This window comes from Mixophyes fleayi, chromosome 2 (genome assembly GCF_038048845.1).
Source record: "Mixophyes fleayi isolate aMixFle1 chromosome 2, aMixFle1.hap1, whole genome shotgun sequence".
NCBI lineage: Eukaryota > Metazoa > Chordata > Amphibia > Anura > Limnodynastidae > Mixophyes > Mixophyes fleayi.
Window position 1 is genome coordinate 18,266,053 of NC_134403.1, and position 55,827 is coordinate 18,321,879.

General features: G+C 44.3%; 1 protein-coding gene and 1 long non-coding RNA gene across 2 annotated transcripts; both read left to right on the forward strand.

Annotated features, from left to right (window-relative positions):
* Window positions 1-382: 382 nt before the first annotated feature.
* On the forward strand, window positions 383-42,452 carry LOC142140045 (uncharacterized). The gene is made up of 3 exons (XR_012688273.1): window positions 383-473; window positions 21,505-21,684; window positions 42,301-42,452. It is a non-coding gene; the product is annotated as an uncharacterized LOC142140045 (long non-coding RNA).
* A 5,829-nt stretch (window positions 42,453-48,281) lies between these two features.
* Window positions 48,282-49,456, forward strand: OMP (olfactory marker protein). Its single transcript, XM_075197907.1, has one exon. It carries the CDS (start codon window positions 48,493-48,495, stop codon window positions 48,967-48,969), a length of 477 nt encoding a protein of 158 aa, XP_075054008.1. The 5' UTR covers window positions 48,282-48,492; the 3' UTR covers window positions 48,970-49,456.
* Window positions 49,457-55,827: the final 6,371 nt, after the last annotated feature.

A 55,827-nucleotide genomic window follows, 5' to 3' on the forward strand; every position in this document is an offset into this window, starting at 1 on the left:
TTATTAATAATAATATTTGCAAAATGCCCATAAGGGCTGCAGTACTGTACAATATTAGGGGAAAAAGTTGTAAAATAAAATGACAAAAAAAATAAGTTGTTCAGACCAATATATGCATCTGACTGACAGATCTTACACATGACATAATAACATGCTGACAGAAAACATTGTGACCAAATGCAATTCCATGACACTTTATCATATAGACCTGCTCTCAGCACGTTAGGCTGATCATTTACTTATAACAATGGACATAATCTGCACCAAAAATATATATATTTTTATGTTGCACACAAAATAATGAGCATAGTAATGAAGCCATTGAACAGAGAACTACATGTCCCGTGATGCTTTGCGGCGGCCCCGCCCCTGTGCAGGAGGCAGCTCAGCTGGAGCAGAGTTAGTCTAGCTGCAGACCCGGAGCAGTTGTGATTGACACCACAGCCAGCACCCCTGACACCCATCTGGGACAGGTAAATATAGCAGGATGGCTGCACCTGAGGGCTGGGAGTGGAAACTAGCTGTATGTGCCAGGGATGGGAGTCCAGGGGGAATAATCAGCTTTATTTATGGCTGTAGGTGGATGCAAACTAGCATTTGATTAATGCATGAACTAGTGTGCAGCTGGAGCAGCAGAGATCAGTGCAATCTGTAGTGTCCCACCCTCCATGGGTACAGTGTATTCCAGGTCTCTCTCTGTCTCTGCAGCCTGGGCAGGAATGCTACAACCAGGAGGCTTTATAACTCAATGATCCCAGTGGTCTGTGTTGGACTCAGTCCCCAGCACATGGTTTGTGTTACAAGTCTGGAAGTGACTGGGGGCTGTGTGCAGTTGCTGAGTTATACTTATTGTACATTCCACAGTGTGGATTACTGCAAAACATGATATATGGTTGTTTATAGATTGAATTTCTGGATGACTTTAAAGCTTTCCAGTTGAGGACTGTGCATTATAGGCAAAATAACTGCAGTCACCGCATTTGGTGCTGTTATTTTGTTTTCAGGAAAGCAATGCTTCCCTGTATGAAAAAACAAAAAAATATCTGTTCTACTAATAGTTTAGGTTTAGAGGTACGTTTTGTTCAAGCATAATGGACACTGGAAAAATGTTTTGTCTTATGTCCATAGTGTTAAAATACTTTATGACTCTACACTTGATGATTATGTTTTATTTTATAGGAAGTGAGTGTAGTGTTGTCAAGTTCATGGTGTGACTTTAGGATTCGGATCACAGGTAGGCAACCTGTCGCCCAGCATCTTGGCACATGTAGCTACACAAGAGCTATATGGTTCTATAGCTTAGGGGCATGCTGGGTCTTGTAGTTCCACAGCGGGGAAACTTGTTGTTCCTGTCTATCATTATTGTTTTGTTTTTTATTATCCTTCATATAGTGCCAACACATTATACAGCTTTGAGCATCTACCTGAAACCGATCACAAATTTGCAATTTATGCCTAAATGATAGAGTATATGGGATAATATACTCCTTGCTGTAAATTATAATTATATTACAAGTCCCTGTGATTTCCATGACTATATAAAAGCACAAGACTGCAGGCAGAGTGCTTCTATACAGGTGACCCATCTCCGCGGTAACATCCAGAGTAATTTACAGTGCGGGGTGTGTTTTACGCCTTCCAATAAAAAGTGAAAGTGATGACATAAGAGAAGTGTTTATAAAGATATTATTTACAGGAGTTCCTATTTATAAATCACAAGCGAGGCTGACATAAAGGTGTAACAAGCACAGGAAATACAGCTTTATGTCCAGGATATACAGACATTTGTAGTATTTTCTTATTGTATTGCTTTTCGGTGTGTTACAGGGGAACAGATGTTTGTATTGTCGCGTGTGAGTTCACATATAGGAAATTTAAAAAGCCACAGACACCCCCTGGATGGGAAAGTCTTGTATTTACAACCCCCCCCCCCCCCCTTTCTGTGTCAGAAGTTTAGTCATTTGTTCCTAGTTAGGAGGGAGGCATGGGTTAATGCATTATAGACCATCTGCATGTTCGGAGGGTGTTTCCCAAAGATAAGCTTTATAACGTGTTGTAGCTCTGGTAACATGTAGAATGTTGTTTGAGCCGTCCTACATGGGTGATATATACTATAGGGACAAAACTGTTTGGTCGCTTGACCGTTACACCAACGAGGACTGTAATGACATTGTACATATATACAAATACATATACATTAATATGGAGTGGGTCCCCCTTTTGCAGTGATAACAGCTTCCACTCTTCTTGGAAGGATTTCCACAAGATGTTGGGAGTGTTTCTGTGGGAATTTGTGCCCATTCATTCTGTAGAGCATTTATGAGATCAGGCACTGATGTTGGAGGAGAAGGCCTGGCTCGCAATCTCCATTCCAGTTCATCCCAACGGTGTTCAATGGGGTTGAGGTCAGGGATCTATCTGTGCGGAATAGTCAAGTTCTTCTACACCGAACTCATCAAACCATGTCTTTGTAGTCCTTGCTTTGTGCACTGGGGTACAGTCATGTTGGAATAGAAAAAGGCCTTACGCAAACTGTTGCCACAAAGTTGGAAGCATAACATTGTCCAAAATGACTTGGTATGCTGAAGCATTAAGATTGGCCTTCACTGGAGATAAGGGACCTAGCCCAAACCCTGAAAAACAGCCCCATACCATTATCCCTCCTCCACCAACTTCACAGTTGGCATAATGCAGTCAGGCAGGTAACGTTCTCCCAGCATCCGTCAAACCCAGACTCGTCCATCTGACGGCCAAACAGAGAAGCCTGATTCGTTGCTTCACGGAACTGCTCCACAGTGTCGGCGTGCTTTATACCACTCCATATGACGCTTAGCATTGGTCTTGGTGATGTGAGGTTTGCATGCAGCTGCTTAGTTATGGAAACCCATTCCATTAATCTCCCGCCGCACAGTTTTTGTGTTAATGCCAGTGGAAGTTCTGAACTCTTCAGCTATGGAATCAGCAGAGCATTGGCGACTTTTATGCACCATGCACCTTAGCAGTCGTTGACCCCGCTCTGTGATTTTACGTGGTCTTCCGCTTCGTGGCTGAGTTGCTGTTGTTCCTAAATGCTTCCACTTTCTAATAATATCACTTACAGTTGACCGTGGAATATCCAGCAGGGATGAAATTTCACGAACCGTCTTATAGGATACCACCTTTCCATCACAGTACCACGCTTGTTGTTGCCAAGCTCTTGAGAACGACCCATTTTGTATCACAAATATTTGCAAATGGAGACTGCACTGCTAGGTGCTTGGTTTTATACACCTCTGGCAACGGGTCTGATTGAAACACCTCAATTTAATAATTAACAGGTGTGGTCAAATACTAGTGTACATGCATCTACTTACCGGGCAAAATCATGCTCTCTTCTTGGTACCCGGCCAGCACTAGGAGATTAGATAGTTAGTGATGCTAATTATTGTAATGTATAATTCAGATATTAATTTCCTCAAGCACATATAACTGTGAAAATGTGATTCTTTTCAATTTGTGGTACCTGTTTATTTACTTGGTTGGAATTCTGTAGCAGATAATTCATTAAATCATTTGCTAATGAGTTCCCTTGGCAAACTAGCCACATGTATCTGTTGAGTATTTCTATAGAGTGACGCTCCAGCCTACTGTATGGTAGGCTGACCAGGCTGCAGCCTGGGGCGCTGGAGCCAGGGGGGGCGCAGCGACGCCAAGATGTTTTTTTTTTGTTTGTTTTTTTTCTAAATGTGGCAGCCGGATTCATCGGGACCGCCCCTGGTCTAAAGGAGCGGTCCCGACTGTCTCTATCACATGGTACGGTGTGGCCGCGGGCGCTTCTTACTCTGGTCACGTGAGATCAGGACTTCCACATCTCACGTGACCAGAGTAAGAAGCGCTCGCGGCCACACTGACAGGCAGCTAGCAGCGATCGCTGCCAGACTGCCTGTCATACACAGCGCTGAAGAGAGGACTCCACAGCAGGTAAGTCCGTTCTAATGTCTCGGGGGGAGGGGCAGCAGATGGGCAGGTGAGCAGGATAAAGGTGGCAGGTGAGGTGGCTGGAGGGGGGGGGGGGGGGCGCTACAGCTGAAATAGCCTAGGGCGGCCTGATCCCTTAATCGGCCCTGGGGACACCTACACTCTGTTCCATCCCCATAACTTCACACGGAGACATTTTGCACTCAACAAAAATAGGTGGTACAGGTGAATCTGTCACTGAACTAGCACAAGCTACAAGAGCTTTATAGAAGTCACTGTACTTTGTATAAATGTGAGGTGTTTTGTGAAGATATTTGTTCATTGCTTACACTAACTAATGTAATGATTTTGAATCTGTGGGTGTATGTTCATTAGGGCCCATGCACTTAGGTGCAAAATTTGCACTAAACTGCAGCTAGCAACTAGCTTTTTTTTTGGGCTAGTATAAGTTAAACATGGCGGCATTTATGAAGGTAAGTATTCTGTCGCTCAGTACTTGTAACGCAGGATGCAGAGGAAATATTCAGGTTTTCTGCCCTTCAGCAAAAAAAAAAAAGTGAGGCTTTTTGTTGGGACGGTGATATGACAACAGGCGATGGCAGATACGATAGAAAAAAAATAGGTTTACGAACGTGCTATATAGTGAACTTTTGCATATATAAAAAAAAGATTTTTTTTTATAGCTAGGACATTTGTCTATTGTTGACTATACTGTTTTTCCACAGTTTTTCTGCATCACAATTTTTTAAAGTGATCCCCCATCCCCTCCGAGTGATAACACGTATCTTAGGTGCCATTTTAGAACAAATCTTTCATCATAAAGCAGTGTCGGTAACTGGGTCCCACCATCTATCTACAAGAGCCTCGCTCAGCAGTCACATCTCGTTCTGTGATATCTGTTGCATTCATTGTCTAACTAGGGGAGATTAAAATAGGCAAAAGATTATTGCCCCCCCCCCCCTCCCCCATGACATGAATTGACTCTACAAGTGGTTGGCATATTAGAGAGGGCACAGATGAGCGTGGTTTATGGAGTGGGGCTGCTACAAAGCAGAGTTAATTATCTAATTGTTTTGTATATCGTTACTTGGAGAAAGAAAATGGCTCATATCAAATATTTGTACTAATCCAAGTGAAGGTGCCACAAATTAAAAATTGAACGTGACATATCTTGTATGCCAGGGAACAGTGACATGATGTGAGGAGAGGAATGGAGGCAGCAGGAAGTCACAGACTGAGAGTTATATAGTGGAAGGAGCAGGGTCCCCCAGCAGCACAGAGTATATCAGGAGATGAGTGATGTGTCAGTGAGGACAGGGCTGCATGTGACAGGGGCAGTGACATGATGTGAGGAGGGGAACGGAGGCAGCAGGAAGTCACAGACTGAGAGTTATATAGTGGAAGGAGCAGGGTCCCCCAGCAGCACAGAGTATATCAGGAGATGAGTGATGTGTCAGTGAGGACAGGGCTGCATGTGACAGGGGCAGTGACATGATGTGAGGAGAGGAATGGAGGCAGCAGGAAGTCACAGACTGAGAGTTATATAGTGGAAGGAGCAGGATTCCTCTCCAGCACTGAATAGTGATATGCGGCTCCTGTCATACAAATGTGTGAAGATTGCAGTGTCGAACGCATGATTATATGAAACAACGTTTATAAAACCAGCTTATTTCAACCAATTGAACACATCTGTCTCTTCTGTCTGTAACGTGTCTGTTTCACTGTGTTTAGTTGTTTCGCAAGAAGCCGACCATGGTGTTATGTAATGGCCAATGTAAGCCTGGGCTTATTGTTCAGCTATTTACTGACCATTACAAGAACTTACATAATTTATGAAGGGAACAAAAATTGATGCAGCAAGAGCTGGGTATTTATCAGTAGAGTTTGTTGATCCTGGGTGGGGGGATTATATATTTGTGCTTGCTGCATACTTCACTCCTAACGTTTGAAATGCGGAAAATATTTAACATACACGGAATCACACAGGTAGTCCGTAACATAGCCTGAGTTGAACTCGCTTTTCTCATGACCCAGCTCCCCCAAAATACTCCGTCTTTACTGAAGAATTAATATCTTACAAGGACCGTGTTTACCAACAGAATATGTTAGTCCTCTTCATCTTACTTGGACGATGCAGCCAAGTGTTCCACTCCCTCTGGACGGTTTTGCAGAGACCCAACCTATAGAGCAAACATTTATGTCTTGCAACAAAATGCTAAAATATTTACCCAGCAGCTGCTGTTCTGTGTTAGTAATCCGCACGTTGTTCTCCTGTTTGATTAGTTGTGTGTCTATCCTCCCTCTGAGTAAAGATTGCTTTCCCCAAACCTTCCTGTGCCAGGACATCATAGCGTTGTGATTGGGGACGTATAGTTCTGTGGTTCCACAACAGTTAGACAGCAACGGGTGGCACACCTTTGCTTTAGAAAAGGGGGTGCACAACCTTTTTTTGGTGTGAGGGGTCACATTGGGAGATTTTCGTAATTTGAAGAAGCTGCGATGAAACTTAACTTGGGTAAAAATGTGAAATGCGTTAATGTACTACAAGAAATGAGCTTGCCGTCAATACCGGACCGATCTACATTCTGGAAGTCCCATGTGGGAATAGAACTGTGTGCGCTGCTTTTTAGTGGCTGCCCCGGAGGGGGCTTAGCCATCGAGGCGCAACACACTCGGCCCTTCTAATTTCTGGAGCAAAACCCAGGTTCCCGAACGGGAGATCGCCGGGGAACCGCGGAGCACCAAGTGTGCCGCATCCAGGTCTGGCGGTAAGCAAGACTGGGGGAAGCCAAGCGCTCTCCTTGGTCTGCCACCCCCCACTTTTCCACTGGGCAGCCAAAGAAAGTGTGATTGTGAAGGGGTACGGTGTGACGACGAAGGGGCCTAAATACCTATTGCGTTATTTTGACCCAACTACTTTAAAACCGGGACTACTCTGTAATTATTTTGGCTTAAGGGTGAACTTGGAAAAACTTATGGAGACCCTAAGGGTGTCTTGAACTTATCAAGTTTGGGAACCACTGGTAACACCTTTCTTCCCCCTCACGTTTTATAGTAACATGTTTTGCCCCATTCCATTTCTTATTGAACGCAAGATATTAACACCTCCATATATAAACCCAAAGGACTAACCAAATCCCTACTTTTAAATTGATTATGGACATGAGATGTCTACTTAGATGTCTGTATATGAAACACTCTGGCGGTCTTGAGATGGTCAAGGAATTACATTGTGACATCTATTTATATCCTGTACAGTAGAAGGATATGTTTTATGTGTTGTTATTCACAAGCAGCGATGGACAGATGTGTCAGGTTCCTGATTTACAAACTATTTTTTTCCAAACCTTCAACAAAACAGTTGTAAAAGGAAAGTAGGTCAGCGATTTATATGTTTACACCCAATGCATCAACGTTACCATGGACTCCCCCAGTCAGGAATAGTCTTATGAGTGTCACGAGGGAGAGGAGGGAACTTAATATAACTTATATTACTGTATAAACCACACGCTGCTTCCTGTCCTACATTGTCACTGGAAGACATTCTATAATGAAGGATGTGAGTCATGTGCCCCAATCATTAATTATACTCTATAGAGACAAAATAAACTCAGCGTATAACACCGCTCCGGGTATTGGTATATTCTACTAAAACATTTCCCTCTGCTGAATATACCGTATTTATATTAAGGACACAGAAGGTACATAATTAAATTTGAGCCACCTCTATAGATGCATGTCCCTTTCTCTGAGTGTACATTATTGCAATATATTTAATATTATAATATGTAATGTTTTGCATTTTTGTTAATATAGCTAAGTGTCTTCAGTTCTACAACGATACATAGTCTAGTACAGTGTTGGCTAACCTGTGACACTCCAGGTGTTGTGAAACTACAAGTCCCAGCATACCCTTGCTGCAATATATTGGCAAAGCATGCTGGGACTTGTAGTTTCACAACATCTGGAGTGTCACAGGTTAGCCAACAGCGGTCTAGGTGGAGAGGATTACATTGTTTTATTGTTTTTTTGTTTTTTTCAGTTATTGGTGGCAATTTACTAATATGCTGCAAATTAGCAGAATCTCTCAGCGACAGATTGTTAATTTCCTTCCATTAGTCTAAGTTGTACTGGACTGTACCGGGCTCTGTGCTACGCCGGTTGCTGCAGGTTACTGCGCTGTGTTATTAAACCACCGTAACCAAAAATCATAAAGAATAACTGCCGGAGTCATACGTTTTCACACTCAATTTTAATGCCATCAATAGGGACACCTCTGGAAGATACAGCTGGCTCCTAGATTCAGTGGCTCCTGAATTCTGCGTTATTTGCTGGTTGCAGGGGCAAACGCAGGATTTGTAGAGGGGGGTTTCCACACCACGCCGCCAGTGGGCGTGACCAGCATGCATGGGGGCGTGGCTATAATTTTAGACAGTGCTTGGCTGCTCTCCAACTCTTCCTATCCCCATAATATACATGGGCAATGCTGCGTGCACTACTGTTAGGTGCACGCAGCTCTCCCTTTTCAAGCACAGCCGTGTGAAGGGGGGGCAGGGTCCAGCCACCTCAATTATACAGTGCCCCAGCCTTGGAGAGGGTTTCCAGGCACTAGGAACACCCCCCCCCCCCCCCCCCCCCCCCCCCCCCGGTTTGCCTATGGGTTATGTTCCTCTTACGTTTAGACAATTTTATTTGGTGTCGACTACATCAGTAATTTGCAGCTGCTACAATATATTTGATTGTTTCGCAGCGTCACCGGAGAGCCTATGGTTATACCGTGATGGAGTCGGTGAGACCATCATCTCTGTACAGCTGGGCTCTATCTTCTATCTATTCCGTGCGGTCTCCTCTCCACCTGTTTAGGACACCTCGGATAACACCAATGTCTGCTCAGAGTGATTATTTGAGCGCCCTGCCTGCCAGTTAGTGGGATTGTGTTGAGCGTGACACTTGTTCTCACCCTTGTTTTAAGGGTACCTACACAGGAATATATTGTTTATTTTTATACGTTGTGTGGGTGAAGAGGGCTTTAGAAAAGTCTTACTTGCATTCCTTCAGCCGTCCTCCTCAGCCTCTTATCGAAAGCCCATCATCCCTGGCACCTGGGCATTAGAGGTTGCCATGTAGGTGCTTACATGGGTACCTACCTCAGCCTGAGGTCCTCTTCTCTCCACCAGGGCGTTCTGTTCTGTGGTGACTTCAGACGTGATTGTTGCTGAACTTCAGGACGGCACCTCCAGGAGGAGCCAGTTGAAGAGGACCCTGGGTGTATGGAAGAGGAAGCCCATTTAAAGCCCACATTTTATTAAAGCTATATATATATATATATATATATATATATATATATATATATATATATATATATATATATATATATATATATAATTCGTTTTTTTTTTTTCTTTAAGTTGATACCCTGGCTGATTCCTTAAAGATCGAGAAGAATTTACCTTGTTTTTGCTTTCCCCAAATACAGTAATTTATTCACTTGTGATCTCCCTTTTTTCCATTACAATACAAAGAGCAATTAGTATCTGTTGTTCTGCTCGGAGCTGTATATTCATTTTTCACATTAGGTTCATGTCAGAAGGTTTGGTTACGTTCCCAGGAAAACACATTTATCTGGTCTGTAAGTGAATGTGTACACTTAGAGTACATTAGTGGAAATGGCCGGGGCGAGAGGTTTCTGTTGAGCAGAGGCCATTTGAGGTCTGTCAGGCAGCCACAGAGTGGGAAGCGTTTAATGAGGATGAGATCTCGCATGAACATCTACTTTCTGCCCGATGAACATTACTGGGAGTGATAAGCAGTGCTTAATATACTGTGTGTGACACAATGTCTCTGTGTACCAGGACTCACACATGGCAAGCTGTATTTCCATTAATGAGATACCAAAACAGATTTAGAATATCTGACCAGTGATTTGCCGAAAGGGGATGCAGAATATCTGACCGGCGAATTGGCGAGACGGTGGGATGCAGAATATCTGACCGGCGAATTGGCGAGACAGGGGGATGCAGAAGATCTGACCGGCGACTTGCGGAGCCAGGGGGATACATAAGATCTGAACGGCGACTTGCGGAGACAGGGGGATGCAGAATATCTGACCGACGACTTGCGGAGACAGGGGGATACATAAGGCTTCTTGCACACGGCGACCGAAAACTTGCCTGCAGTGCTCAGGGTGCTTTTAGCATGCTGCAAATACTACACAACAAGGATTCCTTGTCTATGTCCATGAATATGAGGCCTAAAGTCTGACGGGTGAGTTGCTGAAACAGTAGGGTTGCTGCACGAACAATGAATTCTAGGTGCATTAAGCCACGGCAGCCAATCAGAGCTTTGCTTTCATTGTCTAAATTGCAACTCGAGACCTCCCAAAGGAGTGGTCCTGCTCCATCACCCACAATGCGTAATGTGCAGGATACTGCGGATACTCCATATATGGGAACTTCTTTATTCATCTGGGCGTTACAGGCGTTCATTCATGCACGTGAGCGGGAGACCCGTAACCCTGTGACCGGATCATATCTCACTATATAACATTAATATTGGAGGTGGCGATTTCCTTAAAGCCACACTTCCATCAAATCAATTACGTTCACCCCCTTTATAAAAAAAAAGGATACTTTTAATACATATTAAGTCATTTTTAAATACATATCTAACGTTTTGTGAATTTGTCCATCTCTAGTTAATTCTCCAAATGCAGAATGGTGGCATTGGTATGCTAACTAATATATTGTATTACAGCTGTCCCCTCGTCTTGTACATGATTTTTTTTTTTTCTATTGAAACTTTTTGGTGTTTTCGTTTTCCAAGCAAAGCATTTTCTAATTTTCCACTCCGTAGATTTGCGCTATTTTCAGTAATATTTCCTTTTCTACCCTCCATCTATTTTTGCGTGTGATCCTCTTGAGGTTATGTAGGTAGGAAACTGATCACGGTTTTACAGAAATTTCCACCGTCTTGCAGGTAACGGGATAACCAATTATTCTCCTCTAACTCTGGGGATCCATCTGTGTTAGGAAAAACAATCTACCAAGAGAGTTATCTGCATGAATCAGGTTCTATATTTAAAATATAGAGTAAAAGCCACAAATCCATAGTAACGTCACGTGTCTCTGCGCCCCGGGAGCTAGCATTCCACTAAAATATTCATTGCAGTGATATGACATTTTAAATGTGTGTTTTGTTGCATAGGGGCCCTTTCCTGTCTGTGATGTGGGAGGGACCACGTCACTTTCTGAAGGGGCCCAAGAAGTTTTGGTATACAATATTTCTCTTGGCTCTGCATGCTTGTCAGGGGTCCCTCGTCCACTTTCTTTTCCGATCATTTATTTACAGTATATGATAGTCTTTTATGGGTCATTGCTTGGGGGCGGGAGTGACGATCATTTATTTACAGTATATGATAGTCTTTTATGGGTCATTGCTTGGGGGCGGGAGTGTCTGACACAGGAACTGACAGCCAGGTCCTGATTGGTCAAAGGGTGCAACTGTCCAATCGGGAAACAGTTGGCATTACCGCCCCTATATCTGGTTCGTCGGCTCTACTCATTCCAGCAGAAGTGATCTCTCATAGCAGATATGGATCCTTCTATATCAGGGGTCAGGAAAGTTTTTTTTTTTTTTTTTTTTTACCTTTTACCCCCAAATATATTTAGATACGCCGACGTTACCCCCTTGATTTGAAAGGAAGGAAATCGTATATTATTAATTATTGGAATTCAAAATTTTATTGAATATATTCAAAATTTCTTTGAAAGCTTCAACTTCAAAACTTCAGGTTTTGGAGAAATGATGTTGCTTCTTTTTTGATACGAGAGCATCAATATTGGGGCATTTTGATGTCGGAGCCATTTGGATACAGTCTTCAGCGTCCAATCGATTTCCCTGCTTTGTTTTTATGTTCGTTAGAGGGTAAAATCCTTGTTCGCAAAGGTAGGTTGTTGCAAAAGGCAGCAACTTTTTGACTGGCTCCTCATGTACAATAAATGCCTTTGCAGCTGTTGACATCCAAAAATATGCCAGATCTGCTTTGTTTTCAAATGCAATACGTGCTTCATTATTGCATCGAAGCTCAAGAAGTGCCTCTGCCAACCCTTGAGGCTCTTCTGGTACAACAGCAATTTCACATTTAAAGGGGTCTACAATCCAACTGACAGCATGTGAATCGGCAGCATTACACCCCAGGAATTTCATTTTTGAAGCACACACACACACCCCTGGGTTATCAAAACCCCCGCCCACCCCTCCCTCTTCACACACCAAAAATGAAATCAATCTACTTTGATACAAATGTGACACTTCTTTGGCGCTACACAAAAAAGCAACTACTGTAAATTGGGTTATTTGTGCAGAATGGTGAAATGATGTTGCAGCTTAAACGTTCGCTCTCTTCTAGTGTTGGGCTGTCCGTGCCTGCGTGTACATATTAAGGATGATATTCTGTTGCTGATGTATAGAAGCGATCAACTACGCTCTTGGTTTGAGTCCGATAATTCAGTGAAGCCATTGAGGGATTATGAGACTGTGGGAGGATAGATGGTGTTAATGCAGAGATCAATCTACTGGCTGAAAGGTCTTGGAGGATTAAGACTAAAATAATGTTAGAATGCTTTTAGGATAGACGCATAATGGGCTAGTGGTATACCGGTGTTTAACGCTATATTTCGCCTCTGTAAACAAGCCAGCGCTCTGGGAGTTGACAAATGCACATTACCACTTCTGTAGTCCTGAGATCTAGAATGCTGAATTTCTGTTCTTATTTTTTCACATTACTGCTTTGTACTTCACTGTTTCCTAGTTTTGTTTTGTTTTTTTCCTTTTCTGCATGTGTGGATACTTGCTCAATACTCACCGGTCTTGTTCTGTGATCCTCTGTATATGACTGAACAATTGTGCAATACCACTTCTCTATTCCTGTACCATGGATATCATTCTCAGTATCTGTTATTGGCCTGTTTGTTTAGACCGCTGCACAATACTATTTATTGATAGAATTCTTAGTATCTGTTTTTGTTAATTATGCATTGTACACTTCAGTATCCTGTGAGTTTAGATGATTTCGCAGTATCCCTTCCCGTCTTATTTTATGCTCAGTGCCACTTCTTGTTTTACATGGTGTGTGATGCTAAGTATCTGTTCCTAAGCCTGTATGTTTAGACGAGTGGTATACAACCTGCAAATGTCAGTGTGCCGTTCTTGTGGGACACCTGTGGTTTAGACAGCTGCATAGTAGCACTTCTGTTATTCTGTAGGGTTGGCAGAATTCTCGGTATCTGTTCTTACTCTTTATAAATGGGAACTGCCCACTGCTACGTATCTTGTTTGATCCCTGAGAACAGGGAGTTTAGCCAACTACACAGTGGCACTTCTCTTGTGCTGGACCACTGGATCTTATCTCTGTAGTCGTCCAGGTACAGCTATGCCCGCTCGTTGTATCGCTGGCTCCTTTCTGGGCACAATAACTCCCATTCCAGGCAAAAGATTGTGTTTCGTTTTACTGCAGTTTGTATAATGTCATTATCATCTTGTCATCAGCTCTTTATAAACAAATAGAATCATATTTGTTCCCTGCTGGAATAACCACTTGAAGAACAGGATGAGCAGGAGTTCAGAGGATGACTAAAGGTAAATTGTTTATGGTACGTTTTTAATGTCTTCAGGGTCAGCTCGGGGACAGCCAAGATTCCAGGATGATCGCGGAAATCCAGGGGTGCTCTCCAGGGCTGCTTGACCTGGCCTGGGTCACACTGTGAGACTGAGATGTCTGTTGCAATGCAGGAGCGGGAACAGTGGTTCAAAGGCTGTTTGGTGGGCAGCACGGTGGTTAGCACTTCTGCCTCACAGCACTGGGGTCATGAGTTTGGTTCCCGACCATGGCCTTATCTGTGTGGAGTTTGTATGTTCTCCCTGTGTTTGCGTGGGTTTCCTTCGGGTGCTCCGGTTTCCTCCCACACTCCAAAGAACATACTGGTAGGTTATTTGGCTGCTGTTAAATTTCCCTTAGTCTCTCTGAGTCTCTGTGTGTCTATATTAGGGGATTTAGATTGTAAGCTCCAATAGGGCAGGGACTGATGTGAGTGAGTTCTCTGTACAGCGCTGCGGAATTAGTGGCGCTATATAAATAAATAGATAGTCTTAAAAAATAGGGTAACCCCAAAAATTAGCCAACTGCCCAGTATCACGTCTTTTATTCTGTTAACTTGATCGAATTCTTTGCACCTGTGTTTATTACATATGAATGGGCATCTGCTCAGTGCTAATTATCTTATTTGGGGGTTCGTCGGGAAGGGAAATTCACCAACTGCACGGTGTGTCTGTGTCATACAGCTATATGGCAACAGCACTCTCATTGCTGTATCATCTTGGAAGCTAAGCAGGACCAGCCCTGGTTAGTACTTGGATGGGAGACCACTTGGAGAACTTTAAAAAATAAAGGGATTTCTGGAACAACAAGTAAGAAAGAAGTTGTTTTTGACTGACAAGGTGATATTGTCATTATCTTTACATAGTTTGTGTTTTAATGATGCGCATGGGGCGTGCTGCATATTAATCCTATACCTGCATATTGACCTGGCATCACTAGCTCTGATGTCATCCACAGACCTCGATAAAACAGCGCCACCCAGTGGTCAAATAATCACGGATTGTAGTAGAATTCTGGGATTGCAAAAGGAAAAGGAATATGTAATGTTACAATACATGGAGATGGCTGTGATTAGGATTCATATTCTGTTTTGTAAACCTTGTTTTATATACGACTGTACACACACATGCACACACATGTACGCACAAGGGTGCAATTTTTTTCAGTTGCAGCAGACCTATTTCTGACCTTCGCACCGGCCCACCAAACCATTCCTGTGAACCAATGTTGTGTCTGTACCGTGACGTAATAGGATCTGTTTTCTTCAGAAATTAAAATATGTCTCTCCCGTGCTGAGCGCTGCTTCTTTAAGACCCCCCCTAGCTCTCTGTTTCTCATTATGAGTAGCCGCTAACATTTGGATCATGTTAGCCCCGCTTTAGAAGGTCTGTGTAAATACCGTCTGCCAAATGCGATAACATAAAGTAAATAGTTTCAGCTTTGATGATAATGATTATCTGTGTTTATATTTTTTCCATTATCAAATCATTAATTACTGTTTCTGTTTTTCAGCTAAACCACTGCTCGTTGCCAATTATTAAATATAGTCTTAAAGAGCACTTGACACTTTAATATTTTATAACCATATATTAGACCATAATTGTATCATTTGTTTTGGCTTTCATATTGAGACATCCCGGCCTGTATTATAGTGAGTCGATCGTCTTGCACTCTGGGTGGTCTCCCATCTCTCGTTCTGCTGGGAGACCTCTCAATGTGAGAACAGAGTGGGGTCAGAGTAAACGTGAGCATGCAATCTAGTTATGACAACGTGAATATCATCGATGACAGCTCTGCATGCTTTATTAGTGTGGTGTCCATTAGCAGAACCTGGTTATTGGCAACGGATTTCCAACCTGTCCCCTTTGGGAGAGCACAGTGGCTCATTGGTTAGCACTTCTGCCTCGCAGCACTGGGGTCATGAGTTTGATTCCCGACCATGGCCTTATCTGTGTGGCGTTTCTATGTTAACCCTGGATTTCCTCCAGGTGCTCCGGTTTCCTCCCACACTCCAAAAACATACTGGTAGGATAATTGGCTGCTAACAAATTTGACCCTAGTCTGTGTGTGTGTGTGTGTGTGTGTGTTAGGGAATTTAGACTGTAAGCTCCAATGGGGCAGGGACTGATGTGAGTGAGTTCTCTGTACAGCACTACGGAATCAGTGGCGCTATATAAATAAATGGTGATGATGATGATATCTGATCAATCCCATCCAGAACCTGATCGGAAGTGAGGGACATTTTGTGTCCATGAATTCAGGGATCTGGGGCAGTTTGGTTTATAAGTGTCTGTAGCACAATACAACAAGAGAGACGAGAATTGGATGCAGAACAGACACACAGATCACCAGCTGGGAGAGCGACATGTCCAGTATTGAGGGCGGAGGTTGGAATTTGGCGCAAGCTGCAGAACCTCCAGGAGTCTGAGAAAATCCCTCCTATCTCATTGACTACTCAACGAGGCAGTTTCCAGTTTACCCAAGAAATACTATTCCTTTTATGCTCTAAATTAAATCTTGGCTGTATGTGTCACTATATATTATTTAGTCATATTCTGTAGCAGGTATCCTTGACCTGGAACTGTCAATCATACAATGAGTCATTAAGGAGAGCAAAGCATAAAAAAGGAGTAACTTTGTACCTGGCCAAAACCATTTTGCATTGGAGGGGGATGTAAATATAAAACTTGAGGACAGATTTATAGTCGGAGTAGGACATGCCCTAGATGAACTTTTAAATTTCACTGTAAAAATAAAACTATCAAATATTTGTGTGCTAAATGACAAAACAGCCAGTATTTAACTTATGTGCAAAATAATAAACTAATTGCACCCCTTACATTGTAACATGGTTTGTCCAGGAGCAAACTTACTCCCGTTTTTTTGGTTTTTTTTGTTTTGCTCTCCTTAATGACTTAAGCCCAATGTATGTATTTCCCTTCCAGCCACTTGCACACAGATTCTGCTATACAGTCATACAGCGTTAATATATAACCATATAGTTATACATATAACTGGACCATGCTGTCTAATCAGGAAAGATTGCACACAGATGTATCTTCATTTGTGATGTGATATATTTTCTTGTTAATGTAGTCTTAACTAACAATCTTACACATAATAGTAAACAGTGTAGCACAGATGGGACAATACATCAAGTTTCCTTCACTCTGAATTGTTTACCTGTTTTATGTATGTGTATTTCAGGTATGAGTGTGTATTTTGGTATTCCAAATTCTATTACCATTCATTGTTAACATCCTTCATATGCACTGTAGATCATTATAGTTTATATAAGTCTAGTGCAGATTCCTTAGATCGTTTGCGCACCATACAATAGTACTGATGACAGTATATAACGCCTATTTCACACAGCTCCACAACTCATCACAATACTATCTACAAATCCTATTTTGCACAGCACTATCACAACGGTCATCATTACACAACATGCAAACTCCATACTGTGCTATATCCAAGTGCCAGATGATGATCTATGCAAATGCAATTCTATTATCATTACTCAATATGCAAATTTCATATAATGTTCTATGCAAATACTGTACTATATGTATCATCACATACTGTATTGGTGTCCTGTATGTATAGGACATAACCCTCTATATATTGCAAACTCTTATATATCCTTTTATATATCACAAACTGCTCCATATTGCATTCTATATGCTCCATAGGCTATTCATGTATCCGTTTCCATATAAACCTATTAGATGTCAGACAAACCCCCATAGGCTCTTATATGTATAATCACATCACAAGTCTCTATACAATCCTACAATCTTCACCTATGCAACCGTATCCTCCTGTGTTACTCCAACTGTGCAACCGTATCCTCCTGTGTTACTCCAACTGTGCAACCGTATCCTCCTGTGTTACTCCAACTGTGCAACATTATCCTCCTGCGTTACTCCAACTGTGCAACATTATCCTCCTGCGTTACTCCACCTGTGCAACATTATCCTCCTGCGTTACTCCACCTGTGCAACATTATCCTCCTGCGTTAATCCACCTGTGCAACATTATCCTTCTGCGTTAATCCACCTGTGCAACATTATCCTCCTGCGTTACTCCACCTGTGCAACATTATCCTCCTGCGTTACTCCACCTGTGCAACATTATCCTCCTGCGTTACTCCACCTGTGCAACATTATCCTCCTGCGTTACTCCACCTGTGCAACATTATCCTCCTGCGTTACTCCACCTGTGCAACATTATCCTCCTGCGTTACTCCACCTGTGCAACATTATCCTCCTGCGTTACTCCACCTGTGCAACATGATCCTCCTGCGTTACTCCACCTGTGCAACATGATCCTCCTGCGTTACTCCACCTGTGCAACATGATCCTCCTGCGTTACTCCACCTGTGCAACATGATCCTCCTGCGTTACTCCACCTGTGCAACATGATCCTCCTGCGTTACTCCACCTGTGCAACATTATCCTCCTGCGTTACTCCACCTGTGCAACATTATCCTCCTGCGTTACTCCACCTGTGCAACATTATCCTCCTGCGTTACTCCACCTGTGCAACATTATCCTCCTGCGTTACTCCACCTGTGCAACATTATCCTCCTGCGTTACTCCACCTGTGCAACATGATCCTCCTGCGTTACTCCACCTGTGCAACATGATCCTCCTGCGTTACTCCACCTGTGCAACATGATCCTCCTGCGTTACTCCACCTGTGCAACATGATCCTCCTGCGTTACTCCACCTGTGCAACATGATCCTCCTGCGTTACTCCACCTGTGCAACATTATCCTCCTGCGTTACTCCACCTGTGCAACATTATCCTCCTGCGTTACTCCACCTGTGCAACATGATCCTCTTGTGTTACTCCACCTGTGCAAGCGAATCCTCTTGTATTACTCCACATATATACTTCTGTACAGCCATTTAACCCCTTAGAATAATGTGCCCACACACCGTTGTCCTCCATATACATTGCCGGCTCATCTATGCGCACAACACCAAAGACTTGCGCAGTGAAATGGTAAGTTGACTTTTGCCATCATGCTTCTATACGTCTGCCATATTTTTTTTCACAAATGCAGGCGATATAAGATTTATTTATTGTTTTACTGGCATGATAGGCGTCAATATAAAAAATAAATAAAATGATTATCTGTTTCTATCTAAACAATCTGCCACGTAATATTCTGTTAAATGGACAGCGGTTGTTGGTGACTAGTTCTCGTTAATCTTATTCACAATGTTGGCCTTCACCATGTATTGATGACAAATTCACTTTAATTCCTCAGGGTCTGTGATTTTAAATTATTGTTGATTAAAATGTTCTGTTTTTCAGGAAAGCTTTAGTGTCCCTGTATCTTATGCGAGTATTTGGTAAAATGCATCGGCCTAAAGTGTGAACAATATTTACCTGTAACATGAATGGGAGTAACCATATTGTTGAGGTGGGAATAAAAGTGAGTTCAAGCCGTAAGACATCCCCAATGTTAGAAATAGAACTAGTGGCGTAAGACCTCATTTTGCGCTAGGAGCTCTTACGTCATCTATCTGGGGTTTTTACATCGTCCACCAGACCCTGGATGTAGGTGAGCAATAAAGAGGATAAATGTGGGTTGTGTATGGGCTGCTGCTTTATGTTCACATTGTGACTGTCGTCGGCCTGTTACAACCGTATTGAAAGCTCTATAGTCCGGAATTTGTCAGACGTTGCTGTTTCTAAGATCTCGCATCATCTTGTGATACAAAATACAGGAAGTTGACATGGGGTTATCTATCCGATAAGTGGGAGTGATGAAAATTGTAGTTTAAAACCGAATATTCTATTAAAAAGAAAAAGAAAAATATAGCAGTACAACACTTCCTCCCCCCCCCCCTTAAATATTTTGTGTGTGTTCTACCTCTATCATTGAGAATTATTCTGCAAACCGTACAGCGTGAGAGTTGCTGATCTCTACTTTCCTTTGTTGACTGTAACCATAAAATAGCAATAGTCTCCCCCGCAAAAAAATGGCTGGGACGTTCCGCTACACACTGTGCTGTACGCAGGGCCATTTTTATACTCCAGGGGTTAATGTATCAAATTGCGATTTTTGCAAATCGCATGGTAAATTCTAAACCGGCAATAGCTTTAAAGGCAAGTTTTCCCTTTTAAAGCTCCCCATGATGTAATGAAGACAAATGCATCATTTACCACAGGGGGGGGTGCAAAATGATGTGATTCAGGGAGAATCGCATCATCTACCATTTCAGTAGAAAGTGGGCAGATGCGGGAGAATTGCCACCTCTCCTGGGAGTCCGGGAGACCTACCCAGAATTCGTGAGTCTCCTGTCCCCGGCATTCCGTGAGAGTTGGCAAGTATGGGTTACAGCCCATTTTAACAATTAGGGACTTAAGTTTGTGCCCTGACAATCTGCTCTGACTCCCTTTGTGTCATGTTGTACTGGTGCTGAAGTCTTATATAGTAGATGGAATTACATAAATTCACCTGTAATTATTTTACCGTATTATGCCAGCTAGAGAACTTGGCAGTGTCAGGATTATTGCACAGTGATTTACGAGTACCATACACTGGAATTTAATGTGTTTCCAGATTACTGTAAGTCAGCAGGTCTGTCATTACTTATATTAGTGATTCATCCTAGGGTTTCACAACTCTAATTACTGTGTATCTGGCATAGAAAGGTATCTTTTGTTTGTAAACTCCCCCGTACTATTATCTGTGTTCTTTGCTCCTAGGGCACTTGAAAAACGTGTTCTTTCTGTGTAAACGAGAGAAACCGGTTTACTGAAGATGTTGAATATGTTTAGTAGGCGTGTAATGCAATTGTATTCTGATCATGCCCAGTGGTCAGGTCATGTTGGGGGTGCAGTGTCCTATGTCTGTATAGAGTGTAATAGAATTGTATTATGATCATGTTGGGGGTGTAGTGTCCTATGTCTGTATACAGTGTGATAGAATTGTATTATAGTCATGTCCAGTGGTAAAGTCATGTTGGAGATGTAGTGTCCTATGTCTGTATACAGTGTAATAGAATTGTATTACGATCATGTCCAGTGGTCAGGTCATGTTGGGGGTGTAGTGTCCTATGTCTGTATACAGTGTGATAGAATTGTATTATAGTCATGTCCAGTGGTCAGGTCATGTTGGAGGTGTAGTGTCCTATGTCTGTATAGAGTGTAAAAGAATTGTATTATGATCATGCCCAGTGGTCAGGTCATGTTGGGGGTGTAGTGTCCTATGTCTGTATACAGTGTAATAGAATTGTATTCTGATCATGCCCAGTGGTCAGGTCATGTTGGGGGTGTAGTGTCCTATGTCTGTATATAGTGTAATAGAATTGTATTATGATCATGTTGGGGGTGTAGTGTCCTATGTCTGTATAGAGTGTAAAAGAATTGTATTATGATCATGCCCAGTGGTCAGGTCATGTTGGGGGTGTAGTGTCCTATGTCTGTATACAGTGTAATAGAATTGTATTCTGATCATGTCCAGTGGTCAGGTCATGTTGGGGCACTGTGTGTGTGTTTATGTATAAATTGAAGGATATATGGTGCCACAGAATGGAGTCTGGTATTATTCAGTGTTTGAATGTCTCTCTCTCCCGCGTGTGCCGTTATAAGAAGACACAGGTAATAACCTACAAGGAGTTATTTGTATTACTTGCCATATAATTAACGGTTTGGTCACCTAGGTTTTGGGCCATTTTGAAGCTCTGGGTGGGGGCAGAATCTATCTAGAAGAGAATTCTGAGGGCAGTTATTTTGTGGCCTTAACCAATATTGAGGAGAATACAGCCCATGAAATGTCTGGGGCTGTGCATAGAGGGCAGCGGGCGGCTTATTGTCCTGGGAGAGTAGATGTCAGTAGGATTTAACGATGACTTCTTTGGTTTATGTAGACGATCTTGTGAAGAATGTTTTCCTCGGTGGTGACGTTTGGGCACCAGCAGTTCTACGCCCTGAAGAAGGAGTGCCAGAGGAAGAAGGAACTCTTTGAAGACCCCGTGTTTCCAGCCAACAACGATTCTCTGTTTTACAAGACGCAGCGCGTCCAAGGTGTGCAGTGGAAGCGGCCAAAGGTGAGGACAGCAATGCTAGGGCCTGGTTCTAGAGCAGCAAATCCCTACAGGTGTGTGCAGGACATAGAGCAGGGATTCCCTACAGGTGTGTGCAGGACACAGATTTAGAGCAGGGATTCCTCACAGGTGTGTGCAGGATAAAGATCTAGAGCAGGGATTCCCCACAGGTGTGTGCTGGACACAGATCTAGAGCAGGGATATTCCCCACATGTGTGTGCTGGACACAGATCTAGAGCAGGGATTCCCTACAGGTGTGTGCAGGACATAGAGCAGGGATTCCCTACAGGTGTGTGGAGGACACCAGATCTAGAGCAGGGATTCCCTACAGGTGTGTGCAGGACACCAGATCTAGAGCAGGGATTCCCTACAGGTGTGTGCAGGACACCAGATCTAGAGCAGGGATTCCCTACAGGTGTGGGCAGGACACCAGATCTAGAGCAGGGATTCCCTACAGGTGTGTGCAGGACACCAGATCTAGAGCAGGGATTCCCTACAGGTGTGTGCAGGACACCAGATCTAGAGCAGCGATTCCCTACAGGTGTGTGCAGGACATAGAGCAGGGATTCCCCACAGATGTGTGCAGGACATAGAGCAGGGATTCCCCACAGGTGTGTGCAGGACATAGAGCAGGGATTCCCCACAGGTGTGTGCAGGACATAGAGCAGGGATTCCCCACAGGTGTGTGCAGGACATAGAGCAACGATTCCCTACAGGTGTGTGCAGGACACAGATCTAGAGCAGGGATTCCCTACAGGTGTGTGCAGGACACAGATCTAGAGCAGGGATTCCCTACAGGTGTGTGCAGGACACAGATCTAGAGCAGCGATTCCCTACAGGTGTGTGCAGGACACAGATCTAGAGCAGCGATTCCCTACAGGTGTGTGCAGGACATAGAGCAGGGATTCCCCACAGGTGTGTGCAGGACATAGAGCAGGGATTCCCCACAGGTGTGTGCAGGACATAGAGCAGGGATTCCCCACAGGTGTGTGCAGGACATAGAGCAGGGATTCCCCACAGGTGTGTGCAGGACACAGATCTAGAGCAGGGATTCCTCACAGGTGTTTGCAGGACATAGAGCAGCGATTCCCCACAGGTGTGTGCAGGACACAGATCTAGAGCAGGGATTCCTCACAGGTGTTTGCAGGACATAGAGCAGCGATTCCCTACAGGTGTGTGCAGGACACAGATCTAGAGCAGCGATTCCCTACAGGTGTGTGCTGGACACAGATCTAGAGCAGCGATTGCCTACAGGTGTGTGCAGGACACAGATCTAGAGCAGCGATTGCCTACAGGTGTGTGCAGGACACAGATCTAGAGCAGCGATTCCCTACAGGTGTGTGCAGGACACAGATCTAGAGCAGCGATTCCCTACAGGTGTGTGCAGGACACAGATCTAGAGCAGCGATTCCCTACAGGTGTGTGCAGGACACAGATCTAGAGCAGGGATTCCCCACAGGTGTGTGCAGGACACCAGATCTAGAGCAGGGATTCCCTACAGGTGTGTGCAGGACACAGATATAGAGCAGCAAAGTAATATTTTATTTTAGTTTCATTGCTTACAGAGCAGACACGTTTTAAAGAATGATGGTAGAGTGCAACCTTTGAATTTGGTTTCTTATTTAGTGTTTTGTTTGTTTTTAGATCCGTTTTTTTCCGTTATTCTGACTTCATTGATCCATTTTTTTTCCACATTGGTGTGCCAAGGGAGTATTTGTCCACCGTCTAGGAGACTAACGCAGTATTAAAACGAATACATTGTAGTGTGTGGATGAGGTGATCCTAGTATTTATGGGTCTTTTGCCTTCAATAAGTAACAATTCCCATCATGCAATACTTTCAGAATTAGTCACATGACAAGTTCGTGGAGCCTGTTTCATTAAAGGCCCATAACCCTATTTCTTTATTTTGTTTTTGTATTTATTAAGAGGTGAATGTATATAAATGTTGTTCTTATAAAACTTTACCTAGTTTCCGCAGGTTCCGTTGCAGAGCTCTCCAGTCAGTACAGTCCCATTATTTGCTTTCTCTTCCCCGTAATTGATCTTGTCCCAGGGCTATCTTGTCAAATCTAATTGAGGTGTGATATACAATACAACACAACACAGCGTTGCATGGGGGTGTGGCCATACGACTGGGCATGTGTGTGACATTGTTGTAGGGTGTGGCCCATCCCAGAAATTACAGAAAATAATCAATCGCAGGAAAATGCAGACAGGCTGTACTAAGTGTAGCTGCGCCAACGTAGATTCTTCCTCCGTGGCACTCGAAGCGTTAAACAAGTCACAGTGACCTCATAGGGGGGGGGGGGGGCGGGACATGGCTACAACCCTAGAAGAAAGCCCTGGGTCATACAGCGGAATCCATCATGTTGCTGTAGATCGGAGAAATTACTTTTTGGAAATGAGGTCGTTGGCTGTGATAAATGAGCAGTTTATCCCCCTCAAACAAATCGTGTCATTGTATTTCACAAACCATTCGCTCTTCTTTCCTTCCATCGTGTTTTTGTTTTCTTTAATTGGAGTTGGCGTTGATAACGCCACAAGAATGCCCAAAGCACAGCTTGGTGGGGGAAAGGGGGACACTGTGGAAAGACAGACCTGGGCTATCTACACTTTAAATCCATACATGATAAAAGGTAACTATTAAGGGGCATGTTTATAAATATGAAATAATCTGTATTCATCTATGACTGTCGCATAAATGTCTTGCCTTTTCCTGTGAACAGTAAAAGTATACAATAAAAAAATGGTGTAAAATCATTTACGCCAACACAGAAACAAGTAAAATAAAAGTTTCCTGGATAAAATAATGGACCAATAATGCAGGTTCAGCGATGTGGCCTGAAGTTCACTCAGTCTTTAAAATATTCCAAGATCCCTTTTAAGGTCTCAAATAAGGTATAACTATTATGGGCATCTGCGTCCGCTTGTCATGTTACTTTTTTTTGTTTACCTGAGGGTATATTTATTCAACTGTGGGTTTGAAAAAGTGGAGATGTTGCCTAAAGCAACCAATCAGATTCTAGCTGTCATTTTGTATAATGCACTAAATAAATAATAACTAGGGGCCTGATTCATTAAGGATCTTAACTTGAGTAACTTCTTATTTCAGCCTCCTGGACAAAACCACGTTACAATGCAAGGGGTGCAAATTAGTATTCTGTTTTGCACATAAGTTAAATACTGACTGTTTTTTCATGCAGCACACAAATACTTGATAGCTTATTTGTACACTGAAATTTAAAGTTGATATTTGTGTGCTACATGAAAAAAAGTCAGTATTTAACTTATGTGCAAAACAGAATACTAATTTGCACCCCTTGCATTGTAACGTGGTTTTGTCCAGGAGACTGAAATAAGAAGTTACTCAAGTTAAGATCCTTAATGAATCAGGCCCTAGAATCTGATTGGTTGCTATAGGCAACATCTCCACTTTTTCAGATCCGCAGTTTAGTAAATATATCCCCAGGAGTCTCAATTTTGGGAATATAAAGTACTCAAGGTTCCTGGTGGGGAAAATAGGGGCTTTACTTGAAAAATTAGGACACGGCTGTTTTCAGGCTGATTATTACGTGGCTGCTTTCACAGTGTATAGGCGACTGTTAGACGTTAATGAAGTCTGCAGAAATTGGAGTTTAATTGTGAATAACTTCTAGTAAATGAAGGTGTTTGTACATGGGGGACATGAGCAGAGGAACAAAGGCAGCATGAGGCACGGTTTGTTTAGTAAAAGACGTTTTCTAGGACATGTTCCGCATCGGAATTCATGGGCCGTCTGTGGACGGTGAGGCGGATGACCGGGATATTTGGCTGCCTGTCAGGGAACGACTTTGACAGTCCCGAGTGTTACAGATTGAGTCTGTTCTGAACCTCTGCAATAAGTGCACTGAATAAAACGTCTGATCAGAAAACTCAGTGTGTGCCCAAATCCTTGCTGTTATTCCAGACGGACAGAAACATACTGAGCCACTATTCCCCATGTACCGACCTTCACTTCCTAAGGAAACATACATTCCTTGTTCATTAAAGCAGAAATTAGCAAAGTAATCTATGAACCTGGCCAAATAAAACAGTGTATTTAATAGTGCACAGAAACATTAATTATATAGAATCTGCAGATACAAAACTTTTAACTGTTCGGTACAGAGCTGATATCCTACCTCACCCAGATACTTTATTTTATGTTTTAAATGGGTCTTTTACAGGACCGTTAAACTTACATAAACGTGTATATTTTGTGATGAATACTTGTGTTATTTGGCTGCGTAATAGTTACTACTTTAGTTTTAAGGGTACAAATAGGAAAAATATGTGTTAGATTGTGACTTACTGGGATGATTTTCAAAAAACTGTTTCTAATGACAATAGCAAGTTGTGTGAGTATATAAGTGGGAATATAATTAAGGGACCAATAAACAAAAATAAATATTGTACTCCATACCCCTTCATGCTTGCGCTCCCTCTATTACCCATCTATATACTCAAATGGGGAAGGGGGGGGGGGCAGCTGGCACTGCCAACTACACAACATCACTGGCATGTCAATGTAACAGCATCTAGTAGTTTGGTGCTTTTTAGAGAGCCGTATTAAGTGATCTAAACTAGACACACTTCCTGCTTGTAGGTACTCTCAGTTATGGGGGTGACTACCTTTTGTGTGCCCCCAAATGCCCAATTATTTTGTAGGACAGTCCAGATCTATCTAATCAAAGGATGGGCCGTTTAGGACACATAGGGGCAAGTTTGGGTAGATTAGAGAGTTGTATCGCTGCTTGGGGGAGTGGCACTGAGTCTCCCAGATTCCGTATTGTTGGGGGTAATATACTTTTGCATGATTATGTGAGTAAATGGGGTTTATGCAGTTACTGCTGACTTTGATTGATTGCCCTTTTCTTGTTTTTCTTTTTTAAATAGTAATTTTATTCCCATTTTGCATAAGACCTAATGTGTCTGGACAGATCTCTGTAACAAGTTTTGAGATATTTTGTCCTATGGACAAAGGGAAATACTCCTGAATGTGTTTAAAGGAGAAATCGTTAAGAGATCGATGTGAGGAGAGGGAAGATTTTGTCCCTGGGTGCTGAGAGGCGCCAGGAATATTATTGATCTTCAGCACATTAACCTTTTCTAAACCTGCACAATAGCCCTCTGTGTAACGGCATATAATCGGACCTGCAGATATCACTGCGGTCTGACGCTACAGTATAGGACAAGGCTGTCGCAGGTATGGGGGGGTTTGGTGCAGCACAATGGTGGAGACACTGAAGATGACCCTGAGCGGTGATGAGAGAAGATGATTTATAAATGTTCCTCTTACCGGCACTACGAGTGAGATCAGATTCATCGTCTCACTCTGGCAGAATCCCCAAACCGATGACATCAATAGTCTGTATCACGTTTCAGCAGAACGATGTCGGCATCGCTAATGGGAGAACTAAGATGATTTTTGGCTTCTCCTCAGAAGACCGTGCAGACTCTTTGCTGGGAGATATGCTGATAGGGTCTGCTCAGGGGGCCGCGAATACTAATGACTGGTAATGATGGAGACCTCTGCGCTAAGACTGGATTCATCTCGTCGCTGAGGCCCAGTGCTATGTACTAATAAACAGCTCACTTCTCGCCCTGTCGGTGACTAATCCCACTGTGTAACTGTCTGGTAACAGATGGCTTCTTAGACTTCAATAACTGGCCAGATGAAATGACTTGACTAAGGGCTCATACCCATTTGTGTTTTTAATGCATTTTTAGGGCGTGTAGTGTTGCTATATCCATTGGTGCTTCTGATGGATTGCGGTAGCATTTTTGTTATGATGGCTACTTGTTCCATTTTTTGCATTTACCGCTTGTAAGCGCATTAGGGTGTCTGCAGTTTTTTACAAAACGTCAGTTATGGGGCCTAATAGATTTAAATACTTGCCCACCTTACCACGTATCTGAGAAAGTCGTGGTCACAAGATTCAGTCTTGGGAATAGCATCCAACAACTTCTTAACTAGTGTACCTGTCTAATGTGCACTTAGCACCCCGTTAGGCTAAGCACTAGTGTGGGGTGCACCCATTAGATTAGGGTTAACGAGAAGTACTGCGCCTAGGGAGGTGATAAGTAACGGGATTAGAAGCGGGAGGGAGATTGGTGATGGAAGGATGCTCAGAGGAAGTGTGGAGAGAGGAGTTAAAGATACTCCTGCAATGTCCTACAGGGGCAAACGCAGGATTTATAGAGGGGGGTTCCCACACCACGTTACCAGTGGGCGTGGCCAGCATGCATGGGGGCGTGGCTATAATATTAGACAGTGCTTGGCTGCTCTCCAACTCTTCCTATCATCATAATATACACGGACAATGCTGTGTGCACTACTGTTAGGTGCACACAGCTCTCCCTTTTCAAGCAGAGCTGTGTGAAGCGGGAGCAGGGTCCAGCCACCTCAATTATACAGTGCTCCAGGCTTGGAGGGGGCTTCCAGGCACTAGGAACCCCCCCCCCCCTCCTCGGTTTGCCTATGTCCTAGTAGGTAGACCAAGGTCTACATTTGATTGCTTCCAATCTTAACCTGAGACATTAATTGGAAAGGAAGCAGTGTTTCAGCCCAAGTTCATGTTTTGGGATAGCTGATTGGAGGTGTGTGCTCAGAGGAATTGCCCAAATGCAGCCGCGAGTCCCTCTAAACGGCCTCCCAGGGGATGTAAGCGGGAGGAGCCAGCGAGACATAGAGTACATCTACGAGCTTGCTGGATCCAGGTCAGAAATTGCTAACTCTGACGGAGCATGGGTCATGAGGCTGAAGAAATCCCAACACCGATCATCTATACTACTAGACTTCACCTATGAGGAGGGGCTACATGCACACAGCGGAGGCAGCCATTTTGAGGAGTGATACAATATTTGCCAGCCTAACAACCAGTGATGTGACAGAAACGCTCTGCGTCATGCAACATCACAGGCCCCCTGGTGAGTTCATCAGCTGCATTCTCATGAGTATTGGGTCCGCCCACAAAATGGCTGCCTCCATTGCGCCTCAGAAGTTTATTGGTGATACTAGTGTACTGAAAGAAGCATAGAAACATAGGTGCGAGTAGAAATCCCTGATGTTCAGGTACCTGAAAACGTGCGCTAATTGAATTTGCCCCATAGAGTGTGACGGCCGATAAGAACCACTTGGCCCATCTAGTCTGCCCTTTTTTTAACCTATGATAACCTCAAACCCTATTGATCCTTGTTCTTTGTAAGGATATTCTTATGTCTATCCCAAAAAGTAAACAGAACTTGTTGTCATTGTATTGACATTTGCTGTGTAGTATGGGCTATTATTCTAATGTTCAGTTATGACAGAGAAAGAGGCTGATTTGCTGTGTCCTTTGTTAGTGGGAGAAAGGTGATCTGTTTTGCATAGGAAAAAAGTCCCCCCCGCCCCCATATTCTAATTTTTCTTTTACATCTTCTGTCCTGGATATAGTTTAAGAAATGTTTATAGACATATTTCTGAATGTCCTTTGTGGCCATTTTATATCCTACAATTTGTGTGTTTAGATGTAGTGGTCTTTTTAAGGAAACGTTTTGTTCCTGATAATACCTCAGTTTGGGCCCTTTCCACATGCTCACACCTCTGCACATACCATCCTATTTTCTTATTTCCAAAGTGGATTACAGACCTATTTTTTTGCCAGGTCTTGTGTTTGCAGTTAAGGTTTTGTCATCCGAAGCCTTGTACACAATCCTCCTTTAATAGTCTCTGCACATTAGCGGAGAGAGTGACCCTGAGTCACAGGGGCGATACCTGGTTACACCTTATAACTGTCGGTGAAAGTGAAGCCAGCGAGTAGAACAGGTAATTTATTAGTGGATCGAACACCTTATTGTCAAATGGTCAGATAAATACTCTGCACTCTGAGCACACCTAGGACACTGCCCCCGCTCTCTACAGAGAAATACTCTGCACTCTGAGCACACATAGGACACTGCCCCCGCTCTCTACAGATAAATACTCTGCACTCTGAGCACACATAGGACACTGCCCCTGCTCTCTACAGATAAATACTCTGCACTCTGAGCACACATAGGACACTGCCCCCCGCTATCTACAGATAAATACTCTGCACTCTGAGCACACATAGGACACTGCCCCCGCTCTCTACAGATAAATACTCTGCACTCTGAGCACACATAGGACACTGCCCCCGCTCTCTACAGATAAATACTCTGCACTCTGAGCACACATAGGACACTGCCCCCCGCTATCTACAGATAAATACTCTGCACTCTTAGCACACCTAGGACACTGCCCCCCGTTCTCTACAGATAAATACTCTGCACTCTGAGCACACCTAGGACACTGCCCCCGCTCTCTACAGAGAAATACTCTGCACTCTGAGCACACATAGGACACTGCCCCCGCTCTCTACAGATAAATACTCTGCACTCTGAGCACACATAGGACACTGCCCCTGCTCTCTACAGATAAATACTCTGCACTCTGAGCACACATAGGACACTGCCCCCCGCTATCTACAGATAAATACTCTGCATTCTGAGCACACCTAGGACACTGCCCCCGCTCTCTACAGATAAATACTCTGCACTCTGAGCACACATAGGACGCTGCCCCCGCTCTCTACAGATAAATACTCTGCACTCTTAGCACACATAGGACACTGCCCCCCGCTATCTACAGATAAATACTCTGCACTCTGAGCACACATAGGACACTGCCCCCGCTCCCTACAGATAAATACTCTGCACTCTGAGCACACCTAGGACACTGACCCCGCTCTCTACAGAGAAATACTCTGCACTCTGAGCACACATAGGACACTGCCCCCGCTCTCTACAGAGAAATACTCTGCACTCTGAGCAGACATAGGACACTGCCCCCGCTCTCTACAGATAAATACTCTGTACTCTGAGCAGACATAGGACACTGCCCCCGCTCTCTACAGAGAAATACTCTGCACTCTGAGCACACATAGGACGCTGCCCCCGCTCTCTACAGATAAATACTCTGCACTCTGAGCACACATAGGACGCTGCCCCCGCTCTCTACAGATAAATACTCTGCTATTTGAGCACACATAGGACACTGCCCCCGCTCCCTACAGATAAATACTCTGCACTCTGAGCACATTTAGGACTTTGCACCCCCACAAAATGATTATTGGGGTGAATACAATGCTATTATGTTTTGTAAACTCCCTTTCAGTATACGATGCATTATACAGATTAAGAAGGATTTGCCGTTGTCGATACAGGCAGAATAGCAGTTACTGAGAATTACTGTACATCCAGCATATAGAAATAGAGAAGTAATACTGTGCAGATGTCAATAGATATACTGTATGTGGACAAAGAACTCCATTCACAATAAAAACCAAGAGAAGTTGTACAATGCCGTTCTCCGTACATACAGATTAATAACCAATGCTTAATATTGCAAATCTAACGAGAGATAGTTTGCCGTTGGTTATGTATTAAGATAAAAATGAGCTTCTTGTCAGGGACAATATTTAGGAAACAGTAAATGTCTTTGAAGATCAGGAAGAGTTGGTATATATAGTCACCCTCAGGGATACTATGACATTAAAATATTTTTCCCACAGTATTGACTTTTGTGGCTGACAACTCTTTATTTCCCGAAGGTCGTGGATTCAGAGGGTGCGACTTAGAACTTTCATCTGAAACTAGAACATTGTACTACAAGTGTTGTTATTGGTGATTAGTTTCTAACTCTTCAGCTTGTCCTGATATAGATCCTGTGTGTGTCTGCTTACAGAAAGCTGTGTCCTGTGTTTACATCCCGTATGGCAGGCGCAGTGATATATATATAGAGGACAGAGAATATATACATTCCGTCCCCCGGCTGTTTAGTTACACATCGACTGTGTGTTAGCACATGTTCTGTCTCTACGGAGCACAGTCCTGAAGAATTATGACTACAGAGTGTTCACCTGACTGAGCTGGATGTTTATTTTACCTGAATGAAATTTTTGCTAATGCAGAAATTGGCACTGACTTTTTCTGTAAAAAGAGAAGAGACCTTTCCCACCGGATTCACAGGTCGGTGGTGCATTGAAGATGTGGGTTCAGGCGGAGGTCACATGTGTCGGCCAGCTGATTAACTCCTCAGGTGTCTCCCTTTGGTGAGGTCCAGGCTAAATGGGGGTTACCGAACTCGCATATATGAAGGAGGGGGGGCAGACAGAGAGAGACGCGCTGAAGGAGGGGGGCAGACAGAGAGAGACACGCTGAAGGAGGGGGACAGAGAGAAAGACGCGCTGAATGAGGGGGACAGAGAGAGAGAGAGAGAGACACGCTGAAGGAGGGGGACAGAGAGAGAGACACGCTGAAGAAGGGGGACAGAGAGAGAGACACGCTGAAGAAGGGGGACAGAGAGAGAGACGCGCTGAAGGAGGGGGACAGAGAGAGAGACGCGCTGAAGGAGGGGGACAGAGAGAGAGACACGCTGAAGGAGGGGGACAGCGAGAGAGACGCGCTGAAGGAGGGGGACAGAGAGAGAGACGCGCTGAAGGAGGGGGACAGAGAGAGACACGCTGAAGGAGGGGGACAGAGAGAGACACGCTGAAGGAGGGGGACAGAGAGAGACGCGCTGAAGGAGGGGGACAGCGAGAGAGACGCGCTGAAGGAGGGGGACAGAGAGAGAGACGCGCTGAAGGAGGGGGACAGAGAGAGAGACGCGCTGAAGGAGGGGGACAGAGAGAGAGACGCGCTGAAGGAGGGGGACAGACAGAGAGACGCGCTGAAGGAGGGGGACAGACAGAGAGAGAGACGCTGAAGGAGGGGGACAGAGAGAGACACTGGAGGGGGACAGAGAGAGAGAGAGACGCGCTGTAGGAGGGGGACAGAGAGAGAGACGCGCTGAAGGAGGGGGACAGAGAGAGAGACGCGCTGAAGGAGGGGGACAGAGAGAGAGACGCGCTGAAGGAGGGGGACAGAGAGAGAGACACGCTGAAGGAGGGGGACAGCGAGAGAGACGCGCTGAAGGAGGGGGACAGAGAGAGAGACACGCTGAAGGAGGGGGACAGAGAGAAAGAGACGCGCTGAAGGAGGGGGACAGAGAGAGAGAGACGCGCTGAAGGAGGGGGACAGAGAGAGATGCTGAAGGAGGGGGACAGCGAGAGAGACGCGCTGAAGGAGGGGGACAGAGAGAGAGACGCGCTGAAGGAGGGGGACAGAGAGAGATGCTGGAGGGGGACAGAGAGAGAGAGAGACGCGCTGAAGGAGGGGGACAGCGAGAGAGACGCGCTGAAGGAGGGGGACAGAGAGAGAGAGACGCGCTGAAGGAGGGGGACAGAGAGAGAGAGACGCGCTGAAGGAGGGGGACAGAGAGAGAGAGACGCGCTGAAGGAGGGGGACAGAGAGAGAGACGCGCTGAAGGAGGGGGACAGAGAGAGAGACGCGCTGAAGGAGGGGGACAGAGAGAGAGACGCGCTGAAGGAGGGGGACAGCGAGAGAGACGCGCTGAAGGAGGGGGACAGAGAGAGAGAGACGCTGAAGGAGGGGGACAGAGAGAGAGACGCGCTGAAGGAGGGGGACAGAGAGAGAGACGCGCTGAAGGAGGGGGACAGAGAGAGACACGCTGAAGGAGGGGGACAGCGAGAGAGACGCGCTGAAGGAGGGGGACAGAGAGAGAGACGCGCTGAAGGAGGGGGACAGAGAGAGAGACGCGCTGAAGGAGGGGGACAGACAGAGAGAGAGAGACGCTGAAGGAGGGGGACAGAGAGAGACGCTGGAGGGGGACAGAGAGAGAGAGACGCGCTGTAGGAGGGGGACAGAGAGAGAGACGCGCTGTAGGAGGGGGACAGAGAGAGAGACGCGCTGAAGGAGGGGGACAGAGAGAGAGACGCGCTGAAGGAGGGGGACAGAGAGAGAGACGCGCTGAAGGAGGGGGACAGCGAGAGAGACGCGCTGAAGGAGGGGGACAGCGAGAGAGACGCGCTGAAGGAGGGGGACAGAGAGAGAGACGCGCTGAAGGAGGGGGACAGAGAGAGACGCTGGAGGGGGACAGAGAGAGAGAGACGCGCTGAAGGAGGGGGACAGAGAGAGAGACGCGCTGAAGGAGGGGGACAGAGAGAGAGACGCGCTGAAGGAGGGGGACAGAGAGAGAGACGCGCTGAAGGAGGGGGACAGAGAGAGAGAGACGCGCTGAAGGAGGGGGACAGAGAGAGACGCGCTGAAGGAGGGGGACAGAGAGAGAGAGACGCGCTGAAGGAGGGGGACAGAGAGAGAGAGACGCGCTGAAGGAGGGGGACAGAGAGAGAGAGACGCGCTGACGGAGGGGGACAGAGAGAGAGAGACGCGCTGACGGAGGGGGACAGAGAGAGAGACGCGCTGTAGGAGGGGGACAGAGAGAGAGAGACGCGCTGAAGGAGGGGGACAGAGAGAGAGACACGCTGAAGGAGGGGGACAGCGAGAGAGACGCGCTGAAGGAGGGGGACAGAGAGACGCTGGAGGGGGACAGAGAGAGAGACGCGCTGAAGGAGGGGGACAGAGAGAGAGACGCGCTGTAGGAGGGGGACAGAGAGAGAGACGCGCTGAAGGAGGGGGACAGAGAGAGAGACGCGCTGAAGGAGGGGGACAGAGAGAGACGCGCTGAAGGAGGGGGACAGAGAGAGACGCGCTGAAGGAGGGGGACAGAGAGAGAGACGCGCTGAAGGAGGGGGACAGAGAGAGAGACGCGCTGAAGGAGGGGGACAGAGAGAGAGACGCGCTGAAGGAGGGGGACAGAGAGAGAGACGCGCTGAAGGAGGGGGACAGCGAGAGAGACGCGCTGAAGGAGGGGGACAGCGAGAGAGACGCGCTGAAGGAGGAGGACAGAGAGAGACGCGCTGAAGGAGGGGGACAGAGAGAGACGCGCTGAAGGAGGGGGACAGAGAGAGACGCGCTGAAGGAGGGGGACAGAGAGAGAGACGCGCTGAAGGAGGGGGACAGAGAGAGAGACGCGCTGAAGGAGGGGGACAGAGAGAGAGACGCGCTGAAGGAGGGGGACAGAGAGAGAGACGCGCTGAAGGAGGGGGACAGAGAGAGAGACGCGCTGAAGGAGGGGGACAGAGAGAGAGACGCGCTGAAGGAGGGGGACAGAGAGAGAGAGACGCTGAAGGAGGGGGACAGACAGAGAGAGAGACGCTGAAGGAGGGGGACAGAGAGAGACGCTGGAGGGGGACAGAGAGAGAGAGACGCGCTGTAGGAGGGGGACAGAGAGAGAGAGAGACGCGCTGTAGGAGGGGGACAGAGAGAGAGACGCGCTGAAGGAGGGGGACAGAGAGAGACGCGCTGAAGGAGGGGGACAGAGAGAGAGACGCGCTGAAGGAGGGGGACAGAGAGAGAGACGCGCTGAAGGAGGGGGACAGAGAGAGAGACACGCTGAAGGAGGGGGACAGAGAGAGACGCTGGAGGGGGACAGAGAGAGAGAGACGCGCTGAAGGAGGGGGACAGCGCGAGAGACGCGCTGAAGGAGGGGGACAGAGAGAGAGAGACGCGCTGAAGGAGGGGGACAGAGAGAGAGACACGCTGAAGGAGGGGGACAGAGAGAGAGACACGCTGAAGGAGGGGGACAGAGAGAGACGCTGGAGGGGGACAGAGAGAGAGAGACGCGCTGAAGGAGGGGGACAGCGCGAGAGACGCGCTGAAGGAGGGGGACAGAGAGAGAGAGACGCGCTGAAGGAGGGGGACAGAGAGAGAGAGACGCGCTGAAGGAGGGGGACAGAGAGAGAGACGCGCTGAAGGAGGGGGACAGAGAGAGAGACGCGCTGAAGGAGGGGGACAGAGAGAGAGACGCGCTGAAGGAGGGGGACAGAGAGAGAGAGACGCTGAAGGAGGGGGACAGAGAGAGAGACGCGCTGAAGGAGGGGGACAGCGAGAGAGACGCGCTGAAGGAGGGGGACAGCGAGAGAGACGCGCTGAAGGAGGGGGACAGCGAGAGAGACGCGCTGAAGGAGGGGGACAGCGAGAGAGACGCGCTGAAGGAGGGGGACAGCGAGAGAGACGCGCTGAAGGAGGGGGACAGAGAGAGAGACGCGCTGAAGGAGGGGGACAGAGAGAGAGACGCGCTGAAGGAGGGGGACAGACAGAGAGAGAGACGCTGAAGGAGGGGGACAGACAGAGAGAGAGACGCGCTGAAGGAGGGGGACAGAGAGAGAGACGCGCTGAAGGAGGGGGACAGAGAGAGAGACGCGCTGAAGGAGGGGGACAGAGAGAGAGACGCGCTGAAGGAGGGGGACAGAGAGAGAGACGCGCTGAAGGAGGGGGACAGAGAGAGAGACGCGCTGAAGGAGGGGGACAGAGAGAGAGACGCGCTGAAGGAGGGGGACAGAGAGAGAGACGCGCTGAAGGAGGGGGACAGAGAGAGAGACGCGCTGAAGGAGGGGGACAGCGAGAGAGACGCGCTGAAGGAGGGGGACAGCGAGAGAGACGCGCTGAAGGAGGGGGACAGCGAGAGAGACGCGCTGAAGGAGGGGGACAGCGAGAGAGACGCGCTGAAGGAGGGGGACAGCGAGAGAGACGCGCTGAAGGAGGGGGACAGCGAGAGAGACGCGCTGAAGGAGGGGGACAGCGAGAGAGACGCGCTGAAGGAGGGGGACAGCGAGAGAGACGCGCTGAAGGAGGGGGACAGCGAGAGAGACGCGCTGAAGGAGGGGGACAGAGAGAGACGCTGGAGGGGGACAGAGAGAGAGAGAGACGCGCTGAAGGAGGGGGACAGAGAGAGAGACGCGCTGAAGGAGGGGGACAGAGAGAGAGACGCGCTGAAGGAGGGGGACAGAGAGAGAGACGCGCTGAAGGAGGGGGACAGAGAGAGAGACGCGCTGAAGGAGGGGGACAGAGAGAGAGAGACGCGCTGAAGGAGGGGGACAGAGAGAGAGACGCGCTGACGGAGGGGGACAGAGAGAGAGAGACGCTGAAGGAGGGGGACAGCGAGAGAGACGCGCTGAAGGAGGGGGACAGAGAGAGACGCTGGAGGGGGACAGAGAGAGAGACGCGCTGTAGGAGGGGGACAGAGAGAGAGAGACGCGCTGAAGGAGGGGGACAGAGAGAGAGACGCGCTGAAGGAGGGGGACAGAGAGAGAGACGCGCTGAAGGAGGGGGACAGAGAGAGAGACGCGCTGAAGGAGGGGGACAGAGAGAGAGACGCGCTGAAGGAGGGGGACAGCGAGAGAGACGCGCTGAAGGAGGGGGACAGAGAGAAAGACGCTGGAGGGGGACAGAGAGAGACGCGCTGTAGGAGGGGGACAGAGAGAGAGAGACGCGCTGTAGGAGGGGGACAGAGAGAGAGAGACGCGCTGTAGGAGGGGGACAGAGAGAGAGAGACGCGCTGTAGGAGGGGGACAGAGAGAGAGAGGCTCGCTGTAGGAGGGGGACAGAGAGAGAGAGACGCGCTGTAGGAGGGGGACAGAGAGAGAGAGACGCGCTGTAGGAGGGGGACAGAGAGAGAGACGCGCTGTAGGAGGGGGACAGAGAGAGACGCTGGAGGGGGACAGAGAGAGACGCGCTGTAGGAGGGGGGCAGACAGAGAGAGACGCGCTGAAGGAGGGGGACAGAGAGAGACGCTGGAGGGGGACAGAGAGAGAGAGAGACGCGCTGTAGGAGGGGGGCAGACAGAGAGAGACACGCTGAAGGAGGGGGACAGAGAGAAAGACGCGCTGAAGGAGGGGGACAGAGAGAGAGAGAGAGACACGCTGAAGGAGGGGGGACAGAGAGAGACGCTGAAGGAGGGGGACAGAGAGAGAGAGACGCGCTGAAGGAGGGGGGGCAGACAGAGAGAGAGACGGTGAAGGAGGGGACACAGGGTGTGAGATGGTGAAAGGGGCGCAGTGATAAAGAGGCACAATGTGATGGTGAAGGGGTCTAAATACATCTTGCGTCATTTTGACCCAACTACTTAAAAAACGGGACTACCTGGTAATTATTTTGGCTTATGGTTGCCTTGGAAAAATGATGGTGACCCTAAGGGTGCCTTGAACTGAGAAAGTTTGGGAACCACTGGTATAGGATAAGAAAAGGTTGTGAAAATAGCAGCCAACTTATGGAATGATACAAGTATTACCGCATGGTGAGTAAAAATGTTAAAGGGAATTTCTTTGCAAACCGGGACCAGACCTTGAATGTGATCAGAGACTATGGATTCAGCATTAATTATTGTAACAAATCATTTCAACGTGTTATCCGTTGTTTGGGCTTTTATTCGATTTATTCCAGAGGCGGTAAATTAATCACAATAGCGGTATTTATAAAACATGGAGGTATTTTTAAGAATGAGGGGGTTTTCCGATTATGTAAATAAACACATAGCCGCTAAATACTTTATTAATCTTGTTTTAAAACAAACTATAAAATTAAGTTTCAGTTGAAGTTGGATAAATCTTACGGAGCACAGACAGTTCATCCAGTTTTTATGAAGCTAAGTAGAATGTATTGTCCATTTAATGGTTTTAATAAAATGGAGATCATATAAAAATTAATGATTAATTGTGATGATGACTAATCGTAGCTTTGATTCGTGGCAGTTACAGGTGAAACTCCAGCATTCAGCCAAAATAAAACCACAGCCCTTTGTAAACATCTCTGTGGACCAGAATAATCTCCTTTAATAGTTGATTAAATAGAACGTTGGCTTTAGGTTTTGTGAAATTTAGGTGCTTGTTACAGTCGCACCTCCTGGCACGGTGATTACCAGAGCTTGGTGTTGGCATCCCAGGCGTTGCCGCTGGCAGAAGGAGTTTCCTTGTCCCACGTTGTCTTGTTCTCTACGTCTCTGTCGCTGCGTATGAGGCAAGGTGCGGCCAGGACAGAAATAACATGGAGTGTTTGTCTTTTACAGTACAATGAAGAGGTCGGGTGAGTCACTGTTTACATCGCATGTGGGATGATAACTATTCAAAATAGTTTTGGTTCCCCTGGGAGTCTGTGAGATGAATGCGTTCTGTGCTGTATACACACAACTCATTTGTCTTACCGAGACAACAAACTTCTTGTCGTTTTGATTTTTGTAGGTCTGCTCGTACATTATAATTATTAACTTTTATATAGCGGCAACTTATAACGCTTTACAGAGAATGTTTAATCATTGACATCAGTCCTTGCCACGTAGAGCTGACAATCTTAATTCTCTGATACACAAACCGACGCCGGTGTTTGTACTATGGAAGGAAACCAGAGCACCCAGAGGAGACCTATAGGTTGAAATAGTACAATCAACAAGGATGTTTGGCCCATTTACCATCCCCTCCGTCAGGGGCAAAGGCAGGATTTGTAGAGGGGGGTTTCCACACCACGCCGCCAGTGGGCATGACCAGCATGCATGGGGGCGTAGCTATAATTTTAGACAGTGCTTGGCTGCTCTCCAGCTCTTCCTATCCCCATAATATACATGGGCAATGCTGCATGCACTACTGTTAGGTGCACGCAGCTCTCCCTTTTCAAGCAGAGCTGTGTGAAGCGGGAGCAGGGTCCATCCACCTCAATTAAACAGTGCCCCAGGCTTGGAGGGGGGTTTCCAGGCACTAGGAACCCCCCCCTCGGTTTGCCTATGTCCGTATCTATATATTCACTAGACTGTCAGACACTCAGGGGTGTATTTAGCATAATAATATATAGACTAGGGAAACTCAAAGAAACGTTTCCATGTTGGCAATACTCGCTTGGAGCGGTAACTGTTAACTTGCCGGTTTGCTGGGGCAGTCTTTGCAGATGTGTTAATGGGTGAGTCGGTTTAACCATGTGTTTTGGATTTGAGTTCCACTAATGTGGTTTTTTTTTTTTAAAAAAAAATAAAAAAATTTGTATCAGTGTGTGTATTGCAGCCATATATGATAAACATTGTTCCTAATGTATTTTCTTACTCCTTTTGGCTTTTTGTAAGGCACTGCAGTGTCTGTGTTGCACCATACAAACCCCAGTACACTTACTTACAGTCCTGTGTGTGTAGAATGCTGCAAATAAGTAGGGATTGCTGAAAATATCTACTTAACACCTTGAAATATATTTTTGTATTTATGGATGTTGAAAAATAAAAGTGTGATTTTCTTTTATCGTGCACGACCTCTATATCAGATATATGTGGAAATTTGACTAATATTTGCAACCTCTCAGTGTTTTCATATATAATGTAAGATAAGAATATCTGACAGGAAACAAAAAATGAGATTCTAAAATGACAACTGTACAGTTTTTAACACACAAATGTGAGTATTGAAATGTACAGGGTTGTGGGTTTTGTGGCTGGAAATACATCTTTTATTGTGTGTGTGTGTGTGTATAATATATATATATATATATATATATATATATATATATATATATATATATCTCTATATCGCCATCTAGTGGCAGGGTTATTATGATAATCGCAGGCAAATGTTTATTGAGCTGAGACTTTCATACACACAATAAATCTACATGACCCCTGATTGGTCAGACGTTGCATATTATTGTTGTAACACTATGATAACACAAATTACATGGTATATGACAATATACACTTATTTAAATGCTAAACATTACCTCATTGCTGGTACAGTTTTGTACTGCTAATATGTGGACAGGTTCCTTATCTTTGTGCCATTATCTATCTGTGATATTCTCTTGTAATTAAACTTGGGTTAAGTGGATTAATTACCTATTTCTCCACACTGTTACTATTAAACACCGAACTAATGATCCGTTTTACCTGCACTATATGAGTTTGCAATGAGAACCTCTGTTTCTGCTGAACAACAGAGACGATAATAATTAAAGTTTATTTGATTTTAAAGCGAATGCATCAGCAGCATCTGAGCTCTAAGCAGAGGTAGCTGTCTCTTGTAGAGAAAAACCTGCGACTGAGTAGCTGAGATCTGAACGTGATTATGGTTTGAGCGAAGGGAACTGTCAATCACTTGCAGCTGGAGGTGACTGGCAGTTACCTCCACTCAGACCACAGATTACTGCTCTATCTAATCCGTCCTGGGGGTAAATGTATCAAGCTGAGAGTTTTCCGGTGGTTTGAAAGACCAATCAGATTCTAGCTATCATTTATTTAGTACATTCTACAAAATGACAGCTAGAATCTGATTGGTTATTATAGGCAACATCTCCACTTTTTTCAAACCTAGCGGAAAACTCTCAGCTTGATACATTTACCCCCTTGTGTGGTTTCCACTATGACCCCCTAAGACCCTTGCTTGTTATACCCAAAGAGGAAAAATTAATAAACACAGTTTAGCGTAAGGTTAAATTGAATAAATCACTCCCCAAAACCCCTTGTCCGCTACTTTCTTAAATATATTATAACATCATCTTCTTTTCTTTCTTAATTTGTCATAGTCTGCATCAAAAAGAAAAAAACAACTGAAAAATCCCATTAGAAAAAAAAAACAGTTGGACACTACAAACGGCCGTCACGAAATGATCAAAAGTTGGGACTACCCTGTGAACAACTGCTTTGATCATTTAGCGGTGGTCATTCATAGTGGAGGTTTTTTGGGAGTTCTGATTTTACAGTCCAAACGTCTAGATCAGGTTAATTACCGGTCATTTGCTTCATAATTCCTGTTCATGTGCTCGTTAAGCGACGGTTCATTTATCTGGATGTAATTAACGCAGGACTCAGATGGTTCTGTGTTTTCTACTATCAAGTGACCAATTACTTCTTATCCCAACCCATTAATCCTTCTTAATAGGACTGATGGACAAATACTACGAAAATATATTCCTTCTCCCGCTGATTTAATATTGGAGTTCGGGAGCACTAATTTGATAGAAATTCAATGAAACAGACTAATTAAACAAGATAACGATATTACTCGTTCTCTGGTAACTCACATACATACAATAGTGAAAATGTTGTGACGTCCGTTCAGTTAACACCAGTTTCCAGTAGTCCACAATGAAGTAATGTGTAGAGAGATTATAAAACAGAGTTAGATACTGTGATGACATTTGTGTATGTTCCTTATTTCTCTTTAAAGTTAGACTTAAAATAGATTCATTTATTCTCTATTTTGTTTGAAAACAACCCCTGGGGCTACAACTAGATGGATGGAAACCTTAGTAAAAGCTCAATGAATGTAATGAACGTTACCTAGCGTAAGTATTGCAAAAAGTTTAGTAGGAATGTAGAATTATTACTTTAGTGTCTTCCTATTGCTACCTTTTGTACGTCTTATAAATTACCATCTGTTGAATTATGCAAAGCGTATCGCAATTGCTAAGAAGAAAAGTCTGGTTGGTTCTGTATGAACACTATTTTGTATTCCTTGTTTATAATTCTATTTTATATTCTTTTATAATTTCACATTACTTCAAAGTAGGATCATTTGGCCAAATTGCTGTAGAAAAAAAAAAAACCTCTCTAGTGTTCTTCACTGGCTTTGTCAAATTATACCCTTTGAGAAAGATATTAGTCAGCCATGGGAGTACCAACGTTTCCTGAATGTGGAAAACTGTCGTCTTTTTGATTTACAGCTAGGAGAGGGGATAGTAGAATGCAAAATGAATGAAAATGATTATAACAATTAATTGTGTCCAAACCCTGTGTCTTTTAAGCTATGTGCATGGCCGGTATATGGATTTAATTTCCCCGTGTTTAGTAAGCTGCTGATATTTACCCTATGCATGCTCTCTGCCTTCCCTGCAGGAATTCTGTACCGATCCTCACCTCTTTGTGGATGGCATCAGCTCACACGACCTACACCAGGGCCAGGTCGGAAACTGTTGGTTCGTGGCAGCCTCCTCCTCACTGGCTTCACGGGAGCCCTTGTGGCAGAAGGTAAGTGGCATAGAGCTACTCCCAGCCATACCAATGCAGACCGTGTGGGTCCCCGGACAGCGTGAAAGCCAGGAGCCCCCCCTCCCCCCACATCAGAGACACTTCCAGGCAGCTCAGTTGAGCTTATTCTAGCATGTAAAATGTCTATGCATGGTGCGCTATCATTAAATAAACAGTAAACTAAAATGTTTCCTTGTGCGGAAAAATGTATAAACCCTGTATCCCGTGTGTACATTATTAATAACGTGTGCATTACTAGAACATGAATTACATTAGCAAAACAGAAAAAAAAACTACTGTTCGGTCGTACCTTTGGGATCTTTCTCAAGACAAGACTGCATTTCACGTGTACGTACTTAACTTCCAACAAATAAAATCAACCTTCAAGTAGTCAAAATTATAAAACATACATAGGGACATCACGCATACCGTAAGCCACTGTGTGTATGTGTGCGTGTATATAAACACACGCACAACCCCCTCCCCGATTTGGGGTTACCGTCTTCTGGGGTAGACGGCTGCATTTCAGATTAGCCAAGAATATCAAACTAGTCACTTGTTTCAGTTTAACTAACTCCAGCTAGTTTTATTCACTAGCATAAAAATAAACAAACAGAAACAATAGTCTTGGCCTGTCCGGCTTCTAACTTATATGCAGGAACTCCCCCTCTGAAGCGAGGGATCTAGTGTCCCACACACATACAAAACAATCAAACTTACAGATCACAAACTGCATTATCTCTCAGGGACCATCTGACCTCCACAGATATTGGGAGACTGAATGAATTGCATGGCAGCTTTTTTTTTTCATCAGATGCAACTCCTGATTTTTGGCATCTTGCCAGCTGGTTAGAAATCCCAAAATAGGCCTTTATAAATGGAGCTCGCCCTTCTCTCTCCATACATACCCCAGGGACCTTTACCCCAGCTTCTCCTAAAGCTGAACACACTCTTTCAGAAGCTTTTTCTCACACACAAACAATTTTTTTAAAACAAATTACAGAAATCCAGGACTTTGTATACTTGCCATTTACTACCTGCCCAGTGATTTTTTTTTAAAATGGAATTGACAACATTAGATGTATATTGCTCTCAGGTTTATGAATATATATATATATATATATATATTTTTTTTAACTGTTGGTATGTTTGCATAATTGTTGGTAGCCAAGCGTTGATACACTGTGTTATTGGGGCAAACAGTTGTAACTGAAATACATTATTCATATCCGTGAGGTCTGTACACCTAGGAGGCCGTCTGCATTCATTAATCAACCAGTATATTTAAATCCTACGGAGTTAAACCCGGATGCACTGTAGCCACATAATTATTGCTAGCTTTGCAGTCAATGAGCGCATATCTCTTGTTTTGGTTAAATTAATGACAGGTTTATCTGGGCGAGGAGAGGTATGGGAATAATAATTAATGTGACACTGACCCGATGAGCGTTACCTTCAATTAGTCTAATGTGCACTACAGCAGGTTCAAGGGTTAAAAAATAAAAAATGCAGAGTTTCAAATCTTGTACAAAGAATCCTGCACCGTACATTAGAAGACTTGTACCAGTCACATGGAGTATTTTGGCCTTCTAAAATCTTTTTATTCACAAACCGCTCAAACAAAGTAATCTGCTGTGATTTTGCTCTTGCAAGTGGTCACTTATTCGTTTACAAACCTCTTAAAGGACCGGGTCAAATGCACGACCCCTTTTCAGATAGGTAACTCCCTTACAATGGTTGGCAGGTATCCCTAAAATAGACGCTATAAGAAGAAGGAGCGTTCTCTATGACGCACTCATTGAACTTCTCCGTAAATTCCCTCATGTTGAATGTTGGAGGAGATCTATAATAAAATTGTGTTATTTTAATATAAGTAATTAAAAGCTGGGACAGTACAGACTGTTTTAATTTATCCAGCTCTTTTGCGGAATATTAAGAAAATTATGTATATAGCTAGAAATTTATATGTGAAATATAGATTTAAAAAAACCATAAAGGCCGCGTTTTTGGCAGGTATACTAAACACACTGTTTGGCACATGTATTTTTGTCAACATGAAAACACTGGGGACAGAAGCTTCCTCTCTGGGGAATAAAGACATGAATTGCAGCAAACATTTGTTTTTCCAGTTTAAAAATGTTAGATTGAGAATGTTTTGTTGGCAGAACATAAGGATTCAGTTTGTGCTAAAAATAAAAGTTCATTTTCGGTACCCCGATCCTTTATATTCGCTCCCTACTCTCCATATATAGATCAGGGAAAATGAGGATCTTTAGAATAAGAGGCTATTGGCAAATGTAGCGGCACAAGTTTTGTGGAGCATTCTAAAGTTCATAACACCTGGGCCGTTCCTGTCAGCGCCTAAAGTGTCTGACAGCGGAGGATAATAATGTACGGTTAGCCATTGGCATATGCAGTTTCAAACCATTAAATAGGGATCTGCACATTTTAGGGCAGGAGCACAGTGACTAGATTGACAGCTGACTCCCGATTGGATGCCTGTAGCACTCGTCCAATCAGGGGCCAGCTGTCCTATCATTCGGAATGTTGGATTGTTCCTCTCCTGTCAATCTTCTCTTGGGTTCTATCAGACGCTCGTCCGAGGCTCTACGCAAAGACCCACCTAATCTTGCATTGTGCGCATATTGCTTCCTCCTTGGATATCTAATGAAGTGGTATAAACAGTGACTGCAAAACTTATTTGCACTAGTCTGGGAGTGTTTGTGGTAACGTGCATTTGATTGTAAGCTTGCGAGCAGGGCCCTCTTACCTCTGTCTGTCTGCATTATCCAGTATTGTTTTATTACTGTGTTTGTTCCCAATTGTAAAACCGCTACGGAATTTTCTGCCGCTATATAAATAAATGTTGATGATGAATATTTTTTCTAAAGTCACCGTCATTGTGAGAATTCATTTGTCGCAGTTTTAAATAAATTGTGTAAATCTCTGTAAACTTTAGCAAATACACGTCGGGGTGGTGGGAAGCTGGATTCAGAAACGTTATTTCTTTTTCACTACAGTTCATTCCTCCCCCGAGGGCGCTCACGTGTGGGTCAGAGGCGTCTCCAGAGATCTCATTACATTAGTATCTCTGCCCAGTTGCCTAGAGGCTGCGCGCTGGCCCCCAGAGAGTAGAATTTGTTGTTTATTCCGAGTTATGACTCACACTCGCTGCCAGCTTTTATGGTGAATCCTGTGTAATAGTTTCTGCCCGTTTTCCACTTTTAAATAAAGGAGAGTAGAGCTTAATTTTATTAGTGTCACTGTTTTGTGTTGTTAAACATACTGCAGACCAGGAATATCTAAATTGAAAAGTTTATAAATCTGGGTACACACCTATGCAATCTTACTTTAGATATAGTTTCTGCAACGATTTCACCAAGGACTGAAGTCCCGATGATCATACAGATTCATGTGTACACACCTACACGATTTACCTTCAGATCTGTGCTCTTCATCTGTCATAACCATCTGTTGAAAAGATGGGGACTCTGTACACTCTACAGATATCTGCCTACGTTGCTGGTCGTGAGTGCGTACACACTGCCACATTTGCCCGACATCGTTCCATCGTTGATCGTGATTTTTTGGGAAGTTTATAAAACCAAATCAACTGATGCGATGTGTATTGGTACGATAAAGCGTGACCGAGGGAGCGTACACACTAATGCTATATTTGACCAAATGGTCGTGAATCGTGTGATCTGCACGATAATTGCGTAAGTGTGTACTCTGCTTTACAGGATTGTCTGCCTCTTTTGAACCATGGACATGGCAGTTGCTTATATCATATGAGAATTTATTGCATTAAGAGTAAGCATGTTCCATTTCGAAATGCAGGGGGACTCAAGGAGACCGTTATGTAGCGAAACGGTAAGGGACCCCCACCCCGATGCTACAAAAGTGTGATTGCTGACAGTGAAGGAATGTCTGCTAGAAGATATTCCCTTTAGTTACAAGAATTTGTGAGCAGCATTGGGCAATCTATAATCTGCAATAGACCAATTGTGCTCATTTGGGTGTGGAGGTCTGATGCTGTATTGGGCCAGTTGACCGGTATCGGAGCCTGCTCAACTAGTATTAAACTCAAACTGGTCTCCTTTAAATATCATCTAAGGGTTTGTCTGTTATATTACAGTCACGAGTTGGGCAGAAACAGAGCGATAAAAAGTAGTAAACATTTCTTTAGGTGGTTTTTGACTGTTAAATTTAACGAAAGTCCAATTTAGATGGCTTGTAGTTATTGGAAAGAAAAAAATAATTGAATTTCTCAGTAAGTCTCTTGAAGTGTCGGAGCGCCAGAATTAACTCTGTTTAATATCGTTATCTTGGCATAGATAAGTCGGGACAGAAAGGCGTCATTTCGTCCTAGGAGTCTAATAACGCTCTGTTTCATCATTCTACTCCTCATGATAATCACTCATAAAGTGACACAGTCACATCTAGGCAGGGGAGTGAAGTACTAGATCCCATTATATGACTGCTGTTTCTTAAGACTGAGTCTCTGTGGGCAGCATGTTCTGAGTAAGCAATTCTGACTCTGACTGTGATACTTAGTAGCAAGATTAAGGTTCTCTGCTGTGATCTGACCTCAGGAAATTGGACTAATGTCATTAGTTTAAAATCTGTATTCTGCTTTGCAGCTGGGTAATTCCACAATGAGCTAAGTGTATTCCACTGTGTTATCTGGTGAGCCGGAGAGATTGCACAGTATCCTGCTGTGACAATGGAGTCAGAGTATATAATTTACAATTGTTATAGACGTATCATAGGTTATTGTTATGAATAGTCATTTATAGGACACCTACATAGTACATCCAGCCCTGGAACAAATTAGCAGTTTGTCCTCCATGTACAGAATGTCTCTAGATTTACTTTTCCCTTGGTCATGCTCCTAAACGTTGCTACGTTTTGCATCATGTACATCGTATACAACAGAGTATACCTTCCACCAGACCCAGCCACCCTCCCAGTTGGAGATAGACTGTATTTAGTACAGTTGTACATATTTAGTTAGACATAGGTGTCCTTACTTATTGGCAGAATCTTTTGGTGTCTGTAAGGTGTTAGCGGTGTTGGATAGAGATGTTAGTCCACACAGCGTTAAACTTTATCAACAAAGTTGTTGCTTTATTTGAGAACAGGAAGAGCAGCAGTTAATGGCTGCAGCAGTTGTAACAGTTATAGAATGCAGTTAGGGTCATAAGGTCATACAGCAGCACTATGCTGATGTCATTAATCATCTCCCCCTTCTCCGGTTGACACTGGAGGACCAGCAAAGAGTGTGAGAAAGCATAAGGAGCGCACTTCTTTCCAGCCATACTAAGTTGAGAGGGGGGGGTGTTCACTGCCCCTCAAGGAGCGCTACTGGTGAGAGATCTACCTAGATTGCATTTTCAGTATTACATACTGTAGACTGTTCAGTAATTCTATACATAACAGATGTATAAGCTGCACAAAATTTTGTCTAGTTTTCTTTGCCCTAAAACGTACTCGACACCATTGGTGTAGGACGGATGAGGGGAATTGTATGTGTGTGGTGGCCAGGTTTGGGGATCCTTACTGCATGGTGCACTTTGTATGTATAAAATAGGTGATTAACCTGCCCCCAACCCCCCTCTTATAATGGACTTGTCCATCACTGATGTAGAATGGTGATACTCATCTATTCCGAGCTTAAGGAGTAGGGTCTATCAATTGCTGCCGAATGTCGTTATGTAAAGCTTATTCAGGCTTGCAGAGTTATACAGTAAAGGCATTCTATTTGCTGAATAGTTACTGTTTCCTTCCCCTGCCATGGTGTTTCTAAGGTGAGCTACACCATAAACGTACTCCCTAGAGGTGTGCTTACGTAAGCTATTACATGGTAAGGCTGTAAATTAGACAAGAGAGCATCCGCAGGAAGCCTTGTGGGACGTGTTGCCTCAATGAACTAGGTTGCTTAGCACTGGTGAGTGGGAGGAAAGTGAAGAGGAGAAGTACTGGGCTTCACCATTTCAGTCGTATGTTGTCTGCTAAGGCGAGGAGACCTCTTGAAGAGATCTTCCAAGACCAAAGATCATGGCATCAGAGACGTCGGAAATCGAGCTCGTTTTCACCGAGGACACCCAGCTCACAAAGTGCATGCGTATTCGAGCCCTTAGCCTCCAACAAAAGAACTCCAAACCCCAGGATGGTGAAAAGATATTAAAGGCCAACGAGTACATCTACCGCCTGGACTTCAGCAAACAGAAGCTCAAGTTTTTGTGGTGGACAGTCCACCTTAAAACACCCGGAAAAGTCGTTATCACCGGAACGTCCCAACACTGGACTCCAGACCTCACCAACCTCATGACCCGGCAGCTCCTGGACCCATCAGCCATCTTCTGGAAGAAAACCGAACAGACGGAGGTTGATTGCAATGAAGCAGATGCCCAAGAATTTGGGGAGAGGTTGTGTGAGCTGGCCAAGATCCGTAAGGTCATGTACTTTGTCCTCACCTTTGCGGACGGAGTTGAACCATCCAACGTCAAATGCTCCATCAGATTCAAAGCCTGAAGAGAGTTTAGTATTTGGTGATAGCGAACAGGTTTGGAACTGGGTGCCTACCGACATTGATCACTTAAAGGACAGAGCCCCTAAAATTGTTTGTAAATATTTTCTTGCCCAATATCACAATTTAAATATAGAGGATGTTATAAACAAAAAATATATTTAGATGTCTGTGTAATTGTAGTAATGATTTAACTTTGCAGAAAGGTTGCAGTTCCGTGAACAAGTCGTTATGTAACCACTTCACTAAACACGTCTGTAAGTCTGTGTAAGTTAGCAGTGTTCTGTGTTTTCTCTGTTTGTTTTTAAATTTAATCTGCTCTGCTATTGTAAATGCAATTAAAAATACCATTCTCTAGTGAGCTGCGGTAATTAGAAAAGTGAGATACAGGCTTAATCGTTTGCTTATTGTGTTGTCCTTTTAACGAGCAAAGACCTAATTTAAATCATCGGCAAAATGTCTGTGCATTTTAGTGATGGCAAAATTAAAGGATGGATAAGATATAAACCGCAACATGCAAACTGAAGAGTTTTTTTAAAACCACAAATTATTGAAATTGAACGCCCACTGATTTTATTAATCATTTTACCCAATTAATGATTTTTAGACATTATTTTTTAGGTGATCTTATGGTTCAAAAATCTTTCTTTGCAACATTGTTTCAGCAAAGTACACATGAGGAGGAGGGGTACCTTGGCCACTTCACAGCTTTATAGATACTACTGGGTTTGAGCGCGGGTTCCCCTACTTTTTTTCTGCATATTGTTATCTGTCGTCTTGCCTGCTTATTAAGCTTTATAGTAGTGAATATGAACTGCAAGCGCAAACACTATACTTTCAAACTCACTTGATACATGCATACTGAAAGCTGTAGCTCACAAGTAGATAGGTTAGAAAAACTTCATGGGTTTTTTCCCCACCCACCCATTGGCAAAGTAGCAGGTCTTCTTTATATCAATAGGAGGATATGTTATTTTTATTTTTAAGCATTGAAGTTCCTTCTTTATTATCAGCATATTGTCACTTCCCATAGGATAGCCAGGAAAAAACATGAATTGCAAAATAGGTACGATGTATGTATAAACTCAGTGTATGTATACACACACTTTTGACACTGTTCCACATAACAGACTGGTAAATAAACTCGAAAGCTTGGGATTGGATTGTAAGATGGTTGAATGGATAAGATCTTGGTTTCAGGTGGGAAAACAGAGAGTTATAGTAAATGGAGTACATTCACAGGAGGGAAAGGTACCAGTGGAGTACTCCGGGGATCTGTACTCGGACCAGTGCTTTTTAATATCTTTATTGGTGATATTGCAAATGGTATTGAAGGGAAAGTATGCCTTTTTAGCACAAAGATATACAACAGGGTAGACACACTAGGAGGGGTAAAACAAGTGATTGATGACCGAGGTAGAATAGAGGAATGGTCAAGAGAGTGGCAACTACAGTTTAATGCCAAAAAAGTGCAAGATCATATCATGCACTTGTGTCTCAAAAACCCAAAGGCTAAATATAGTATTAACGGCACTATAATGGGAACTACTGAGGAGGAAAGGGATCTAGGGGTCACTATTTCAGGTGACATAAAGGCAGGTAAGCAATGTAACAAAGCAATGAGGAAGACAAATCAGATGCTTGGTTGTATAGGGAGAGGATTCAGTAGCAGAAAGTAAGAAGTAATAATACCACTGTATAGGTCATTGGTACGGTCTCATCTAGATACTGTGTTCAGTTCTGGAGGCCATATCTCCAGAAGGATATAATTACATTAGAGACTGTACAAAGAAGGGCAACTAAAATGATGCATGGTCTACAGCACAAAACTTACCTGGAAAGTCTAAAATATCTTAATATGTATAGTTTGGAGCAGAGAAGGAAAAAGTGGGACATGATAGAAACATTCATATATATCCAGGGTTATAACAAGGTGCAGGAGGGACACATTCTTCAAAAGAAGAGAAGTATTAGAACACGAGGACATACACTGACACTGGGGGGAAGTAGGTTCAGAGAAAGGGTAGTGGATAAGTGGAATAGCTCCCATCAGAGGTGGTAGAGGATAATACAGTAGAGCAGTTTAAACATGCTTGGGATAGACATAAGGATATCCTTACAAGGAACTAAGGATCAAACAGGGTTTGAGGTTACCATAGGTTAAAATATGGGCAGATTAGATGGGCCAAGCGGTTCTTATCTGCCGTCAGTCTATGTAACTGCTGGAGAAGCCATGTGATTGGTACAAAATTTGGATCAAAATATTGTACATCATGGAATAGATACAACTCACAGCTGCGTTTCCATGAACCATATTCATTTTTATTTCATTTAGCTTTTCCTGCTTCTAAAAGTATCTGCCACTGATCTACCGCTGTATATTGTAATATTTATCACAGTTATAAGGTGTTTACTTTTGAAGGTGTATTTATATGTCCCATGTGAAATAAACCATTTATATCCCATTTTGCCTTTCTCGAACCTTCTCAATCGCTTGTAAGCGCTGATCTCCACATAGTGATTTCCACTGTGACCGTGGTCTGCAGACAATGACGGGAAACCTGATACACTGCAGGGTCCCCAAGGGCGGCCATCTAACCGTCCAAAGGGCCGCACATCACCCTTAATCTGAGTAATAAACGAATACAATACATGATAGGAAGAGACCCCTATCTGTCATAAGAAATCCGCAGGCATTTTAAAGAAGTGTTACAAGCTATAACAATGAGCTGAGGGCCACAGGCAAAGGCTCAGAGGGCCAAAGCCTCCTCTGGTCTACAAACTTTCAAGCATTCTCTGAAAACCGACCTCTTCAGACAAGCTTATAATATTCCTCAACCGCCCTCTTAACCTCACTAGATTACCCTATTACCACCCGTTACACAAGACTGACCAACATTGTAGTGTGATGGGATCATTTAGCTTATTAATCAATTTTACCTTTGCAGTCTGGCTGGGCCGAAATGCAAAATATAGACTTACTCTCATGTATCAAACTCCAATTGTCCCATAGATTGTAAGCTTGCGAGCAGGGCCTTCTCACCTCTTTGTCTGTTTTACCCAGTTTGTTTATTAGTTTACGGTGTTTGTCCCAATTGTAAAACGCTACGGAATATGTTGGCGCTACATAAATGATGATAATTTGTCATGACACGTGGCTTACTATGACATTGCCTGGTGATGTATGTCATGTGTTCTAAACAGAATAATGATAACTTCTTAAAAGTGTCATCTATAGGTGAGCACACATTCACCCCCTATCAATACAATCGGAGAGAGAGGCCTTCACTTGGAATGTTCATTTTCTAACATCAATTACTCTACTTTTACCAGCACAAATATTTTCCTTGTTTTTTGTTTTATGCCCCTGTAATCCCCTCCCCCCCAGAAGCGGATTGTTCACTGTTCTTCCCTCAGGAGAAGCTTGAGCCCGTTCGTGCAGATTAATGAATGGGCTGATGTTGTTAGACAGGTGTAAATGTCTCTGGTCTACAACCTGCTTCCTCCCCCCAGAGGTTACTGAATTATGTAACATTACGTCAATGCAGGATAGAACACATGTGGAAAACTCACACGCGGGGCAGTTTCATAACATGTAGGCAGCTCATTCATAACTGCAAGCTCTGCACAACATCTATTAGGTGTGTTATCTATATGAGGGTAATGGCTGCAGATCGGGTGTCTGTGGTATCGACACAAAATAGTCACTGACCTCAAAACGTGACCGGAGATTGTTGCTGTGGTCCTGTATAAATCGTTGTCCTTTGTATTCCTCATTGCTCTGTTTTCAGGTGTAAGAACGGACTTTAACCCGGTATTTTGTTCCATTTGCATTTTAATGCAAATATTAAGGTATAAAAAATTCTTGCTGTAAGAGTTAACTTCTGTGCTGGTGAGTCTACTCCTCTTACCCATAATCCCTTCATCCTTTTGTTCTTCTGTTAATCTTACAGAGCTGTGTTCTTCACAGTACAATATATTGTTGTGTTGTGGTAAGGTCTCACGGGGACATTGGGGAGTGGGCATGTCCAAAAATGACCATGTATTCAGCATGGTGAGTTGGGCGGGGCTCAGAGAATCACGTCACTCTGCCCCCCCCATGACGTAATGACCCAAACGCGTCATCTTACCACGGGGGCGGGACACAATGATGCCATTCCCGCTTCATGGAGCCTCAAAACCTGCCCACTTCACTAGGAAACAGGCAGATGCGGGAGAAAAACACCTTTGTTTTTAAACCATACCTAGAAGTCACTCATTACCATGAGAGATGAAAGCGGCAGTAAAAATGGCAGCATACCGCTATATGGGAGACAAATGGCTCCTAAATATATGTTAAGGCGGCATTTGTATTTTTTTCTCCTTTTATAGACAATCCCCTGTGTGTGTTACACCTCTTATCTGGTCCAGGAAGTGTGCAGGATCTCCCTACAGCACCTTCTACTGATCTGAACCTTCACAGCCCAAATACTACCGTGTGCAATGGAGATGCTATGTTCAGGCTGGATGGAGAGACAGTCCTCTAATGTTATATACTGAGGTCTCTCTTTAGAAGTTTAAAATTGAAAAGTGTAATTTCACTAGCCCAACACTTCCAAGTGGGTAACAGGTAGCATGCAAATTATTATCTGTACCACAAAGTAGGCTTCTCCCATGAGTGAATTTCTTAGAAGGGCTATCCCTAGACCCTACTCCGCGAATCGTATCGCCCCATCTTCCTTCTGAAGGATCAAATGACCTTTTCCCTGCATGAACTTGGAAGAAGATTCTTTCTCCTGCCCAGGATAACCTTGGTTGGGTTGTCACAGCCTCCTCGACCCTGAACTTTCCGTTCATGTGAGGAGAGCATTCAAAAACTCCTAAAATTGCCCACTGGAAAAGGTGGGAGAATGATTGATTGGTTTAGACTTTTGTATACATTGAGGAACCCTGCCCAAACTGCACTGAGTTGAGGGTAAGTAATTTTTTTTTTATTTAAGGTCACCAGCTAAAACGTTTATATTCTCTGGAATTGGCCTGTTGAGCAAAACTCCACCACTCTCTTCCTATAATGGTGCCGACGGGTAGATAAAGTTTGAGCTGACCCACAAATTATGAGCTTGCATAGAATAGCTAGGACTCTCTTTATATGCTGCAAGCATGTTCCTTCTGTTACATCTCCTCATTGTAATACACATAGACCTGTCCATATTCTGACCATATCATCTGGTCTATGTTCTTACTTGTCCCTTTGTCACCCCTCACCCTGGGTCTCTCTGTTCTTTGAATAGTTGAATTGTTGCACACTGCAGCTTACTGTGGAGAGATTGCAAAGGCTCTTTCTTTTCTTTCCCCTGATTTTTTTAGGTTTGTATTGTTGTGTTAGCAGATGACTGAGCCACGGTATTGCTGCATATGGTTCTCATCAGTGCTAAATGAGAAATATAAACTTTGTTTGGGCCGAGTCACAAGGGCGTTTTGTAATGTTACTCTCTGTCCAGGAAAAGTGTTGCATTCTTTCAGCGCCATCAGTATAACATTAACATGAAGGCTGTTCCTCTATCGCACCAGGGCGATTTTGCAGTAAATTTGATGCATTCTGACAACAGAATCTCTCCGTTGCGTCAGGGGAACGTTGTTCTCCATTGACTGTACTGTTACTTTGCAGCGTCTCTTTCGAATGACTTGTTTTCCCGTCCAGAAAATGGTGCCAATCCAAAACTCCCAAGAGAGCCTCCTCCAGTTCTATCAGAGATGTTTGAGTTGTTAGATATTACAAACAGCAGTGGACTTACACAAAAACAGACTCCTGCAAAAAAAAAAAAAAAAAAAAAAGCAAACTGTTTAAATGTGCACCCCATGTGAATATTTCTATGCCCAAAACATAAATCAAGTGTAGGACTAGGCGTAGACTGAGGAAAAACATCTTTTCCTCTTCCTCTGAGTCCCCCTTTCCCCCTCCTGCAAAGAGCAAAGTTTGAGGAGTAACTATTTTATATCACTGGTCTATTCTTTAAATTTTGGGTATTTTACTTTTCACTGCTTCTTACAGTGTTGTTACATTTTACATTTCCGTAGAGACCATTTACTTTATTTTTCTCCAGTACCTCGTCATAGTAAGTTTAATTGTTTTATTACATGCTTAATGTTTTAAAGCAGTGACTGACATTCCCATGTGAGAGCAATAGAAGGTATCCTGCTTATAATTAACTGTTAATAAACCAATCTCCGTGATCAATAGATGGTCTGATCAGCGGCAGACAGGCCATTTGTCACCATTCAGTAATATGCTTTTGCCAGCGGTTTTCTTTCTTCGTACACGCAGGAAAACACATCTCGGTCATCGCACGCTTTGTACATAATTCTGATTTCTTTGTAATCTAAGCAGAAATCTGTGTAACCTCCCGATCTCTGACGTTGACGCTCATCTGTCATGTTTATCGTTCTTGTCACCGGTAGTGTGGCGGAACTTAGCACATTGTGAACACATGTATCCATCGTAGAGTTGTGTAATAAACTTGTGGTCCACAGATGGTCTGCAACAACGTACTATTGTCTAAAACGAAGTCAAAGTTTTCTTCCTGGCCTAGTATCTCACACGGCAGTTACTGGTCTGGTTGTTATTGTTGATAACTAGCATCAGGAAACTCTGCAGATGTTGTGCGGTCAGAGTGGAGCTTAGCTTCTGTTTAAATATTTAATGTTTGTCATAAACAGAACGTGGAAATATATAAACGCATAGCATGAATGTTGCAGGTGTCGGTCTAATCTACGAAGGACGCCATTTTTGTTTAAGTAGAACGGCTTAGCGCTGGATAAAGGTGAACGAGGCAGCATGAAAAAATGCATGCCCGCAGCGCCAGTTGTGTGTGATGCCATGTGAA

Coding starts and splice junctions, on each gene's coding strand:
- OMP (XM_075197907.1), top strand. CDS start 48,493: ATGGCATCAGAGACGTCGGAAATCGAGCTCGTTTTCACCGAGGACACC.